The sequence below is a fragment of the Pyrus communis genome, chromosome 12 (genome assembly GCF_041283825.1).
Source record: "Pyrus communis isolate YQ-2024b chromosome 12, ASM4128382v1, whole genome shotgun sequence".
Taxonomy (NCBI): Eukaryota; Viridiplantae; Streptophyta; class Magnoliopsida; order Rosales; family Rosaceae; genus Pyrus; species Pyrus communis.
This window is the reverse complement of record NC_142576.1, coordinates 17,759,881-17,831,969: the sequence shown is the minus strand read 5'-3', so window position 1 is coordinate 17,831,969 and position 72,089 is coordinate 17,759,881. Positions and strand designations below refer to the sequence as shown.

Genomic DNA, 72,089 nt, shown 5'->3' with positions numbered 1-72,089 from the left:
TTCAAATCCATTTAGTCCGCCTAGGCGCTAGGCCCCATGCCACTGCCCGACTAGCGCCTAGCGTTTTTTAGAACATTGCTTGTAAGTGTATTTAAGTGTGAACTTTGTAAGTTTCTCATTTTTTTTTTTTAAATAAAACTCCATGTTTAACTCTGATAATATGATTTCAAATACCAAGTTTCATTTAGTACTACGGTCTAATGGTATTCCTCTTTACTGTTAAGTGAGAGATGTTATATTCGATTCTCGCCAAAAACAAATTTGAATTATATTATTTATAGCCCAGTGTAAGGTGTAGCCCACTCCCCCAACCCATGATATAGATAATATTGTTTGTTAAAAGAAAAAAAAAATATTCAAATACCAAGCAAAGCATACCATTACAACACACATAATTAATTAAAAATAAAAGGGGAATGAAGAAGATGGTTAGGTATTCATAGAATTAAAATTTTAATTTTTTTTCTTTTTGTCCTACTATTTCCATTTTTCCATTTCTAATGATGGGATTAATCCTAACCATTTCATTTTTTTATTATTGAATCTAATGCTCCATAACGTACCATGTGGCACAACAATAACTTTTTCAGATTTTTTTACCGTTGGATATCACCAGGCTGTTAAAAATTCAACGGCTCTCATTGCACCATGTCAAGCAGGCATTGGGCTTTCTTTTCGAGCTGCAGTAGCGGGGTCCATGAAAGCATAAGCTATCGGCCCAATGGCCCAAGTTGATACACACCATACTAAAAATGAAGGAACATTACTGACGTCAGCCTTGCCCACTGGCGCAAGGCTGAACATAATGATTCGCATGGCCAGCACTCACCTCCTCAACTTGGCCCGTTGGAGTTATTTTTTTGAGTTGAAGGGCAAATTTCAAGCCCTTGCCATTGTCATCCATAAAAGTGGTCTAAAACAAGAACCAATTTCTTCAATATTAGCTTTGAAGTTGTAATGTTTGTTTTTTAATGAATGGTTATAGTGTCGTTTAAATTTAAAGGGTCTTTTGTTGTCTAAAATATTGTATAAGTATTTATACCTCATCCACCCAAAGAAGAATTCATAGATCTTCATGTTGTTTTTATGAGTTTGCCATAATAGTGATGTGATCCTTGTGCTGGACATAAAAATTTCTCCTATATTATGCATATCAAATCTAATTTGAAGTCAATGAATTAAATTTCTACAATTGAAAACTGTTTAATATCTCCATGAATACGATGAAACAAGTGAGAAAAATATTTTGAATAATGTCCAAAGAAACATGGAATAGACTGCTATACATAGGGGTTCAGTTGTTTTTAATCATGAGATATTAGATATACAATTACAATTGCTCAAACTGAACCTAGGTGTTAAGAGGCTGGTTACTATCACGATTAATCTTTAAGTTTTTAAAATTAAGAAATGACGCCTAACTAGTGATGATTGAGCTGGTGATGTTACAACCCGTCCCTAGAAATTATGAATTTTATAATTTTAATAAGTGACGTTACGAAAATGCCCTTTGAGGTAAAATGTTGACTCTTGTTGATTGTCGTGTCGTGTCACGTAAGAATCATTTTCTTGGCGTATTTTTGTAGTGCTTATTGCTCTAGACGTGTAAGCGCAAGTAGAAGTGAATTTGGAGTTATGGTTAAAGTTTTACGGAACTACAAATCCGAAAAGTCCGTGGATAAGGACACTATTTATTATTTCATACATTTCTCATAATTATATGGTTACTATTTTATTTTGAGTATAGAAAATTTAGAAGACGAAAAATAAAAAGAGAGAAGGCAAAAACTGCCCAGTCGTGGAAGAGAAATGAGGGAAATGAGCAGCCAATGAGGAGGAGAGATGAAGAAGATGGCAAACCAGAAGGAAGAGAAGGAAGAGAAAGGAGGGAAGGAGAATGGCAGCAAAACATAAACCCGACCCGTGCTACCCGCGACTCGGTTGTAGCTGGTGGGTTTCTCTGGCGAATTTCATCTTTTTTTTTTGATGAATTGGGTCGATCTACCACTCCTAATCATCATCTAGACCCTTCCTACCATTCCCACAACAAATTTGAGGAGATTAAAGTCGAATTTGGGAAAAAATGCACCGGTGCGTGTGACGGCTTCGCAGTGACAACCCATCAAATCCGAAGGTAATTCCTTCGATCACCACCACCCATAGCATCCTTTTGAGACCTGGAACAAAGCCCAAATAAGTTTGAGGACGTCGGAGTTGCAATGGAGTCAAATTGAAGACACCCAAATTATAGGGTTTCGCTGGGTTTTAGCAAAATTAGAGCCTTTCCAGGCCAAATTAGACTTGGCCACAGGCGCCAATCATTCGGGATGCCTCAATATGCATGCTAGTGAATCATAGCATGGACTCCAGGTGAGTGAATCTTTTCCTTTTTATCATATGTATATAATTGATGGTTCCACAAATGCTTCTAAATTGATTTAAGCATTTCATGCCATGTCATATATATATATATATATATATATATATGTATGTATGTATGTATATGTTTTAAAGTGCTAATAGATGGTTGAGTTTAGAAGATGTCATAGTATATCCATATACATGTCATCTACAATTAATTATTGTGAACTACGAATGGCTTGATCCTTGTTTAGGGTACGTAGGCAGTCTAACGAGACGTTAGATGTAGCCATACAATAAACGAGACTAAATAATTAAGACAATAGCCTTGTTTGAGGAATTGAGTAGTGTGAGGGAGATTGGTGAAAAATGTGAGATTTAACCTTAGGTTTTGGTAATTAAATGTTGGTCATAAATTAAGATGTAAAGAATCAAGAAATTGAAGTAAGGAAAGGTAAGTGGTGATAGTTAATTTAATTAGTATCTATTTGGACTTATCACTGATGATTACTCTCGAAAGTAAATAGTTCGGGAGTAGAGTGTTACAATTATGCATTTCATGCCATTTGTATATATGTTTATATATCTGGAAATATTATATATGGTTGAATTTCATATTTACATCATGGCATATTCATATGTATAGTACCTGAACCTAATTATTGTGAATTCTTTGAAGTACCAAATGATGCTGCAGACGTCCAGGTAAGATTCAGGTAAGTACATATTGATGATAGTGATAGTAGTGAGTATGATTGTGTTGAGATATGTTAGAGCTTATAAACCTGCACCTCGGTGTTAGTGCTCCTGCCCGTGGCCAGGGCATAGCCTTCACATGATTGTTCACCTCCTTCACCACAAGCTCATCTTGGATCCAAGGTAGGTGCCAGCCTGTTGTACAGACCACTTTAGATGGTTCCGACTTGTAGGTGACTTGGTGGTTCCGACTCATGTGCAGGATTTGGTAGATGAGCTATTAGCTAGCATATTGATGAGCTATTGGCTAGCATGTTGATGAGTTATTGGCTAGCTTATTAATTAGCTATTGACTAGCATTGATTGATGAGATATAGATAAGTCGTACAGGTCACTATAGGTGACTCCGACTTATGTGCTAGTATTGATTGATGTGATATGTGTACCGTTGTACAGGTCATCATAAGTGATTCTGACTTGCATGCTAGTATGGGTTATTAAGCACGTGATTATTTGTATTGCTATTGAGATGCTGGATAATGGTATATTTCCGGGTTTACTATTAGTATACTTTTGATTTCGTACTTTTACGTAGTATGATTTGTTGGAAATTATATAGGTCATACGGCGAGGGGTTACTACCTTTGATAATGGAAAGGATTTTGAAAATCCTTGTTTCGATCACTCACTCACATTTTCTATTTATGCACCCCTCCAGGTACTAGCAGCAGAGTTTCCGTATCGACGAGGATTTGTGACACTTCCCAGTACATGTGGCTTCTTTTAATGGTATAATTATTATCTTACCTTACGTTACTATACCTATGCTCTGTATCACGCGTGAAATGGGTCCAGACCCGCTCACCGAGCACTCTTGAACTTAGGCACTTTTAGATTTTAATTTATTCACATTTTATACATTATCATACCTTATGGCTTCGTCACCTTCCTAGTGTCGGCCAGCACGCCTCGATTTGGGATCCTAATGGATATTCTGGGTCGAGGTGTGTCAGGTGAACTTCAAGTAATTATCATAAACAAATGTCTATGGAATTTTGAAATGACATATGATGTTTTGTAAGAGGAAATTATGAGTGCCATGCCGCATAAATAAACAAACTTGTAGTTGAGAAGTTACACATGTGGAGCTTGCTCTTATTATGTCTATTTTATAATAATGACTTATATGAAATGAATTTACCGTCACATGATGTTTTGATTCAATTATTATGGAAAAAAAAAAACTTACACATGTGAATGTATTATTGTACGAAGACCAACAATAGCGATGACACAATTTCATACTTTTTGATCTAGTATTTCACAACATAAAGTAATTAATTGAAGACGGTGATTGTTTCAAATTTCAAAAGATGTCAAAATAAAGCTAAATAAAGATTATTCTGGAGGGAACAATATAAGATTAAGAATAATAAAAAAGAGAGGAATAAATCATTTTTTTAACAATCGATATTATATTTTAGGAGGAGTCTGGTTTAGCAGCATAATAAAATAGAAATAACATAGTTCAAATTTGTCTTTAACGAGAATCGAACATACGACCATCATTTATAAGTAAAAACGAATATCAATAAACTGTAATACTAAGTAGCATAAATAAACCAATTTAATTCATGAAAATATTACTGTGGCAGAAAAAGTTAAACAAGGATAAATATCCTCTTCGGATCCTCTCACACATCCTAATAATCTTATATTCTATCTGTTCATTGTACATCGTGTGATCAACTTTAAAGTTTTTAAGTAAACCAATCACAGGCTTACAGCAGTGCTAAGCCGCTAAAAATCTCCCAATCGGCTAGGAAATCCCAATAATTCAAAGTATAAATCAGCTGCTTGAAAAGGTTCCCCCACGAAGCTTCCTGGAAATTGCTATGGCAGTGCCTTCATTCCCACCATTTAACCCCCCATCCCTTCCTCTCTGCCTCCTATCTTTCCCTTTGTCTCTCCTCCTTCTCCATCATCACCATTATTATCCTATCTCTATCTACAACTTCTTCCCCCAGCTGGGTTTTCATCTTCAATCATGAAGTTCATCAAAATTAGCTCCAAAAATCTCAGTCCGAAACGCCTCTTCCGGTCTAAGAAGGACCGGTCCGCCGTATCTCGCTCCGAACCGCCGTCGTTCGGGTCCGAAACGGCGTCTGCCTCGTCATCCTCTTCCTCATACACAATCCACAAGCTCGGGGCCGGCGCCGGCGGTGTAACCACGCCCACCAGCGTTTTGCCCGAAAGATCGGGTGAGTGGTCCGAGCTTTCGGCTGATCTGCAGCTCGACATGGCGCAACCGTTTAAACTTATAGACCGAGACAATGATGGAGTGGTGTCGAGGAAAGAACTCGAGGCTCTTCTGTGCCGGCTCGGTAACGACCCGCAGAGTCGAGAGGAGGTGACGTTGATGCTAAGCGAGGTGGACCGAGACGGTAACGGTTCAATCAGCCTCGAGGCTGTGTTAAACCAGGTAGGGCCGGTTTCCGGTCCAGCTGCCGACTCGGAACTGCGGGATGCGTTTGAAGTGTTTGACACGGATAACGATGGAAAAATATCGGCGGAGGAGCTTTTGAGCTTTTTCAGGGCAATCGGCGACGAACGGTGCACGTTAGAGGAGTGCGGGCGCATGATAGCAGGGGTTGATAAGAACGGGGATGGATTCGTGTGCTTTGAGGAGTTTGCTCATATGATGGAGTTTCAGAGATGAAGACGATCCTGATCTTTTAGGCCTTTTGATTTTCTTTTTGTTAATTTCGATCGGGATAATGGATGTATGGTTTTTAACGGTATCTTGAAAATATTGAAATGATCAGAAGATCTGACGGCTTGGATTAATCAATCTCAAACCACATTTGTTTTCTTATCTTCTTTTTTTTTTTTTCGCTCTCTCTCTCTCTCTCTCTCTCTCTCTCAGTGAACTAATTCATCCGTCACAAAATTTGTTACTATAAAGATTTGTTGGAATCTCTCTCTCTCTCTCTCTCTCTCTCTCTCTCTCTCTCTCTCTCTCTCTGCGCGCTAACTCATCCGTCACAAAATTTGTTACTATAAAGATTTGCTTCCAACTAATGTATTGAAATTTAGAGTCCAGCTATCTAATATCCTCAACAATTGGCTTAAGATGTCAGGGAGGTTTCCAAACACCTAGCAATCAATGGAGGATTCAGGGTTTTAAACTTGAGGATTCCAATTACAAGGGTCAAAAAATTTATAAACAAAAATAACATTGAAAATTTAAATATAATACATTTCATTTAAAAATCATATGCAAAACAATATTACAAATTATAAAATCATAATTCAAGTATTCATTACGAGGTTTCATAAGTTATTAGGAAGTACCTAAGTTATTGAATATCTAATATAAACTACTAAATTTAAAACACCCGTCAAATAAAACTCTCTCAAAACTTCCACTATCTTTCTAACCAAACACACCATTTTTCTCTTTTACTAGTTTCCAAACATCCACATTCTCTCTCATTAAGAACAAAACTGTCATACATTCATCAACCGCCTCCTTCCCCATTCTCCCGAAGCCATGACAGATCATATCCATCTTACTAACCTTATGAAGAAAATTTCACCTATAAGAAAAATTATTAAGATGGTTGAAATAATTTGGGGAAATTTGGGCTTATATACTGCCCCTGCCAGACGATAGAGAAAGGTTGGAGGAGAAGTGGGTGGCACCGACGGATGAGACCATGGCAGAAGTAAGGAGGAGAGAGGCAGGAAGGGTCCCTATTTTCTTTCTTCTCCGTGCGCGGTCATCTTCTCCGAGAAGAAGACAACCATTGCAATCTGCAACCTATAACCTACATAGACCTCATGCTCGAGTATGAGGGGTCCTCGGAAAATTTATGGCAACGATTTAGGATCGTCGACGGGTCCTAAGACCTCCCTATGTGGATCCGCCCTTGCTAGCACCACCTAAATGACCAACCTTGGTTCCTCTTTCACCATTAAGGTCATCACCAATGGAGAGGTTAAACGTCTAAAAGCCAAAAAATAATTTGATTTGCCCAAAAATTAATCTTCAATCAATAGTTAGGTTATAAAAATAGTCTATTAACTTTAACTCAATTAGAGCAATGGTCCATCAATTAAAAATTCATAACCATTGGTCTCTTACATCATCAAAATGTGCATCTATAATCCTTTTTGTCAACTTCGTTAGAACTTCAGTCAAGGGGAAAAATAAGCAAAACCAAATGAAAAAAAATTGTAGCAACTGTCCCTCAACTTTAATCCAATTGAAGAAATTGTCCCTCAACTTTAATCTAATTGGAGTAATGATCCCTCAACTTTAACCCAATTGTAGTAATAGCCCTTCTAACATGAGTCATTTTTACGGAATTATGACAGAGTTGATAAAAATGACCATAGTTGCACGTTTTGATAAGTTAAGGGACTCACAGTCATGAATTTTTAGGTGAGTTACCATTGCTCCAATTATTGAGGGATCATTGCAACAGGGCATCATGCTAGCAAAATTTAGCTTCCTCGTAGCCCCTTTTTTGGCCCAACTCCTCATTTGCAATAATTGATTCAAATTTAACAGCTAGATTTGTAAACATTCAAAAGTAGTTTAATTAAATGAACTAATAAATTTAAAGTATAAACTTAAAACTATATTGAGGGGCTATGTTTAGCCCATTGGGTTGAAGATGGTATATGAGTATGGCCTACACTGTTTAACTAAAAATAATTTTTTTGTAGAGCCATAATTCTGGATGGGCTATCTTTAGCCCTTTCAGTTCGATGTGGCCTGAGTTCTCCATACCTTTGCGGTGCAGTATGGGATTGAGGTGATTAAAAAAAAAGCTACTATGAAAAAAAGCTATGAGAATTTTTGGTGTTTGGTAAACTTTGAAAAGCAGCTTTGTTTCAAAGTTTGGGGTGAAAAAAAGCCCAAAACCTGAAGCTGACAAGAAGCTGCCAATAGTAGCCTCCAAAAACAGCTTATTTTCAAAACACACGGGTGAACAGTGTACGTTTAATGAAATATTGAATAACCCAAAACTGCCCTCCTTTCCCTTCACCTATGCTCTCACCTTTCAGAGCTCTCGCACATAACCCGAACCAAGAGAATTAAGGTTATTTCCTTAAGGGAATTAAGGTGTATGAAACAACAAGTTATTATGGTTCTGATGCTTTTAAAATTTATGATTACAGGTTTCATTTGGCTGTTTGTTTTGCACATTTCATTTTTGCAAAGTAAAGGACATATGCAACACCTTCCACGATTTTAGAACACTTGAAGGTGAGACCTAATAAATAAAATAGCGGTTTGAAAAGTTGTGATGGCATGTTAATTCCCTTTTTTGTGAACTGATTTTAAAGCATATTTACCTATTTATTTTTTCATATTTTGTTTACATTTGATTTATGATAGATTACGCACATACTTAACGTGTTTGCATAAATTTATTGCCTTAAGCTTACACCTTAACAAATACCTATGAAATCTGCAGTTTTATCTAATTGAATTGGTTAGTTTTGATTTGCATTTTGTTAATTTGTATATTTGTAATAGTCGACAGTGTTGAAATTCTAGTTTACCACTTTCTGTCAACACTCTGCTTCTTTTTCTTATTTTATTTTCTATGTTTAAATAGCATGAACATACTAAAAATCTGTTAATTACAAACTATCCTTTACAAGTTTGTACTGCCTGTTTTCTTCTTTTACATCCAGTAGTTTTAAGACCCGCAGCAACGCACGGGCACTATTGCTAGTATTACCTAGAATTTCACTAGTTTTTAATTATTTCATGAAGAGAACTTTTAAAAAGGAAGCCAATTTTTGAAAATTTCATCCTACACACCTGATTGATCCATTAGTTAACAAAGCTCAGCCTAAGCGATTTTAACAAAATTACATACATGCCATTAACCCCTAACCCCACCACCACCATTTTTGCAGGACCAGGATTAGTTTTGTACATTTTTTAGTAGAACCAATTTGTATATATTTTTTTCAGTAGAATTAGTTTGTATATTTTAATTTCAACAAAATTACAAACATGCAATCAACATAACCTCTCTTCCACTATTTCTGCATGAGCAATTTCAACTATGTGTAGAATTAGTTTGTATACTTTTTTAGTAGAACCAGTTTGTATATGTTTTAGTAGAATTGGTTTGTATACTTTAATTTCAACAAAATTACCTATATGCCATCAGCCCAATTTCTCCTCGATCATTTATGCAAGATTTCAGCATTTTTGCAATATCTGTTTCAAAATTTCAACACTTTTGCGATATCAGTTTCAAAATTTCAACATTTTTGCAAGATTAGTTTAAAAAATTTCAACACTTTCTGCAATACTAGTTTCAAAATTTTTAAAACACTTATGCAAGATCAGTTTCAAAATTCTAATACTTTAGCGAGATCAGTTTCAAAATTTCAACATTTTTGCAAGATCAATTTAAAAAATTTCAGCACTTTTTGCAATACCAATTTCAAAAATTTTAAAACACTTATGCAAGAGTAGTTTCAAAATTCCAGTATTTCTGCAAAGATCAGTTTCAAAATTCCGCACTTACGCAAGATCAGATTCAAAATTCATGCATCCAAATCAATCAAGACCTTAAAATCAAATACTTTCAAAAAAGAAAAAAAATACTAAATTGCCAAACCAAAAATTTAAAATCTCATTCGTTCTTATAAAAGAAAAAAAAACACTCATAATCTGGGGAAATAAGAAAGAGAGAGACAAAGAAGGATGATAAGAGAGAGAGGTAGGAAGAAGGAGAAGAGAGATAAAATGGCGAATGAGAAGGAGGGGAGAGAGAGCAAGATAGAGACATGGGTAGGAAGGAGAAGGAAGAGAGAGAAAACGAAGAAGAAATAGGAGAGAGAAAGAAACAGTACAAATAAGGTCATCTCTAATCGAAAGGGCTAAATGAAATTGGTATCAAGCGGAATATCCTGTAGAATGATATGAAGTGTGGATTCAAAAAACAAGTTAGTTTCTCCAATCAAACAGTTGAAGGAAGAATAATTGACATGAATCTGATCTACATCTAAAATGAAGATTTGAAACTTAAAGTTAGGCCATGAAAACAATACACACCTATTTCTCAATGATTGGCAATTTTTCACATGAAAATTGGTTTGGCAACTAATGTTTCATAAATGAGGAGGAGAAGCTTCAAAGCTTTAATGCACTCTCTCACTCCAAAGATAAAATCTAACCAAGCACCGAACAAGTGAAAATCTAAGTAGATCAAGAGTGAAAAGCTGGCTATCAGCAAAAAAGTGACAATTAGCCCATGTGGACATACTTAAATTGCGTGCCCAACTCGCGTGAAAGCAGTGAACAATATTGATGAGACAACATTACAAGTCAGAATGTGATAGGAATTTTGTGAAATGCATATGCATGAACAAACCAAAAAGGTGATGTGCCACACTTTTGGACACTTATTTCCAAGAGCAACAACCCTTAATGAGAGTATATCTTAAAATCTAATTAAAGTATGTGTGGTACATTTATAGTATTGACAATGAAAGGCAAATCATTTAAGTCTAAACTTCACACTAAATATAATCTCGTCCATAATTATAGCCCTGCAAAAAATATTTTTAAATAAATAGTGTTAGGCCATACTTGTGGAGCCAAAAATAATCAAGAAAAATATAGAGGCGACACGTGGACTTTTGGGTGAAAAAGACAAAATTACCCTTAAGGCACATCGGGATTCCCACGGGCATATAACGGACAACAACGGCTCAAACGAGGTCAAAGGTGATCAAAATGGTATTTATTCAAAATCCTTTCATCATTCCTCATCAAATCCTCACCCACAAGGTAACTTCCAATTATTCTTTTCAAATTCGGATTAATTACCAAAATTAATTGATTAATTTCCTAATTGATTGCAATTATAGCAAGAATTTCACTATATGGCCAGTCCCTGTTTCTCCAAATAGGGCCGGCCACCCCTATATATAGCCCATCATTTCTCCAAAAACAAAAAGTTCATTCTTCTCCGAAAATTTTCTATACATTTTCTCTCTAAATTTCTAACTTTGGCATTGGTGACTTTTCAACCAAAGCCCCCCCTCCCCCAAATTCATTGTGGGCGCGTGAGGCTCTTGGCCTTGATCTTAGGTGTCAATTGTTCATCCACAAATTAGTACTTTCATTGAGAGTCTTGATTCACACACTCGAAGAAGACTCTCGCATTCATTTTTTGTTCATTCGTATATTTTTTGTACATTCTTATTCCTAGAAATTTTTTATATAAAAATTCTTTGGATAAATGTAAAAGAAAAGTATAATGACAAGAAATTCAAAAACCACGACGAACAGAACTTCTTACGTTCAAGGATTTGGACCACGACGATCCATGAGGCTCAACGCAATGGCGAGTGGAGCGGCATCACCCCTACAGGGCACCATCGTGGTAGCCACCACGACAGCAGCCACTATAGCAACTCACGGTGAGATCCGAGCCTAAATAGCAAGCCTCACTTTGCAGTCGTAAGCCTAGGCCCATGTCACCTTGCAGCAGCGAGCCCATGCCCGCGCCATAAGGGAACTCAGCCCCGCCCAAGGCAAGAAGGCCCAACTAGAGCAAGCCCATAATCTGGCAGCCACGGCAGAAGCAGCGGCCTATACCTCACGGGCCCAAGGTCATCACGAGCCCAGTTTACTTCAATGCTGAGCCCAAGACCAGAGGGCCCAAACATGCCATTTTAAACCACATAGGTCCAAGCCTAAGGTGAGCCAACCCGAGCCACAACCAAGCACGAGCTGAGCCCAGGCCCAACACGCACATATGCCGCACGTGGAGCAGCCCACTCCCATGGTTTCCCAAGCAGTCCAACCATCATGGCTTCAGATTTATGGCCTGACGATTGAACCAAGGGCATTTTCGCCCTATTTCTCCTCAGATTTGACATTTCCTAACTCAAATCTCGCACCCGGAGTCCATTACACTTTCGTTACTTAAGGAGATGCATTCTGTCCAAGATCTTCTAACCCAAATGGAGAACAACATATGACTTTGGTGAATCAGCTCTTGCAGCGCACCAAGATGCAACGTGCCCTAAACAAGGTGTCTTAAAGTAGGATAAGGGATGATGAAGAACCTTTCCAGCAGCATCCCATCAAGCAGCCACTCGACCAACCACGAAACGAGCATTTTGGCAATACACACTCCCGACTAGGCCCGTGAGATAGCGTATACTCTCGTCTTAGCGCGTGAAAGAGTGTGCTCTCGATTAGGCTCCATGGACGAGCATATATTCACGGTTAGGGCCATACTACAATAATCAACATGAGCAAGCTTTCAAGCGTAGTGTTCATTCGTGGCTAGGCCCGCAAGGAGCATCATCCACCTGTTCATTCGTGTAATGATGTACCACATGCACCGCAGTCGCGGTGTAGACGAGCCAAGCACATAGAAGAGTAGCCTAGACGAGCAAGTCAAGACTAGGGGCAACCGAGAGCTCCACTACCCTAACAAAGGTAAATTCAGGAAGAAGTACAAAGGTTTTTGATCGACCGATTACATGATTTTCAACGTAACAAGGTCATTTATAAGGCGTTACGATGAGACCTGACCAACATAAGCAAGTCACCCTTTACGGACGAGATCGAGTAGGCAGAGCCACCATGCAAGTTCAGCATGCCCCCGATCTAGAGAGGCACTTAAAGCACTACCGAAACATAATGGTCATTTATCGGAACAACAATGATCTTATGTGCAAGATATTCGCCACTGCTTTACAAGGCAAGGTGCAAGATTGGTTTCACACCTTACCGCCATGATTCATCTGGAAATCTAATGAGCTTTCCTTGGCTTTCACCAAAGAATACTCATCATACCGCTCAATCAAGAAGAAGTCTGATAATTTGTTCAATGTGAAGAAGAATCCAAAGGAGTCGTTGCGCTACTATGTGAAGAGGTTTAAAGCAGAGAAGGCGAAGATTGGCATCTCTCAATCCATCGTCACCGACAACAGCCCACAATTCGTGGGCAAAGATTTGGCAAAGTTTTTCCAGAAATGGCATCAAGCAGCACATGTTCACACCGAGGTATCCCCAAGGCAATGGGCAGGTAAAAGCATCCAATAAGACGATTCTCAAATGCCTCAAGAAATCCCTTTCCGAAAAGAAAGGAAAATGGCCAAACGAATTTCCCGGATGTCTATGGGCGTATCGTACAACCAAACGACGAGCAACCGGTGATATTCATTTCTTTTTGGCATTTGGTTCAGAAGCAATCATTCATCCTAATGTCATTGTGCCAAGTATCAACACTCTACTGCTAAGAATCGAGCAGAATGAAAATGAGATGGCCACAAATTTGGATATGGCAGAGGAGGAATGTGAGAAGGTCATCACCCACATCACAGCTTACCAGCAGCAGCTCCTCTCCAGTTATAACAAAAGGACCAAGATTCGACAGTTTCAGCCCGGAGATCTAGTCCTAAGAAAAGCCTTCATCACTACTTGCAGAGAAGGCTCCAAGAAGATGGATCCTATATGGGAAAGTCCATACAAGATCAGCAGAGTAGGCGGCAAGGGTAGTTACACCTTCACTACCATGAATGACAAAAAGATCGAAAAGCAGTGGAACATCTACAATCTGAGGAATTACCATACGTGACCTCCCACTACATCAAAGCCCGAATACTCAAGCAACTCGACGGGCACCACCTCTCAAGCCGATGACTATCCAGTTACGCAGTTTCTACTTTACAGCTAAGATTTTGTTTGTTTCACTCGTTTTTCAATGACAAAGTAAGAAGTAATTTACAACTTGGCTCGACTGCGTGCTTACAACAACTGATCACACCTATACTTCAAAAGAAGGTCGCGCCCTCCTTAGGGACTTATCGTAGGAATTGCACCCTCTTTAGGGACTAGCCATGCTCTCGAGTGCGAGAGGGTAAACCAATTTCCCGACACCTACATGGTTTGCTCTCCAATACCAGAGGATAAACTTTACACTCCGATATCCAGACATGGATGAGTTGGGCTGCTCTGGTATAACTAGGTGCACGATGGCTTGCGCTAGGATTCCTAGAAGTAGTTACAATGGTCTTTTTCAAGGCTTAGCTAACTAAAGAATTTTGGGTCTTTTGGCGTAGTACGTGGGGAACCGAGCCTTAGTGATAGATGAAGCACATTACGCAGTATGCCCTATGAACTGCTGCCCTGGAACCCTAATGCTGATACTGAGTGCACTAAGGTAGCCTATTGTTTCCAGAAGACTACCTACGGCTTGCCGTTCAAGTAGTAAACCGCGCTAAACTTATACAAACACACGTTTTTGTGAAAGGTTAAACAAGTTAGCATGCATATACAAGGCTTAATTCACTGCCGACATGCTACATAGTCTATAAGCTTCACCTTTGCCAAAGCGCGGAATGATCATTTAAAGATCTACACTAATTTCTAAAGTGTTGTGATACTTGTTAAGCAACCCACATAATTGGTTACATAAAAGCAAGGAGTTCTCTCAGACCTTTGCTTACGAAATTCCATACAATCGCGTACGTAGCTATAGCAAGCAAAATCCGAATGAACTTAATTATGACTACATGAGAGAAGGTTTCTTCATAGTCAATCCCTTCTCGTTGCCTGTAACCCTTGGCTTACCTTATAAGTCTCCACGTTCCCATCAGCGCCTATCTTTCTCTTGAAGACCCATTTGTTTCTAACAGGTACTATACCTTCTGGATGGCCTACAAGAGTCCATACCTGATTTTGATACATAGAATCCATCTCAGATTTCATGGCCTCTTGTCACCTCTTTGAATCAATGTTAGATATTGCTTCAGTGTAGTTTCTAGGGTCCTCTTTTGTGTCATTGTCACCCAGAATGTGCAATTCCCCAAAGTCATTATCCAAGCCATACCTTTTAGGTGGCTTGCTGACTTGTTCAGATATACATAGAGCTAAGGGTTCAGGTATAGGGTTGTCAACTTGTCGAGTGTTTGTTTGTGGTTTATCATTAATCTCATTAATTTCCATCGTTTTACTTGTAGGTCATTTGAGAACAAATTCGTCCTTTAGAAACTTAGCAGTAGTGGCGACAAAGACTTTCTAGTCATCAAGATGGTAGAATTCATATCCCATAGTTTCTCTAGGATATCCCACAAAATAGCACGTAACTAATCTCACTTCAAGCTTAGTAGCTTCAAGCTTCTTGACATATGCTTCACAACCCCAAATCTTAATATGATTAAGACTTGGCCTTCTTCTGTGCCATATCTCCTAGGGTGTCTGTGAAATTGGATTGGAAGGTACTCTATTAAGCAAGTAAGTTACTGTATATAGAGTGTATCCCTAGAATGTTACTGGTAGATCGGCAAAACTCATCATAGAACAAACCATGTTCATCAAGGTTCGATTTCTCCTTTTAGAAACTCCATGAAGTTGTGGAGTTCCCGGTGGAGTCCACTGTGATATTATTCCACACTCTTTGAGATAATCTAGGAACTCGTTACTTAGATACTCTCCTCCTCAATCTGATCTTAGGATCTTTATCTGCTTCCCAGTTTGCTTCTCAACTTCATTCTTGAATTCTTTGAACTTTTCAAAGGATTCTGACTTGTGCTTCATAAGATACACATAGCTAAACCGAGAGTGATTGTCAGTGAATGTGATATAGTAGGAGAAGCCTCATCTCGATGTAATAGACATAGGTCCACATACACCAGTGTGGATTAACCCTAGAATTTCAGTGGCACATTCTCCCTTCCCAATGAATGGAGATTTAGTCATCTTCCCTTTCAAGCAACATCACAAGTACCCATTTGGTTATTACCTAATGGGCGGAAATATCCATCTTTCGACATCTTGTGAATCTTATCAAGGTTCACGTGTCCAAGTTTAAGATGCCATATCTTTTCTTGGTTAGCTTCTTCTCTAGTCCTTTTGGGTTTTGAGGTATTCGCGCTTTCAATACAGTACATCCCACTACTTGTCTCTAGGTGAAAAAGTCCCTCTATCATATTACCATGAGAGATAATATGACCGTTCAAGTATAAAGTGCGGCTCATTTTGTCAAACAATACTGAGTGCCCATCTTGTAAAACCATAGAGATGGAAATCAAATTCTTTATACATGAAGTAAAATATAAACAATTTTTAAGTTCCAAGACTTCCCTAGAGGGTAGTTTAAGCATGTTGGTGCCTACTGCTTTTGCAGAGGTCTTAGTGATGTTCCCAACTTGCACAATTATCTCCCTATTGTGCAGTGTCCTGCTCCTTGTTAGTCCCTGCAACGAATTGCATATATGTTGACTAGCGCTTGAATCAAATATCCAGGAATTGGAGCTTACTATAAAAGCACTCTCCATGACAGAAATAGTCCCTTCAAAAGTTCGTGTCATAAGGCTCACAATGCACACCTTGTATTTCTTCTTCCAACGTTCATCATTTCCACAATGAAAGGATTTTCCTTTGGATTTTTGGACCGATGATCCCTTTGCCATTTTGGCATTCAATAGACTACAAACATTTGAGAATCGTAGATTACTAGTCTCAATGTCATGCATCTTATGCAAACTATCAACCTTGGCACATGAAGTGTCCATGTGCTTATGTAGCTTCTTAAGCTCCTCACTAAGTGAAGTGAGGATTAAGCATTTGGCTTGTAAGTCATCCTCATAGTGTCTAGCATAATTTTGACACTCCTCCTTTGAAGCTAGTTTCATAGGAGGTACATGAGGAGGGGATTGCTTGAGCACATACGATATGTCATTCGTCTTTGAGACATTCTCAATGTGATGATACCAAGCAAGGAAACGTTGGCCCCTAAGGCTCTTTTTGTCAAGTATTATGGTAGGTGTAATTTTAGGCATGTCGTTAATTACATAACATAACAGAAATCGTATTAGATTGTTGATTTAAAAAAAAAAAATCCACTTGATTGGGTCTTAAATCAAATAGTAACACCTGCTATTTTTGGCAAATTCCACATCCCTCAATGGAATCTGAGAGTTATGTTGAACTCTTAGCGGGGTATGGTGTTTTTTTAGCAACAATAATGATGAAAGAATAACGCTTTAGTCATTTACAACTCTTGTAATTACCCATCTAGTTTGGCCTCTAGAGAATGATGCCTCACAATGATATGATGTTGGCACCATTGCACTTAGTTAATCATTCCCACCATGCTAGTTCGTGTAGGGGTTCAAGAATAGCCTCACAATGATATGATGTTGGCCATCCTCATTGCCGACCTCACCACATCATGTACGTACATATGAACTCCTCCAGAATGTAAGCACATACTTTGAACTTCCCTATGATAGGGTAAAGCCGGTGTATGAGTCACAAATGATTGGAGCACACCACGGTAGAATGCCTACGAAGAGATGTTCAAAGCATCTCTCGCTTATCAACTTAATATTCATTTTGTTAAGGGAGTAGTGTTGGGCTACATCAATTTCATTTTAATCTTATTAAAAGAACTTGGGCCTATGACAACCATTAGTTCAAGTTTATATGAATTAGTAGTATATAATACTCCCACTATTTCGATGAAACACGCGAGACTATATGGAACTACTAACGAATGCATTGCATCCACGTATGGACTATATAGGCATTTTAGGTCTTAGGATGATTATGAACCGTTTGATTTGATCCAACATGAACCTTGTGTTGGACCTTGGGTCTAAGGTAGGTAGTTGTTGATTTTAGTTACGCGTTTAATCTAATTAAACCATCATTTCCTATTGGGCGTTGGACCCAACTATTCCAATTTGCATGCAAATAAACAAAAAAGAATACTTGAAATAAAGAGAAGGGCTTATGACCTTTTACAACACATTTGATGGACTTATGCCTTTTTACAACGCATTTGAACTAATCAAATTACATTCAAATCTAAACTACTTAACCCAAAAATTCATAATGTAAAGCGCCCAATCACATAGCTCAATTATTGAGGCCTTTGGTTCATAATCACCATATTCTTAATCAATCACATTAACTAAGAAAACAACTTAAACAATTGGTTTTCAGATTCATAGAATTCATTTAAATGGAAATAAATGAAATGAAAATCCAATTCTCATTAAAGAGACAAAACCATTTTGTTATCATCATAATTTGGGCCGAAAATGCAATGACCTCAACTATTGAGCCACAATGCAAAAACAAAAACTTTTGGGGTCACTTTGTAAAAACACAAAAGTCCACAATTTCATGTAATTACAACTAAAATCCAAAAATTTCAATAATTACAAAAACTTCATTAAAGGAGCAAAACAATTTGTCCTTCAGTGATTTTGGGCCTTTACGTAAAAATGTAAACTCTTGGGCCAAAGTGGAAATACACAAAAATATCAAAACTTTATGTAATTTCATAAAAGCTCCAAAAGTTCCCCCACTAAGGGATAGCTGGTTTTAGATAGTGTGAAGGGAGGGTTGGTTTTGGTGAAAATTCAAAATTTTATGAAGTGTTGAAAAAGTGAAAGGTATGGGTTGAATAGTTTATTGACATGGTTGAATAGTTCGATTGGTATGAGTTGTAAGATGTAGGTAAGGTGTAGAATTTATCAAACAATAAAAAAAAAACACCAATCATCCATCACCAATCAATAACAAACCAAAATTTTATGAAAAACATCAAACACATTGAATCAAAGCACCAAACCTATTATTTCCTATTTTGTTGTTCTCAGGCTCATCACTTTGTTTCGGTGGATTTTGAAATGGCGTTTTTTTCTTCATCTTCATTATGTAGAGGTGTTTTCATTATGAATTTTCCTTTGCATAGATTTTCAGCTAGTTGCTATTTTGAAAAAAAAGAGTTGTTAGTGTGGATGGTTTGTTAAATTTAACTTAAAATAGTAGGACATACTAAAAAACAAATGGGGGCATAAGCGAAGGTAGAGCTTAGTTGTGATTCTGAAGGTGCACATAAAATCCTTATTTCCCTCTATTTTCATTTACTCTATCGAATGCAATGTAAGAGCAACTAAATTAGTGCATCAAACAAACTTTTTTCCTCACTTCAGTCATGTGCCAAATATATCTCAATGATTGTTGTGTTCCTTTCAAGTGCAAATATAAGGATAGTATAATGGCACAAGTAAGGGTGTCGAACCATAGAAACTGATTAGACCTCTACAAATTACAAGCTTTGTGTGAACCCTCACAAAACAATGAAACTAACAAATTGAGTTTGGATTTTGATTTGAAAGGTTAAGTAACTTAAAATGCAAGAGAATATAAATATGAATAATAAAATGATTCAGAAACGATGGGAATGGAACTAGGGATACTGATTTCACCATTACAAGCCAATTCCATGAAAATTAAGTCAAAACGCATTCAACTCTCCAATCTGCAACTAGGGTTCATTTTACTCATTTATGATCATCCATTTGATGTGTGGTTGTGATCAAGTACTCTTAATCTGCAACCTAGTTGTGATGTTCAACTTAGATTACCAAATAAGAATCCATTAAGAACAAGAAAACTTCCAAGAACCAAAGAAATCACATGGCAGGATGTATGCATAGCAGTTTCTTCATTGATTCACATGTTTACCAAGATTAACCATGATGTATACTATAAACTTGATCAAATAATCTATAAGAAACCCTAATTGTGATCAAACATTAAGATAAACAAACAAATTGAACTATAAAATCAATGAATGAAACAAGAAAACAGATTGATGAATCGAATACTTTAACTTAATAACATAGAGTAGGTTTGCAAGGCTACATCGAAATCCCTAGCTATGAATTTAATTACACAACATGATTACAGAATATATGAATATCAAGAAGAACATGAGCGAAATTAAATTCATAAAAAAAAAAAACCCCTTGAAGCAATTCTGATGTGGAAATCCTTCAAGAACAGTGTGGTTGCGTGGTTTCTTTGGTAGCAGCGAATGGTGAAGGGAAATAGGGTTTTGTTTCTAGAAGAAAAGCCAAAAAAAGAGAGGAGAGAGAACTCTGTGCGACCCCAAGGGGGGCTTTTGAAAAAGTGATAAGAAACCTAGTATTTATATGCTAAATGGGGCTCCAGTTGATTGCAAGGTGATCCCAACCATTAAACCAAGGTTTTGAACCTTTTTCCTTATTTGGCTCCTCCAAATTAGGCTAGATATTCCAATTCCTTTCCCATTTTGCTCTTGGTCTTCTAACCAGCCAAATTCGTTTTAGATTCTTTATTTAGGCTTCAAAACAGGTCACTAAACTTCTTTCCACGTTTGAATAAGGGTCAACCCCAAAAATGGCATGTTTTCACTTCTTTTGCCTTCAAATTGATCCTAAAGTACATGTAATTGCACACTAACTCAAAATAAGGTAAAATGCAACTAGTTTAACTCAAAAACATCACAAAGAGACTAGAAATGGATGGTATAAATGCATGAAATATATGAGTTATCAATGATACTAATTAGACGGAGTTGGAAGTTCAAATAAATCATTTTTAGCTACAAAAATAGTAAAATAGACATACAGGATCAATCAACATGTACCAAAACAAATGTATATGTAGAAATTAAAACAGTAAAGAAGGTATATAATCTTTATGATGAAGATGTAATAAACTGTTTCAATTAGTTTCATGAAGGAACCACACACACACACATATATATATATATATATATATATATATATATGAAGGAATTCTATGTAAAGGCACATTCACACAACTAACATTTTTTAAATAAATACAATCTCAAATTCCCTCTAGCATTTCTATCTTGGAAAGCAATGTTGTGAATAAATTTATTAAATAGAAAAAAAAAGTACAAACAAAGGGCAGGTGGGCAGGAACCTTATCCCTCATAAAAAAAATATAGCTTATTAAGCCAGTATAGTCTTACAGACCAGAATAATAACTATACATGTAGAAAAACTGACATGCACAGGCTAAAGTCAATGAAAGAGAAGAAAAAGGAAAACCAAGTATCTTTTGCTCCACACAAAGAAAACAAAACATCAAGGACCAAACTAGCAAAACCAAAAATTCGATCATGAAGAAAGGTTATGAATGTAAGCAAAAGTGCACAAGGAGGACAAGAATAAACTCCCAAAATTATTCACACTGAAATTAGCCAAACAATTAGCAATTGCACTACCTTCTCGTCAAATATGAGTGGCATGAACCTGCATGGGGAGAAAAGAGCAAGGTAATTAATCCAACAAACATGCAAATGCCAATGAATATTGCAAGAAGCAGAAGAAAGAAAGTTGACCACTAAAGAAGAATCGTATTCAATCCACAAAAAGTTTTAACAATTTTCCCAAGCTAAATCCACGGCATGAATAACCACATGCAACTTCACATCTAAAGAAGAAGCAATTCCGATTGAAGCTGCAAAACAACTTACGCAATTCCCAAATTCCCAAACCAGGGGCACCACGAGCAGCACCATTAGGTTAAGTGAGCAAAAGATGATACATACTAATAAAATTGACAAAGCAGAATTAACAAGGGCAGTTTAGTTTATGAGTTTTTGCTTTAGTTCGATCAAAATTTATTATAATACGCTCTTGTGCAACCAGTTAAGAGGGTACTTATGATTTAAAGAACTTACGGCTTCAATGGGGAGGCCATTGATCCATATACAGTACTGTACAAAAATATGTTCTGCCCCCAAAATTATCACGAGTATGAGCGACAAAGTTTGCCTCTCTTTCATTACTAGAACTTTGCTGTTCGTCCAGCTCAGCATCAATTTCTTATAAAATTGGTTGAATACTGGTTACATGCGTAGCTGGTAATCCCTTATCTTATGTACTCGTATCTCTCCCACTTTCTCTCTTCCATTCAGATACGCCAGTGGACATTTTTGATAGTTGCCACTGATGAATGCACGGATGAGGAACTGCATCATTCTCGACAGGCTTGCGAATGACGAGGCCCTTCTTGGTGGAAACTCCTCCGGCGGCGGCATTCTCTGTGAAGCTGTCGCTAGGCCTGGCGTAGAGTTTCTCCAGTGCTATGGAGGATGAGAGAGCTGTAGAGGAAGCTTTGAGAGAGCCATGAGTGTAATGGCAGAAATTTGTGGTATGACAGAAAAAGGGGGAAGACACAGAGAGTGAGGGAATGCACTACGTCTATAACAATTAATCGAGCCCCAAAGGGCCACGGTTTCATCACCCCCAACGAGGAAATGTAACCAAAGTAAAAAAATCTACTCTATAAAAAGAAGCTGCTATTTGTATTTTAAAAATGCCATCTTACATTCCTCTCGTAAAAATTAATATCTAAGAAGTGTATGAATTGATTCTAGATGATTAACCTGTATACACGAATTCACGTTATAATCTAACAAATCGACTTTTGCCAGTTTTGGTCAAGAGTACTTTAAAACGACATCTTTGTATTCTTCTATAATAAAATTACAAGTGCATGATGAATTTTTTAATGTTTCTGGCCAGATGAAGCATATTATATGGAACTTTGCTCTCCTACGCTTCTTTTAGTTGCATCGCAACAGTTCATTAGTTAATAAAAATGTGCGGTGAAGAATTTCTAATAATAATTGTACTTGAGTGATGCTCTCCTGTGCATCAAACTACAAAAGGCAAAGGTCGAGATTTAACCAAATCTCATTTGATTAAATCTCAATCGCTCATTCGTGAAAAATAATGTGCTGAGAAAATTCTCGTATGTACATTTGGCAAAAGAAAAATGTATAGTATACGTACTATGGAGGCCCAATCATATAAACCAAAAGTACAATCGACCCGACCTGCGGGTTCGGCATCCGTTTGCTCACCTATATAAACTGACGCTCTTCCCCTTGAGTTTCAAAGACAAATTCGAAAGTGGAGGTTTTAGCATCAATGCTCATAAACCTCAGAAGAAGAATAACCATTCTTCCATTTCACACAAATCCTTCACCCTCCATTCCTCTGAATCTCATCTCAACTTCCACACAAATCCCACGCTCAGACTCTACAAATCCCCTATCAGAATCCCAACTCAAATCTATAGTTCTAAGCCAATACAGCCATGGCAAATTCACAAACCTCCTCCAAAACGTCGTCGCTTTGCCCGCTCTTCTCCTCACCGCCTGCCAAAACCTCACTACGCCAAAAACCCAGAACGGCAACGGCCTCAGCCCCTCCCTTCTCGATTCGGTTTCGAAGCGGTTCTCAATCCACGAAATGGGTCGGCAGCTGTGCGAGAATCGGTTTGATGTCGGAGCTTGCAGCGTTGCGGTGGCGGCCCAGAGAAACAGAGGTGAGTCTTTGGTGTTGCCTAACTTGAAATTGAAGGTTTTGATTGAAGCTATTGGGATGGTATTGGGAATTGTTTATGATGAACGTTTTGTGACATTTTCTTATGGTGGTCGTGTTAATATGGGACGGCATACTGCCATTAGGTACCTTAAGAACTCTGTAGAAAACCCCAGTTGGTGGTTTAGTGTTGGATTTAACCGCGAAAAGTTTGATCAACGAAATGTGAATAAGTTGTGCTTATTTATGCAAGAGAAGATAGATGATGAGATTTTGATTGATGTTATAAAGAAGTTGTTTGAATGCGGCGCAGTGAGAATTGAATTGGGTAGTTGTTGCTTTGGAAGAGGGTTTCCTCAGGAAAGCGGGTTGAGTTCGATTTTGATGAATATCTACTTTAATGGGTTTGATAAAGAAATTCAAGAAATGCGTCTGAAGAAGAATCAAGAACATCCGAAATTTGATTCGACTGAACTTGTTTCAAAGCATGATGTGTTTTTTAAGCCAGTGAAGATATATGCGGTTAGATACTTGGATGAGATATTAATAATAACCTCTGGATCTAAGATGTTGACTATGGATTTGAAGAACTGGGTTGTGAAGTACTTAGAGGGAACACTGGAATTGAAGGTGGATGGGCTAAAAACAGCTATTCATAGCGCAGTTTCTGAGAAGATTGATTTTATGGGGATGGAATTACAGGCAGTTCCGCCTTCGGTTTTGAATCCCCCCATGTCAGAAAAGGCCATCAGAGCACGAAAAAAGTACCTAAGACAGAAGGAAGTCAGAGCTCTGGAATTGAGAAATGCTAGAGAGAGGAACAGGAAGAAATTGGGATTGAAAATAATGAGTCATGTTTATAAGAAGTTGAAGAGAAGTAGTGGGTTTAAATCTGAACATCAAATTGAGAATGAAGTCAGGGAAATCTTCAGAACCTGGGGTGGCGAGACAGTGCAAGAGTTTCTTGGGTCGTTGGAGGAGCGTTGGGAATGGTACCATAGTTTATTAGCAGGTGATTTTCTCTCTTTGAGGCACATTAGAGATCAACTGCCTCAAGAGCTTGTTGATGCTTATGATAATTTCCAAGGGCAAGTACACAAGCATTTGAACCCAGTCAAAGCTAGAAGGGCATTGGAGGAAAAAGAAAGGAGGGCAAAAGAAGAAGAGGAACAGAAATATGCTAAGGCCACAGTCGAGGATTTGGCAAAGCTCTGTGTGAAAGCCGATGCACCGATAGAACTTATTAGGAAGATGGTTAGGTTGATTGGGTTTACAAATCATATGGGTCGTCCCCAACCAATTAATTTACTAACTGCACTGGAAGATGCTGATATCATTAAGTGGTATGCGGGTATAGGGAGAAGATGGCTGGAATTTTACTGCTGCTGCCATAACTTCAAGATGGTCAAAACTGTTGTGACTTATCACATGAGGTTCTCTTGCATATTGACTCTAGCGGAAAAGCACGAATCCACCAAACGGGAAGCCATGAAACATTATACTAAAGATTTGAAAGTGTTTGATTCAGATGGAAATGAAGAAGTACACTTTCCCACAGAAAGGGATGTGAAAATGATGGGAGATAAAAATCTCTCTGATCCAAAACCTGTGGATGGGGCGTTATCTTTGGCTTTGATTAGATTAGCTTCTGATGAGCCTCCGTATTCATGTGTCGCTCATTTCTGCGACAGAACTGATACCATTGTTTATCGGGTCCGACTACTGCAAAATCACTTGAATGTGAACCCCATGGATGAAAAGAAATGGGTCCCTGGTATGGGTGCAATTAACGAAAGCCTCAACTTGAAATGTTTTCCGGTTTGTCCTGATCATATACATGATTTATACATGGGGAGAATCACCTTTCAGGACATTGATTGTACTTCATTTGTGGAGGTAGACTGAGTTTTACATTCCTCTGGTTCGGTGTGTGATTAGGTCCTAGTCTTCAAGGGCCGTTGATGCGTTGAGGTTGAGAATCCTTGCGTCTGCTTAAGCCAGGTGTGTGATTTTTGTACATTATCTCCGTTGTGTATTAAGTAGTAGTGATAACAAGGAAACTTTTCGATAATATATGATTCCGCATCTTACATCTCATTTTGTAGACTAGAATTAAGTAGTAAACTAAAACTTCTCGCAGGCCGTTTGGATGGTAAATAACTTAGCTGATGAAATAGACCAGCGAAAATTGCTCTCTTTTCCCGAATTTTAAGATTTTGCATACCTCTACTTCAAAAACGGATTTTGCATATGGAAACCCGATTTTGTTTTCTTGTGTGATGAGGCGTCATAAGTTTCTTGTATTGTTGGAGATGTTAGTCTGCATAAGTTTGTATTATGAACTTAATTATTTGCATGTCTCCTTTGTTGCACTAAACATTAGCAGTTGAAGTACTCAGCTCCTTCTGGTTATGAGGTCCCTGGATTTGGGATGCGAACGAGAAATTTTTCATTGTGATGGGAATACGAGTGGTACACCACATGTTTTTATGGAAGTGGTGGGAAATTTTATTTTTTAAGTTATTAAATTTTTAACACACAAATCCCACCATTTGTATAGTGACGTGGTGTATCACCTTGTGTGCCGGTCACATTGAAAAATCTCAACGTGAATGTCGAACGTCGAGCGAATGACTTTTTGGTTCATTCACCATGGTAGTTTGTTAGAGACAACATTCCCGTTTTTCCAGTAGTAGGTTTTATTCGTTTGCTCAGTGATTTGAAGTGCCTTTATGCACAAAACTGAGAATACAAATCTCTGTAGCTCCTCCTGTACTCAAAAGAACTATTCTTCTTCGTCCACACTCGTTCTTCTTCTTCTTCGTCCACACTCGTATCCTGGTCTCAACTGGAATCAAACCCTCTTCCCATTTTTGAAAGTTAATCACTCTGTAAGCTCGTTTCGATGACCTCGACAGCGCCGTTTCTGTTTTTGGTTCGATTCAAGAACCAAATACCATGTTGTGGAATTTAATGATGAAGTCCCAAGTCGAATGTGGTCAGCGTTGTTGCTGTACACAAAGATGCGTGAGTTGGGTGTTTCGCATGATGGCTTTACGTTCCTGATTGTAAAGCGGCACGAAGCAAGCGATGAAAGGGTTACCAGTGTACTGGGTCAGCCCTGAGAATTTGGAGTCCTAGGCAAGTCTTCAAAGTGGGGTCCTAAAGTTTTCTAGCCCCCGGTTCTTTGTACATTGATATGTATAAAAAAGAATTCGCTAAATACATAAAAAATTTATATTTCTATATCAAATATCATTAACAATTAATATCAAAAGAAGATAGATATACAAACATTAGTTAAATATTATGTCACGTTTTTATAAGCAAATGTAATAAATGTTTGCAATCAAGAGTCTAAAATTGAGAGTGAAGAACAATAAACTTCATGATCAAGAGAGTAAAGAACAATAAAACTTGAATGACAAGTATAGCAAAGTCGACACACCAATTGTTTCTCTAATTTTTTTTTTCTTCTAAAATCAACATCACACTAATGAATTGAATATTGAAATAATCTAGTGAATAATAAATTATTGAAAATCAAAATATAATTCAAAATTTTGATTACCTTAAAGTACAATCTTCAAGACATAATTTGATGATCAATACAATGCATAAGAGCAACTTATAAAGGCTTGCTCAAGAAAACTAAAAGACAAGCAATAAAACCCTTGAAAAACCAAAAGACAAATAATAAAGCCTTTTGAAACTGACGAACTTCTACAAAAGATGGCTCAAGCCACTTTTGTAGGAGATTTGAGCACCTCTTCTACGACTGCGTCAGGATCCCAATTCTGATACCAGAATATTTGTTGCTGCCTTATATGTCGTCATATCAAATCAATCCAACGTTTTCCTATTTCAGGTTATGTTGCTTGAGGGTGACGTTATGTATGCAGGAATGGTTCATGTGTGGCAATTCAAATGGGTTTTGTGTGTATTTTGGTAATACAATGATTTATTTTTATGTGAAATGCGGAGGACATGGTTATGCTCGTAAGTTGTTTGATGAAATGTCTCAAAGAGATTTGGTTTCTTGGACTTTGACGATTTCCGGTTATGTTTCGAAGGGAATGTTGCCTGTGGGTTGTGCTTGTTCAATGAAATGAGGTTGCTGTACAATGTTGGTGATGTTGCAAGGGTGTTGTGGCATTGAAAGTGCAATATGTGGAAGTCAATTTCATGGTTATGTGATTAAGAACGGTTTACTGTGTGATGTATCTGTGCAGAACTCAATCTTAAGAATGTATGCTAAATTACGCACGGTCGACGAAGTTGAAGACTTTTTCAGCGAACTTGCTAGAAGGGATGTTGTCTCCTGGAATATCTGAATTTCCTTTTATCCTTTGAGAGGGGATGTTGCAAAAGTAAGAGATTTGTTCAATGATATGCAGGGCAAAGTGGCGCCGGGAATTGAGACATTAACTTTGGTCATATCAGCAACGACCAAACATGGTATTCTTTCCCAAGGTGAAAGCTTGAATTGTTTGGCGATAAAGCGTGGGTTACGTGATCATGTTCTGCAGATGTCTTTGTTGGACCTCTATGCCAAGCGTGGACAATTAGGAAACTCAGATTGGCTGTTCAGAGCAATCCCTTGCGGGAACAACATTACTTGGGGTGCAATGATGTTTGGCTTCATTCAAAATGGTTGGTTTAGTGAAGCTGTTGGACTGTTTCGCGAAATGCAAGATTCAGGTCCGGAACCAAGGGCTGAGATACTAAGAAGCCTTGTTGATACATTTCCAAACCTGGGTGCTTTGAAGTTGGGAAACAAATTCATGGCTACATCATAAGGAATCATTGTGCAAAGGCGAGGAAATCTATACTCATCTCAAAACCTCCATAATAAACATATACATAAGATGTGGTAGCCTATCTGCGGCTAGTGTGTGTTTTGATAGAACGTTGATCAAAGATATAGTGACTTGGACATCAATGATTGAGGGCTATGGGAGCCATGGACATGGTTTTGAAGCCTTGAAACGATTTGATCCGATGATTAGAGAAGGAATATGACCAAATACTGTCACCTTCCTAACTCTGTTGAGTAACACACAAGCTAGTGTCGGACAATGGGATGAAGTAGAAGAGACGAGGAGAGTTGCGAGCGAGATGGATCTAAAGAAGGTGCCAGGGTGGAGCTGCATTGAAGCTGAAGGAAGAATTTATGGGTTTGTTTCTGGAGATAGATCGCACTATCAAGTGGAGGACATTTATGAAGTATTGGAATGTTTAAGCTGGATGAAACCGGAATTGATTTGAAGTTGCTGATCAGCTAACTTGATATGTTAATTCATGGATACAGCTGCCTTGCTGGAACGCTTTTGGCTTTTGATTATTTTTCTTCTTTGGTGCGGCGTTCTGATGCTCACACAAGGACAGTGCAGTGGTTTGAAGTTCCTTCTGCTCGTCAGAAGCACGTTAATAGCGGGTGATACTCAATAGCAGTTTGCTCGGAGGCTTTCCTTTGGCGGATCAAGTTCGCCATCACTGGAGGCTGATAAATGTCGTTGTTTAGACAGGAATATGGAATCGCATGGCTATGAATACTTTTTATGGTGAATTTGCCGCGGCCGTCAGAGAAATATGCTACTTATTTACAGGTGACTACTCATCACAAATGGAGTTATTGTGGCTTTTGTGGTATGAGTGTTTAACCAAATGAATGTTGTAAAATTGGGATAGAACAGGTTTGGTTGCTAAAGGAATAGAGCAACTGCAGCAAGAACCATATGTCTAATCCATCATCCTACACTGCGGTTAAAATTGCAGTCAAGTTCATCGACAAAGATGTCTTCAAAGAAGTATCAGCAATGTTCATAATTAGCAGCAGGAACAAAATGGAGAGGCATCACTTGGAAATTGGTCAAAAACAATGAATGAATTATTTGGAAGTACATGTTTAAGTTCAAACTAGGAACTCTATTTCCCCCATCCGTCTTGTTGTCGCTCGAACGCCATGCCCCAAGTTCAGCATCTGAAGCTGCAAGAGATGGATCACAGCCATCGTCCTCTCTCAAGTGATTGAGTTCGTCTCCTTTCATGCCTAACTCAAAACTATCTCAAAATTAGAGCACGGTGCTTGAGCTAAACACCTAACACAGGTCAACATATCCAAATAGCATTCCGACATGTTCATGTCTGAATAACTCTGAATCTTCGGTTGTTAAACCGACTGACATGTTCATGTCTCGGATACTTGGTGGTGGTGGTGGTGGTGGTGGTGGTGGTGGAGATGCGTAAACACAGGGAAGTGGGAAGTGGGAATGACGGTGATCTGTAGTAGTAAGGCGGTGTTTTGCGGCTGGATAATGCGATAGCATGGACGACTTGTCAAAATAGGGTGGTAGGAAAGAAAATGCAGGTATTGGTCAAAGGGGGTACTCCGAAGCACTCAAGAATTCTTGCTGGTCGAAATGCAATTTCTCCTTCATACTTTCACGATTGATTTTTATGAGTTTAAGTTGTGTGACAACTAAAATTAAATGGAAACTAACCCAAATACAAAGTCAAAACCGGCCATAGGGTGAGTGGTAGCAAACTTGGGTTAATTGCAAGTTTGCCACTCACATGTGAGGTGGTATAAAGGCATCTTTATAGCCATTCTCTCACTAGGGTTTTCTTGAGGCAAAGAAGAGAAACTTTTTCTCCTTTTTCTCTATACAGGCCGGCCTTCCTAGGGGAGCTTACTAGCATCTAACTTCTTCTAGGTAATCCATTTCATCTTCACACCATTATCCTTGGTGTGGAGACTCAGAGGTACCAAACCTTTGGTACTTTTGGAGTTCCTTTCCTCACATCCTCAAGGAGCAAGAGGAGCATCAAAAGGGAAGAAAATCACAAGGAAGATCTAAGGAGCTATGAGGTGACTTGAAGGCCCTCCACTTGGGTGAATCCCATTTGTAGATAAAGATGAGCTTCAAGGGTAATGAATCTCAAAATCCTTACTTCTCTTTAATGTTGTAAAGAGTTTTGTGGTTCACCATTCACTAGGCTTTGAAAGTCATGGGTTTTAGAATTGTTTTTGAATGTATGCCTACTTTAAAGTGTTAATAGTTTGCTTATGTGTTAAAATGCTCTCACATGTTCTTAGCTAGGACAAAACTTCTCCTTCACATGTGCAGACGTGGCCCAGCCCACTAAGCCAAACTCAAATCCTTACTGGAATCTGGCATTTGTTTTAGGTTTTATGCTTTAACTCCAAATTAGAACTAAGGTTGGAATGGATTGAAGGGAAATATAAGGAAAATTATAGGTTTTAGGCTATGGGTTTGAGTTGGTCTTAGGGTTATTGGGAGGATTGGTCAAATATAGGCTATTGGGTTTTGATGGCGAAGTCAATTTTGTAATTATGAAAGGATATTGGATAGCATGTCAATAGTTGGAGCTTAGATGTTATTATATATGTTTACTATTTGAAAGGATAACTGTAGACATGTAAATTTCGTTGCATACAAATGATGCATCACAAAGCTCCACATGGCATATGACTTATCACAAATGGACAAGTCATCAATGACATGTGGCATAAATCAAGCAAGGGAAGTATAAAACATTCCCAAAATTCGGCTCAAGGGAGAAAACTCCCTTTAATTCGGCAAAAGGGTCTAAAGTGATCCTCAAACCGGAAAGAAAGCTAAGGCATCTTCACAAAACAAGCAAGAATTAAATATTGCTCACAAAATAGGCAACAAAGACCCTATAATTCGGCCAAGGGAGTAAAGATGCTTGAAATTAAGACACAAAACATCCTTAAATTCTCCCATGGATGAATTAAGACATAAATCAAAGCCAAATCCACCCAAAGGCAAGCCTTGAGAAGCCTATAAATACAAGGTTCTCCCACAAGCATAAGGGTTAAAATTTTTGGCAATCAGAAGAACCTCTGCCAAACCTTTGAAGACTAATACGCTGTCAAAGCTTTCTTCGAAAAATGTACAACCAAAGTCGAAGCTTTCTTTCGACCAAAGTTGAAGCACTCCCTTGAAGAGTCAACAAGCACTTGTGTCTTTTCCTTCAAGACTTTGTTGCAAGCTCATAAACATGTAACGATGTTCATTTCAAGATCAAGTCGCCAAGACCCTTGAATCAACAAAAACCCGCACCAACATCATCTTTGCCTTAGCTTTGAGGTGAAGACCATCCAAGCGTTGTTTCAAGCTCAAAACTTGAAGAAATCGTTCGTCTAAGATCAAGTCGCAACCCTTGGATTAATAACCTATGCATCTACATCAAATTTGAAGACTGAATTAGAGGAAAATCGTAAACAGAGATTGTAACCTACAAATTCAAATCAATACAAATCTACTTTGTACATGTGTTCTCATTTCATTAGTTACATAATTTTCATGTTTACAAATTTGGCACGCCTAGCGGGACATCTTTGCCTCTCATCTCTGTCTTCAAATCCACAAGAAACATACATGGTATTAAGAAAGGATTAAGTTGTTCTCGCAACCAAAGAACATCCTTGCCGCAAGTGGTGGCACTTTAGGCATCATAACCTAAAGCAAGGCAAGAGCTCTTTCTGCTGTGCCTTCCACCCCTACATCAACTCTGCCGAATGAGCAAGAGCACCTGAAGCATAAGCTCGTGATCACCTTGGCCTAGCTAAGGATGCCAAGGGAGGAAAACTCGAGAAGGTACTCCGAGTCTTTGACTTCCAATGCTAACTCAAGCAGCAACTTGTATCCCATAGTCATGCAAGTTATGACTACTGGTGCGACTCCAATCGAGGAGTAGCTGGCTCAAATGAATGAAGCAATTGCAAGGTTAACAAGGATCGTAGAGGAAAATGACTTGCAAATTGCCACACTGATCAATCGACTAAAGGCGTAGCATGATGAAAAAGTTGACCATGACCTAAAGGTTGACCTACAAAAGAAGGAAACTGACGAAGATGAGGAGCATCTGATAGAAAAAGCCGAGGAGAAGTTGGACCAAGCAACGACTCTTATGAGATATTTCTTTATCCAGCAGTTGCAGAAGATGATCACTAGCACCATCAAAGCGCAGTACGAAAGGTGTTCACATGACTCTGTGCTGTATTCAAAGCCTTACTCTAAGAATATTGACACCTTGAGGATGCCAACGGGTTATTAGCCACCAAAATCCATGCAATTCGATGGTAAAGGCAATCCCAAACAACATATTGCCAATTTCATCGAAACTTGCAACAATGCTGAGACAAAGGGAGACTACCTCATCAAGCAATTCATGCACTCGCTAAAAGGTAATGCCTTTGACTGGTACACCGACCTCGAGCCTGAATCCATCAACAGATAGGACCATCTTGAAGGGGAATTCCTCAACCTCTTCTATAACACTCGTCGCACTGTAAGCATGCTGGAGCTGACGAGTAAGAAGAAATGGAAGGATGAACCAGTCGTTGACTACATCAATAGACGGCGTTCATTAAGTCTAGGTTGTAAGGATCAACTTTCTGAAACCTTCGCCATTGAGAAGTGTATTCAAGGCATGCACTAGGGGCTACACTACATCCTCTAAGGCAAAAAGCTAAAGACATTTGAGGAATTAGCGACCCATTCCCACGACATGGAGCTGAGTATCGCCAACCATGGGAAAAATGTGCCAATCACTGACTTCAAGAATGATAAGGTGTTCACTCCGAAGGTAGAGAAGACCAGGAAGAAACCCGCCAATGAAGCTTTTGCCATCAACATTACCTCTATCAAGATCTCCTCCAAGAACAAAGCAAAGGAGATAAAAAGAGATGAGCATTCGCGCACCCAAGATAGGTAAAAAAAAAACCTTAAGGGAGCTAGAGCAAAAGACGCACCCTTTTTCGGACTTTGACGTGGCTGCAATGCTAGACGACCTGTTAAAGAAAAAGGTGATCGAGCTACCCGAGTGCAAACACCTTGAAGAGATGAATCGCGTTAATAATCCTAGGTATTGCAAATACCATCATATCATGAGCCATCTTGTTGGCAAGTGCTTCATCCTCAAGGAACTCATCATGAAGTTGGTACAACAAGGACAAATTAAACTCGACCTTGAAGACACAGCTGCAACACACATTAGTACAATTTTATTTGGATCATTCAATCCTATGCCTCTCTAAGTAATGCATGCTCATTCTCGTCCATACTCAAGCCACACGGCACCTTCTACATAACCATCGCTAGGGGCATGTGACCAAAATGCACTTACCAACGATGAAGAGGGGTGGACACTGGTGACCTACAAGAAGACAAGGAAGCTAAGACCACAAGCCGCAAAGCCAAAGGTGGAATAAGTAAGAAAGCACCGCCGCCGCAACAATAAGAAGTCCAAGAGGAACGTAAGAGCTGCTAAGCCTACTTAGGCTGGGGAGCTTATGAAGCAAGAGCCGCGTATTCCCATCTTTTTGCACGAGTACTTCACGAAGGATTTCTTCCAACAGCGCACTACTATTGCCGGTCACATGGTTGAAGTAGAGATAGAAGAGCCATCAAATGGCAAAGCTATCATCGTCGAGGAAGAAAAAACTCCTACACCTGAAGAAAGCTTAGCGTCATACTTTAGCATCCAGGAGGCGCTGCGATTGCCCAAAAAGATGCGAATAACACTAATAGCGGTCTTGGCGAGTCCCGATGACCACAAAATACAACAAAGAAAGGACAAAGGCCTGGAGTTTCGGCCACATAAATACACCACATGCTGTGCCACCTACGCAATCACCTTCATTACGAAGACTTACTGCTAGGGTCAAAGCCTCATAACCATCTTCTCTTCATCTATGGGTATGTGAGGGAGCACAAAGTCAACCATATGCTTGTGGATGGAGGTTCGGCCATAAACATCATGCCAAAGTTAACAATGACTACAATCAGCATCAAGGTAGATGAACTATCCCGAAGTCGTCTTTTAATCCAAGGTTTTAACCAAAGAGGATAAAGAGTAATGGGCATGGTCTGAGTCGAAATGACCATTGGCGAACTCAAGTCAAACATGCTATTCCACATGATTGACGCAAGAACTTCTTACAGCTTGCTCTTGGGAAGGCCTTGGATCCACGAGAATGGAGTGGTGCTATCAACCCTTCATCAGTGCCTAAAGTTTCACCGAGAAGGGGTGAAGGTGATACAAGGCAACACCAAGCCATTCACTGAAGCCGAGTCACACTTCACGGATGCCAAGTTCTACATGGATGAAGAAATGGTGCCCTAAGCTCATCCAAAGGAAATCAAATCCACAGGCAAAGCCGCACCTAAAAAGCAGGAGTGGCAATCCATGCCCAAGAAGCAAGAAGGGAAAGCCATGTCATTTTCAAGCAAAGACAATGAGGAGCCTGCTACACCCACAACAACCAAAGGGAGTGTGACACCTTCAAAAAATCAAACACACCCGTCTTCCGATACATCTCCATGTCGAAAAAAAAAAGAATAGGCAATCCCCATTTGAAACTGGAACAAGCAAAGCCGACACACAGCTGCATGAGGATGATGTAAAGCTGCTCAAGACAAATTACCTTTGACACAGCTATGCGACGCTAAAGTTTCAAAACCACCACGAGGTTTTGTAAAACCCTTGCCAAAGGGGGCAGAACAAAGCTCTCTTCTAACCAAGAGGATTGAAGAAGGTTTTGACCTAAACACCTACAAACTCATGTCAAAGGCTGGGTACGATTTCGCCTCTTCTTCAAAACTTGGAAAGAAGAATGTAAACACCGACGAAGACAAAGAACGTGACCTCAACGAGACTCAAAAGAAGTTGAAGGAGCATGGTTACGAAGTTGACAACAACAAAGCTGGACTTGGCTTCACACCAAATACACCCGTGAAGATCTCAAGAAAAGTGAAGAACGCTAGCACTTAACACATCAACGTGAGCACTGAAAAAAATCAAGAGGAGCCTAAACCTGCCCTTCGAACATCAGTTTTTGATCGACTAAACCGTTCAAAACTTAGGGTTTCGGCACTTGATTTTATTGGTGGACAAGATCGAACTTCTGTCTTCAAAAGGCTTAACACGCTAACACCCTAAAACTCTGCTTTCGAAGCTCGATTCCTTCAAGGATGAAATGCCAAACAACCATGGAGGTGGACACAAAAGGACCTCTGAAGGTGAGGAGGTGCACCATCATCCATACTGGCCAATCTTTACTCCAACAAGCCCAAGCAGACGACACTGAAGAGGAGGTCCAAGATGTTTTCCACATCATGATCCAAGAGGATGAAGTCCTCGAGGAAGATGTCACTGCTGCGCCACCTCAACTGGAGGACGGGGGGCAAGCCACGGTTGATGATCTTAAGGAGCTTAACTTAGGCATAAGCGAAGAACCAAAACCTATCTTCGTAAGTGCACTGCTAAGTACAGTCGAGGTCGAAGAGTACTACTAACTGCTCTTGGAGTACAAAAACGTCTTTGCTTGGACCTATAAGGAAATGCCCGTCCTTAACCCTACCATTGCCACGCATCATCTTGCAGTTAAGCCTAGAATGCGACCTGATAAAGCAAACTCAAAGACGTTATCGATCGGAGCTCATCCCACAAATTGAGGCCGAGATTAACAAGCTACTTAAAGCAGGCTTCATCTGAGAGGTGTAATACCCTAAGTGGATCTCCAACATCGTCATTGTCTTTAAAAAATCTGGATAAATATGTGTTTTCGTAGACTTCCGAGACTTCAACGATGCTTGCCTGAATGAGGACTTTCCCTTGCCAATCATCGAAATCATGGTGGATGCAACCACTTGCCACGAGGCATTGTCATTCATGGATGGCTCATCTGGATACAATCAAATTCGCATGGCTCCTGAAAACAAGGAATTAACAGCCTTCCGCACTCCAAAAGGTATATACTGCTACAAGGTAATGCCCTTTGGTTTGAAGAATGTTGGAGCTATATATCAACGCGCAATGCAAAAAATCTTCAATGACAAGCTACATAAAAATGTAGAATGTTACGTAGACAACGTGGTTGTTAAGACCAAGAAGGGATTCGATCACTTGAAAGATTTACGAATGGTGTTCGACAAACTACGGCACTACAGCCTCAAAATGAACCCATTGAATTGTTTATTTGGCTTTACTTCTGGGAAGTTCCTCGACTTCATTGTCAAGCACCATGTCATTGAAGTGGACTAATTAAAGATCAAGGCCATTCAAAGCATGCTTGACCCAAGAAACCTACATGAGCTAAAAAGCCTGCAAGGATGGCTGACCTTCATCAGATGCTTCATCATCAACCTCGCTGAAAGATGTCAACCCTTCAGTCAACTCATGAAGAAAGACGCGTCATTCATATGTGATGACACCTGCCGCAATGCCTTTGAAAGCATAAAAATGTACATGGTAAGTCGACCTGTCTTAGGAGCTCTCATGCTTATAAAGTCGCCCATCCTATACATTGCTGCACAAGAAGGTTCCATTGGAGCACTCTTAGCATAAGAAAATGAAGACCAAAAAGAAAGAGCCCTCTACTACCTAAGTAGAACTCTCATTGGCGCCGAGCTCAACTACTCACCAATCGAGAAGATATGCCTTGCCTTAGTCTTTGCTATTTGAAAGCTAAAACACTACATGCATGCTTACACCATCCACTTGTTTGCTAAAGCCGATCTAGTCAAGTACGTTATGTCTAAACCCGTTCTTACAGGGCGACTAGCTAAATAGGCATTGCTTCTCAATCAATATGAGATTATCTACGTCCCAGCCAAAGTTGTCAAAGGACAAGCCCTAGCAAACTTCCTTGCCGACTATCCAATCCCAACCGATTGGAAAATCTTAGATGACTTGCCTGACGAGGATGTGTTCTATATTGACATCTTTCTGACATGGGACAATGTTCTTTAAAGGATCCGCATGAGTAGATGAAGCAGGGGCAGGAGTAGTATTCATGTCACCATAAAGACAAATACTACCCTATTCCTTTCGACTAAGTGAGCTATGCTCCAACAACGTTGCTGATTACCAAGTGCTAATTATCGGACTCCAAATAGTGATCAACATGGAAATCACAATGCTAAAAATGTATGGCGACTCCAAGCTCATAATCAATCAACTCTCGACTGAATATGAAGTGAGGAAAGATGATCTTGTCCCATACTTTCGACTAACAACTCAACTGCTATGAAAGTTCGAGGCCGTGACGTTAAAACATGTGCCTAAAAAAGAAAATCAAATGGTAGACGCTCTCGCTAACTTAGCCTCAAGTATGGTGCTAGGAGAAGACAAAGCTGTAGACGTGCCAGTTTGTCAAAGATGGGTGATCCTGCTCGTCACTGAAACGTTACTAGATGATACAAACATCATCTTAGTACTTCCAGTCAACTACTTGCAGCATTGAAAGCTTTCGGATGATCCTAGACTTTGCTCTAAAGTACGTTGATGAGCACCTCGCTTCCTCTACTACAAAGGAACACTCTACCGACACTTATTTGAAGGAGTACTTCTAAGATGCCTAGGTAAGGAAAAAGCCAATTAAGCCATGGAAGAAGCACATTCAAGTGTATGTGAAGCATATCGGTCTGGACCAAAGCTACACTTCCAGCTCAAAAGAATGGGCTATTACTAGCCAAACATGGTGAAGGATTTCCTGGAGTACACCAAAAGGTGCCAAGCCTACCAGTTCCACGCCAACTTCATACATAAACCGTCTGAGCCATTGCACCCTACAGTTGTTTCGTGGGACCAATTACACCAAAATCATCTGCCGGAGAAGCCTATATCCTAGCCGCAATAAATAACTTCTCCAAGTAGGCTAAAGTCGTACCCCTAAAGGAAGTCAAGAAGGAAACTGTCGTCCACTTCATTAAGGAGCATATCATCTACCGATATGGTGTGCCTCGCTACATCATCACTGATAACGAAAAACAGTTCTCCAACCGACTCGTGGACGAGCTCTGCGAGAAATACAAGTTCAAGAAACACAAGTATTTTATGTATCATGCTCCGGCCAACGGTTTTGTAGAAGCATTCAACAAAACGCTGTGCAACCTCCTAAAGAAGGTGATCAGCTAAACAAAGAGAGACTGGCACGAAAGAATAAACGAAGCACTTTGGACTTATAGGACGACACATAGGACTCCTACCCAAGCTATGCCTTATTCTCTCGTATATGGCATGGAACCTGTTATGCCGCTTGAAAATCAAATCCCTTCACTAAGGATGACTATACAAAAAGGCTTGACTGAAGAAGAAAACGCAAAGCTACGACTTTAAGAGTTGGAAGCACTCGACGAAAGTAGGCCCAAAGCTCAACAACATTTGGAATGCTACTAAGCACAACTATCCAAGGCATTCAATAAGAAGGTCCGCCCAAGGTCTTTCCAAGCTGGAGATCTTGTCTTGGCATTACAAAGGCCCATCATCACAACTCACAAAACAAAAAGCAAGTTCACATCAAAGTGGGATGAACCTTACGTAATACAAGAGGTCTATACCAATGATGCCTACTTAATCATGGCGGAAGACGGCTTAAAGATAGGCCCCATCAATGGCAGATTCTTGAAGCGTTACTACCCCTAAAACAAACAAATAATGCTCTTCACCTGCACGAGCGTAAACTACACACGGCACAATGCTCCCCGCCTGCATAAGCCTAAACTACACACAGTGTATGCTCCTCGCCTGCATGAGCCTAAACTGCACACGGCGCAAGCTCCTTGGCTGCAAGAGCCTAAACTGCACACGGCACAAGCATAAGCCTAAACTGCACATGGCGCAATGCTCCTCGCCTGCACGAGCATAAACTGCACTTGGCCACGACACAATGCTCCTCACCTGCACGAGCATAAACTGCACATGGCCACGGCACAATGCTCCTCGCCTGCATAAGCCTAAATTGGACACAACACAATGCTCATCGTTTACACAAGCATAAATTGCACACGGCATAATGCTCCTCACCTACATAAGCCTAAACTGCATACGGCACAATGCTCCTTGTTCGCATGAGCTTAAAAGGCGACACCCAACACTCCTAGCCCTCATAAGCATAAACTGTGTATGGAAAAACAAATAGCAAAATGACCATCAAAATCACCATAAAAAATCCATCATTCATTTGAACTTCGTCATGACTTGATCCCTCCTCAACCGAGGGTACGTAGGCAACTTGAAACTTCAAAACTTCAAGTACAGTCACATCATCAACAAAAACACAAACACTTTGAAGAATAAAGAGCAAATTCAAGAATGTGAATACTTTATTTCTTTAAAGGAAGAATTTGGCTACAAAGCCGTATTACAAAATAAGCAAAAAACAAAGATGGCTTCTTCAGTAGTCGACAAGGTGCTATGCCAAGTCATAGCTCTGCTATGGATACGATAGCCAAGAAGCTTAAACAAAGCCGGTGGATTGTTACGAACATGGTGCGAAGAATTCAAAATAAGCATCCTTGACGTGCACACCTTCTTCTTCATATTCAAACGACCAAAATCCGTCACCTCCCAAGATATGTCAAAAGGCCATGACTTGATATGTATCGTGTTGTCTTTTGTAGGAAGAACAAGCACCTTAGGGCCAGTTAACGGCGCATAAAGTTTCAACGTCGTTCCCCTATCTTGCAAATTGCCTTTCTTCACAAGAATAGTGATGGTGTTGCTCTTAAAGCACTTGAAAAATACCATGGCTGCAACAAAAAAAAAAGAAGACAATGTAAGCATAAGGAAAAGAAAATCAAGTCCCAAAATACACCAAATGTATTTTGTCAAAGATTATGGGAAATCAAATACGCACAATAAGTATATGTCGATTCATCTATTTTCAAAATTTCTTTCAAGATCAAGCTTTTATGGCCCTTGAAGAAAAAATTTCATTTCATTCAAAATCAAGCCTCTATGACCTTTGAAAAAAAAAGGAATTTTCATTTCATTCAAGATCAGGCCTCTACGGCCCTTGAAGAAAATTTTCATTTAATTCAACACTAAGCCTCAACGGCCATTGAAGAATTATTCCGTTCAAGAAATACGCCACAACGGCCCTTGACGAAATTCATCACTTTAATTCAAGACTAAGCCTCAACAGCCCTTGAATAAATGTTTCGTTCAAGAAATACGCCTCAACGACCCTTGACAAAATTCATCATGTCAATTCAAGAAATATGCCTCTACGACCCTTGAAGAAGCAAACTAATTCAAGATCAAGTCTCGATGACCTTTGAGTTATAACATTCACATTGTAGGATTTCAAAACACGTTTCCTACATGTGACAAGCACATGCCTACAACGTGCCTTGAAGTGGGGGCATTTGTAGACATGTAAATTTCGTTGCATACAAATGATGCATCACAAAGCTCCACGTGGCATATGACTCATCATAAATGGACAAGTCATCAATCACATGTGGCATAAATCAAGCAAGGGAAGTATAAAACATTCCCAAAATTAGGGTCAAGGGAGAAAACTCCCTTAAATTTGGCAAAAAGGTCTAAAGTGATCCTAAAATCAGAAAGAAAGCTAAGGCATCTTCACAAAACAAGCAAGAATTGAAGATTGCTCACAAAATAGGCAACAAAGACCCTATAATTTGGCCAAGGGAGTAAAGATGCCTGAAATTAAGACACAAAACACCCCTAAATTCTCCCATGGACGAATTAGGACATAAATCAAAGCCAAATCCACCCAAAGGCAAGCCTTGAGAAGCCTATAAATACAAGGTCCTCCCACAAGCATAAGGGTCGAAAATTTTGGCATTCTCAAAAATTTTGGCATTCAGAAGAACCTCTGCCAAACCTTCGAAGACTAATACGCTACCAAGGCTCTCTTAGAAGAACATACAACCAAAGCCAAAGCTTTCTTTTGACCAAAGCCGAAGCACTCCCTTGAAGAATCAACAAGCACTTGTGCCGATTCCTTCAAGACTTTGTTGCAAGCTCATAAACTTGTAATGACGTTCGTTTCAAGATCAAGTCGCCAAGGCCCTTGAATCAACGAAAACCCGCACCAACATCATCATTGCCGTAACTTTAAGGTCAAGACCATCCAAGCGTTGTTTCAAGCTCAAAACTTGAAGCAATTGTTCAATCGTTCGTCCGAGATCAAGTCATCGCGACCCTTAAATCAACAACCTACACATCTACATCAAATTTGAAGATTAAATCAGAGCAAAATTGTAAACAGAGATTGTAACCTACAAATTCAAATCAATACAAATCTACTTTGTACACGTGTTCTCATTTCATTAGTTACAAAATTTTTGTGTTTACAATAACCTTGTGAAGTCGAGATTTTGAATTTCAAATTTTGAATCAAGGTCTGACAATTGGTTGCAAGATTTTGAGTTTAAAAATCTAAAATCCCCAGAAACATACAAGAGATGTCCTATAATTTGTGAAGTTGAGAAATGGGTTGGTGAGCGGTAGGCACTGGTTTCAGTATTTTGACACAGAATACAGAGATAAATTGGCTTAAGCTGAACCTTCTGAGAAATTTGGAAAGATAACTAAATTTTAATCCTCATTTAGAATTACAACCATCATTTTAATTTTATGATAATTATAACTAAAACTTGATATAAAATTACTAATAAAACCTTAATATTAGGTTCCTCACGACCACCAAAAGACAACCTTTCATATTATGATATGTCAATGTCCTCTTCAAATCCCACATATATTACTTTCATATCAATTACTGGGATCAACATGTATATCTATTATCAAAAGTGGACAAAGTCTTTGAGATTAAATTGTTAGGCATCTTGACACTTCCAAATTGATTGATTGAACAATGAAAGTGTAGCGAAAAGTAAAAATACAACTGTTTTATTTTTTTGGAGATTGAAATTGTACCATATATAGCCTCTTCATGTATATTTAAAGGGGTTATGAATCATATAAAGCTTAAGCTATGCTAGCAAAGACATAGAAATGATAGGTTAGAAAATGTTGCACCCTTTGCTTTTTGATTCATGCTTTCATTCTTTCTGGTTTAAAAGTACAGAAATTTGAAAGGTTGCAGAAAGTAGTTTAAAACTTGTAAGGAATAATGAAAATAGAAAAGTAATAGAGATTAATTCCTCACTTTAGGGTAGTTTAAAGGTTGTGTTTTGGTTGTTGTAAGAAATTCTTATATTAAAAGCATATTAGTATTTTTACATCAAATTTGGTTATACTTATTATAAAATTAAAATGATAGCTATAATTCTATATGAAGTATAAAATTTCGTTATTTTTCCAATTTTTCCGCACCATTTTTGGGGGAAAACATGTGAGCAGTTGAGCCTAGGGACCTTGCGGGGAAGGAGTTTGCATCTTGCGAAGAGGCTGGAACATATTAGGCAAAATATGCACAGGCACTTGATTTTAGTGTGTGAATAATTTGCACGGATTCAATAGATAACTCATAGATATTAGAGAAATTTTATTTGAACCTATATAGCATCTTTCTACATTCAACTTACTTTCTACACTCATAGTTAGTTTTAGGGTCAATCTTAATTTACTACCCTGAAATTTCTTGGTTTTCAAAATTTTAGACATCAAGTTTTTTTTTACGTCCGTCTGGTAACTAATGTCATAATTCTGGGACACTGTCATGCATCTGTTAAGTTTTCTGTTAGAACATCCGTTAATTGATGACGTGGTGCCTACATGGACAATAATTAGGCACCACATACATATGGGCCCACGAAGATATTAAAAAAAATTTAAAATTAAACATTAAAAATTAAAAAAAATTAAAAATCTAAAAGCTACCACTTTGGATTTGGAAGCAACTTGGGCTTTTTCCTGATGCAGCAGTCTTAGGGATGAGTTTGTTTTTGCTCGAAGGACAACGGTCGTAGCACCACCCCCTTCCTCGCCTTCCAACCTTCCCCCTCTGCCTAATCCCTAAAATGTCTGCTGCTCGACAAGCAACCTCACCTCGATTTCCAAACCACATGTTTGTTCGAGTTCCCGGATTCAGCCCGCTTGTCCAAATAGGGCCATCTCCATCCATGCGTTTGCCTGATATACAGAAAGTAAAAAGGAAAGCAACCTCAACAGCACATGCAAGCAAAAAAGGAAACATTGAAAGGAAAGTCACCTCGTAACAACTCCCATAATATTGCATCAAGACATCTTCAAGAGATGTATAAACTTCTTTGTAAGAAGAAATGCATCAAAAATTTATATTATTCGTTTCTAGGGTTTACAATATGTAGGCACATACACCTTATTCTATAAGGAAAGTGATTACAAAAGATAGGGAAATTATATCCTAAAGATTACATATTCTAATCTTACTTAAAACATGACTCCAATAACATTTACAATTAAGATTCAAATCAAACTTCCCCCTCAAGTTGGTGCATATATATCATACATGCCCAACTTGATAATTGTATCTTGGAAAACCGTACCAGATATTACATGAGTAAGAACATTAGCCAACTGTTCTCTTGAACTTATAAATGGTATAGATACAATCTTTTTTTTTCAAGATATTCCTTGATAAAGTGTCGATCAACCTCCACATGCCTTGTTTGATCATGTTATACCAGATTATCAACTATTTCCCTTGCAGATTTATTGTCATAACTCCATAGCCTCCTTTGGTTCAAAACGAAGACATCTCAAAAGTTTACGTAACCAAAGAAGTTCACATATTCTGTGTGCCATACCTCTATATTCAACTTATGCAGACTACCTTGACACCACTATCTCTTTTAATCCAAGGCAGAAGCAAAAACACAGACAATACCCCACACGACACAAAAATCCAAAGGCCCAATCTAAATGCAGCATCAATTTTCCAAATATAATTATTTATTGCGCACTTGTTGCAATCAGTAGCACACAGTATAACAAGGGAACAATTCGCACGCTGTAATCAGACAACAAGCAGCACCAAATTCCTTTTTCTTTTTCTTTTTTTATCAACAGCAGCGGCAAATCACTACTCGGCATAACCAACAATGGTTAGAGTACAACAAGTACCATGGGAACATTCACTGATACACATACATAATCTACAGACAACACTTGCAAACACCCACGTTCAATTGCAGCACGAACCTAGCTCTTGATTACAGCGGTGTTGGGCTTGATTACAGCCGCAATAACATAATGTTGTTTAGGGTTTGGAACGAACCTAGCTATTGATGCCAAGAAGAAATACATAAAAAATACTTCGTTAAGGAAAGTAATTACAAACGATAAGAATACTAAATCCTAAATCTATAAGGAAAGTAATTAGGACTCTAAATTACAAAAGATAAGGAAACTAAATCCTCAAAATTACATATCCTAATCTTACTTAAAATAGAATTCCAATAACATTTACAATTTAGACTTAAATCAACAGTTGGCATGGACGATTATAGCTCCAAGGAGAGCACGAGTGAAGTCATATTGCGAAGCCCACTAGCATCAATAGGAAGAGCAACATGGTCAACCGAAGGCCAGATTATGAGAGGGGGATACACTGTTCCTTCGGATCGCATTGGACAACTGGTGGAGGGTCATCATTTTGAGAAAGTGCAGTCGCATGTACCTGCAATAAAAGGACCAAAGTAGAGGATGATAAGAAAGAAGGAATGGTAGCCCTGCTTAAGGAAGAAAAATGAGCCTATAAATGTACCAAAAAAGGAAATTTGAGCTTAAGCTTGAATAACGGAAGCAATGTCAGTCTTAAAGGCAAAGAAGATGAAGCAAATGGTTTATTCACCAAAGATAATGGGCTAAGCACCCTAGAAATTGGGGTAGTAGAAGGAGCAAAGTACCTCTTTCTTTGAAGAGGGTTCTCTTTTTCCTCCCCAAGACCTTTGAATATGGCGTCCCTGATTAGCAGTTGAGGTTGTGGAGGAATAGTCAACAGATGTGAAGAAAAGATGCTTGGTTGCTTCTGTTTTTTTCAAATCAAAAGACAAAGCAACCAGTGAACTAGAATTAGGGATCTTTTTTTGGGCAATTCAGTCTTCGACCCACCCTGGCTCCAGTATGGGAAACCTCGAGCAGTGAAATGTGGCCAGATCTTTTCCACAGTTAGTGAAACGTTTGGGCGAGATAAGCCACTTCAAGTTGCGGTGTGTGACGAGGATTTGCATTGCACGATGAATCAATTCGAGACGGCATACTCTGACATTAAATAGTTCATCTATCTTTGACTTCCAAGATACGAGAGGGGCAAGATCGGACTTAGAGCTCATTTATGTCTCCCTCCTAATCTCCGTCGACAACTATGATGTCATTATACCAATCCTTGTTATGGCAAGGGACATTCTGAATATACGCCCCCTAGAAAAGCTAGGTCTAGCGATAAAGTAGTAATGGCTGTCAAAACCCATCTTAGTGCAGTGCAAAAATCTAAACTCAGGGATATCCAACTCAACCCCATACCACTAATTTAGCAACTCGAAGCAAGTAATGAGCTTAAAAGCGACGGATGAGAAAATTGCAGATTACTATGTCGCAACATAGTAAAATGCTCTTTATAAAGACGGAAAGAGAAAAATGAAGACCCAGGTCTAGGAACCATGGGTAAATTCTGGTACACGGGCACTGAGAATCAAACAACGTTGACAAGTCAGCATAGATGTTAAGACCAAGCTCCTACCAAATGTTGCAATCGTTCAAAATGTCTTGATGGTCTTCGACGAAAGCTTCACCCTCTTCTTGGCTAGGAACTCTCATCAATGGAAGGTTATAAGGAGAAACTTTAGTCAACCGAGATTTCTTGGTTGAGGACGCCATGAAAAAAGCTTCAAGGAAAGATAGGATTTTGAAATCGGTACAACAAGAGAATTAGAACCTTTTTTTACAACGGATGATTTGAAGAATTTTTGTAAAGTAAAAGGAAAAAATAGGCATCGAGAGACATAGTCATCTAGCCGTTGAATTCAGACCAACTCGTTGAGGATCTTTCAATCTGGCAGTTAAAATTAATGAAGTATATTGGAGAAAATTGTTCGTTTTTCGTGCACACGCAAAAAGTGCACGATTTCATCATTGTGAACTTTTCGGCACGACATCCAAGACTATACATTTGGATATAAAGTGCCTCTACCTCAAAACCAAGGGTTACATCTTTCATAAGAATTTGAAGACTAAATGGTACATATTCCAGCTTACTTCGAAAGGTATGGTCCTTGGATAACAATCCATCCTCAAGGGGAATGAGTTGCCTCTCAGACGGATAGTTAGGGGCAACTGTGGGACCATGATTTTCTAGGCCTAGAGTAAGGCTGATCCGAATATAGTTACTTCTGAACTCGGTCATGGACTCACCAGCTCTGGGCGAAGCTGTATCAGATGGAGTAACGGTGCCACCATCACTGTATTTCAGGGCAGCAGGCTGAGTCGTAGCGACTTTGTTGGATGACCATGTTTATGCCACAAAACATGAGGTCTGATCCGAATATGGACACAATCAGATCCTATAAGTCTTGGAGTTCCTACAATCTAGGAATTGGCGTGTGCCACAAGTAATCATAACTCCTAAGAGGATGCAATATCTGCTTCTAGTTATCCTCTAGGATTCTCCCCACTTAGAACAAGGATTCTATCCTAAAAATGTCTCTCTTCCCACGGTATAAATACACCCATCTAAGGTTCATCTAGGGTAACGCAATCTAAACACTTGAATTTTCTTGTGTAATGCTTGAGTCTAAAATCATTCACTAACTTGACTGTTGGAAAGCCTTTGGTTGGCACATCCCCTAGTCTCAAGCTTGCTTACAATTGTTTTCTGTTTTGCAGGTTGCTTGAGTTTCTGCTCAACCACCACTCATGGCAGTGCGCGAATTTGGTTCCAATACGGGAGATTATTTAGGATGAAATTTAGGATAAGATACCCAATTTTCCTAGAATCCTGATTATGTTGCCTAATCCCTAAGATATCCTAATTTGACCTTAATTAGGAGACAAGTAATATTTTCAATAATCCTAAGCCTAGTTTGCCAAAATGTGCTTCATGGGCTATGGGCATTTCTGACACACCCCGACCGAGATCGGAGTGTGCTGGCCGTCACTCAAAGGTGACGTAGCCATGTGCACGTGCGGAAGCTAGTAAAGTAGTAATATAAAAGTACGAATAATTCAAAACTAGCATACAAGGTACTAATATAAGTGCTAGTAAGTGATACAAAATCAGAGCAGGTCTAGAGCAGTCCAAACAAAAACGATAACAGTAGTACGCCCGAAGGCGACCCTACAATGTGGAGTGTCTGTCAGAACGCCGAAAAGCTCTCAAGGGAAACCACCGCAACGGCTAAGCAACTAGAACCTGGAGGGGCGCAAAACAAAAGCGTGAGTGGGCAAAAACAAAGCTCTTTGAAAACCATTTAGCAAAATACAATCTAACCCCTCGCCGTAAAACCTGTATACTTCCCAGAAAATAAACATATAAACGTATGTATAGATATACCAAACATGCTCAAGGGTATGCCAATCATGCTCAATATATGCCATGTCAAAATCTCATAATGATATGCAAGTGCTCAGGTATGAATCATATCAATCACATAATCCTCTGGCAGCCGGAGTCACCTAACGTGACCTGTACGGCTGCATATAGAGCTCAAATCTCAACTCAATATCTAAACCTGCCCACGAGTCGGAACCACCTAAAGGGGGTCTGTACGACAGGCCTGGGTGTAACATGTATATACGCTCTAGTGCTACGATCACGTGAAGGCTGTGCGAATAATCGCGGGTCACCTACGAGTCGGAACCACCTACTGTGGTCTGTACGACAGGCCTATGCACCTAGCTTGGATCCAAGCTGAGCGTATGGTGCGGGAGGTGAACAACACGTGAAGGACTGTGCCCTACTCTGGGCGGGAGCACTAACACCGGGGGTGCAGGTTATGAGCTCTCTAAGCATCTCTAACCACTATTTAATGCAATCGTTAAATAACGCTTACCTGGCACTTACCTATGCCTCCACAGCACCCACATATAAATATATATGACATATGCATAATTGAATATATAATTAAACGTATATGCCACTACTCATGCATAACCACCAATTATATATAAAAGAAATGGCATATAACGAAGCATTTATACTAATTTCTGGGAATTAATATGTATATAGGTATATACGGAAAACAAAAGCCCACTCACTGGTATGTAGAAGGGTCGTAGCCCCCCTGCCTCGCGTGTGCACGCTCGTCCTCGGGGTACGTGTCACCTAAATCCGAAACAACTATAAAAACGTTAACTTTAAAGCACATAACTAACTTCTCGTAATAACTTCTCATACTTTGCTCAAAATGGACAATTGAATATACCAACGTGCTCTACACAACCTCAGGATCACAACCATATTTTTAAAATAATTTTTGGACCCCACACGCGCCCCCACGCGCCAGCACAGGCACGGACCTACGCGCCCCCCACGCGCGGCCACGTGCCAGGCACACTGACGGTGTCAACAGACGCCGTCAGGAATATTCCGTCAAACTGACGGAATATTCTGTTAAATCTAACCGGATCCGTTAACGGCGTTAGGAATATTCCGTCAGAATTGACGGAATATTCCGTCGCCTTCTTCATTCGAACGCCGGCGACGTCGCCGGCGCCGGAAACTGGGAAAACCTGCAACTAGGGTTTTCTCGCTCGTTTCTCAACCGTTTTTCGTGATTCTTGGACCAAATGAAAGCCCTAGACTAGTAGAACATGTCCCAACAAGTTTTAAGGGCTAAAACTTACGCGATCTTACCTGTGCAAACAACCAAAACCGGCCAACTTCGAGCAGGACGATCCCGACGTCCAAATTCGTCCAACGAAGTACTCCGAGGCTCCTGGGAACCTCACAAACACAACTACGAGCTTAGAAAACCCAAAAACTTAATGTACAAACTTTGCATGAATAGTACTCAACTCGGTCATTGACAAAACGACGTGAAAACGTTAGAGTTCCTACCTGAAAATGGTATGGTTGTGCTCGTCTCGACCACACGAGTTCAATGGTATCCTTGGTTTCTTCGATCTGTGAGGATTTGGTGGGTTGTGGGTTTGTCCGTACGTATTAAGGTGAACGGGAAGGGAGAGAGAGAGAGATGAGAGACAGAGACAGAGAGAGGGTGAAGAGAGACAGTGAATGTGCAGGTGTGTGTGTGGCCCAACACATGCCACCACACACAAAACAACCCCACAACGTGACGAAAAACACACTAGGGGCAAAATTGTAATTTCACACGTACGTTTCGGTATTTCCGGGACGGGATGTCACAATTTCGGTCATTCTTGCCCAGGTCACATAGGACTAGAAAATCATGGTCCCACAGAGAGTATTAAAGATAAGATTAATTGCAAATCTTATCTTTAATACCTTTGACTTTTCTTTTTTCCATGAGCGGGAGCTTGGTTGTGTTGTAATCTACTGCTCAAGCGTCCATAGATGTTGGACTTTACACGAGAATATTTGTGGGCCTGCCCATTTAATGAGGGCATTCTTGTCTTCTTCGAGAAAAAATCCACTATTGTTTTCAGAGTTTTTAGATTTATTTTAAACATCGATCATAGTGCAATTCGTTGCAATGGACTTCACTTTAACATGAAACAAGGAAAACTTGTTTCATCCCTATCTAGTCATACCTTAGGGGAAGGTTGAGGAAGAAGGGATCCAACACCGGATCTTGTCTCCAACCGAAGATTCACCTCTCCATCCTCAAATAATATTGTTGAGAAATCCAATCAAATGACAAGAATAAAGTCAAGTTATTTCGAATAAACGTGTATTTCCAGCATGGCTTTCTCATTTCTTTTATTGATTATGTAATGCCACTGTGTTGGCCTATGTGTTGTCCATGCAGAAGTAAGCTTTCAAATTTTTTATTTCTTACACAACCGAGAACCAGCAACATATTGTTAGCAGGTTAAAAAGATATGAATTAAAAAGCTGATTAATCTAGCATCTAATCTAACAAAATCTATCATTTGACATAAAAAAAATATATATAAAAAAAAAACCTTATTGACTTAGTTTGACACTCTAAAAATCTCATTTTGCACTCCAAACTTTTTAAAATTAGAAAGAAAAATATAGCTGTGTACATAGATTTTTAGAGTGCTAATAACATTTCCCTTTTGTTATAGTATCATGCAAGTTAGTGTAATGGAAATTCAAATTTGGGTGTAGAAGAAAGAATACAATGCCCTAACCAACATAACTAATCTCAAATATGCATTACTCTCTAATCTTTGTATAAATATCATTAGATTACTCAACATTGCATTTCAAATTTCGCCTTCATTTGTCACGTGGACAATACCTGAGCCACTTAAAAAGTAAGATAGTCATTTTGCTCACTTAGATGAATAACTGTTAAAAATAAATAAATAAATGAGTCGGAGGGAAAACACAATTGGCCCTTCATATTTTTTCATTACATCTTCCCTTCGTATTTTTATTTTTGGTGAAAGTCCTATGAATAGGATCGAGCTAAGAAACTTTTATAAATATACGAAATTTGATGGAATTTTAATGACTTACGTAAATTCTATGTAAATTATAAGTGTATTCCATCATAACCTTAGGAAAGAGGCATCTACAAAAAATGTAACTAGTTGTTTAAACAGTTTGTTAATTGCTATCATTCAAATATAGCTATTTGTTGTGGCCTATATTTTAATTGAGGGGTGCGGCATTGAGATAAAAAGAGTAGAGAATAGGCTTAAGGAATTGTATGTTAATTTTCCAGTCCTTATGCCTTTATTTATAGTAATAAGAAGTAGAGAACTTGCTCTCTAAGTAATACAAAGTCTATTAGGAAAGATCTTCTAGATCCCAATGGATTCCTAATCTATCTCTACTTAGGATTTACACAATCAAAATACGTATTAGAACATATGTCACAACACTCCTCCTTGTGTGTGCAAATACTCAAGTAGATGGTGCATCGGATCTTCAGGCAAATGTAGAAGCAGTTCATGAAGTTGTCTCGTTTAGTCGACAAAAGTAACGAATGTTAGTCTCAAAACAAACAGAATAGTGCATAGGTGGTAAAACTCACAAAACCTCGATATGCCAAAACCCAAGGTTGGACAAAAGCCCATAACTAAAGGAGAAAAGTGAGAAGTTGCATCAAGTCAAAACTATAAATCTTCGGGACACAAGTAGTACGTACACAAAGGTACACAAAGGTATGACCATGGGTTGCCTCGTCAAAACCTAGTCAGGTAGCAAAAACCTAGTGGAAAAAATGCTCCTAAGCGTAGGAAAAAATGCTCCTAAGCGTAGGAAAAAATAGTACATTAAGGTCAAGTGAGTATACTTCTAGAGACTCCTCCTGAGTTTGACAGAACTTCCAAATGAAACTATAAGCATCGTAAATGGGAAAGTTATTGATAGGAGCATATTTATGCGACTTAAATGGCTTGTTCTCGTACATTTACGTTATGTTTCTTTAGTTATTTTAGTTCTTTATGCTTCTTTTGTGTGTTTTCAGGTTCTAAGGGCAAAGTATGCAAAAGGATGCCTTTTGGAGCAAATTAGAGATTGGAATGGATATCATATGCTTGGAGCCAAAAGGATGGACGAAATTGAAGACTTGAAGTAGGAAAGTTAAATCCTAAAAAGACCTCATGTTTGAGCATCATTGAAAACTCCAACGCATTTTAGAACACAAAAACAACATTCCTAGCAACCTTAGGACATTGTCGTGTGTTTCCTTGTGTCTCCCTTCCTTGCCATGCAAGGAAGGGCTTTGTTCCCTATTTTAAATACTTAAACACTACCACTTATCATTCACCACATATCATTCACCACTTATCATATCATACATTCATTTATCACTTATCATAATCATTCACTTATCACTTAACATATCATTCACTTATCACTTAACATATCATACACTTATCACTTATCACTCATAATCACCTCCAACATCCACCTACTTCACCTACAACATCCACCTACTTCACCTACAACACCTACAACATCCACCTACTTCACCTACAACATCCACCTACTTCACCTACAAATGACATAGCCATATGTTCCCTCCACTACTCCTATAAATACCCTTGCATTCATTCATTGAAAAACATCTCATCTCATTTTCATACACAACACACCACAAACACTTCCATTCCCTCATTGCCGTGAGTCCCCCTTCCCTTATAATCCAAAAACCATCTTTCCATTTCCATCACTCCTCACTCCATTCCACACTTCCATTCCCCCAAACCAACTATCCTTAGACCTTATGCTACAATAAAGAGGAAGAGAAGAGGGCCTAAACGTTCATACAATTCAAGTTTGAGTTGTTGGAATGTTTAGGTGTTTCTTTGATTTCAATGTTTAATTTTAATTCTCTTTGTTTTGTATGAGGAACTAAACCCCCCCCCTTAGCTAGGGGGTGATTCGAAATATATGTTTATGCTTGCATTTTGATTTGATTACTTCTAATTGCATTTCATAAGTTGTTGATTCAATTTGTTTAACCGTTTGATTGATAACTTATTTATGTATGTTTATTAAGAATGCGCGCTTAATTTTCATGCATGAATATGACGCTAGAATATAAGTGATTTTCACCTAATCGTTATGAACTTATATTCACAAGTAGTGGAGGTTGCTTATAAACAATCGCGTTAAATGAATTCTTGGCACGAGTTTCATGCTCATCATAGTAACGAATGCCTCGTCAACACTTATAGTTTTCATAATGCTTAATGATCTTTGATTGTATCTTTATTGTGCTGTTCACGTAAAGGACTTTTGGAGAATGTTGTGAATTGCGTTGCGCTAACCCATCCAATTCATTAACTTAAGGAAAACTTGACGGTTAATTTAAGCGGACCTAATTAACCCGGGGTGATGAGTTTCATAATTTATTGAAATGCAATTGGAAATCTTTTTATTATGCAAGTGTAACATATGTGGAGATGACCCCCTTAGCTATTCTATCATCCATTCATTCCATTTCATCAATTTCATATTTACATTCTGTCTAGTTTATTTAACTTGTTTCGTTATTTCAATTTTCGTATAAACTTAAATCCCCCTTTACTTTAATGTCAATTTAGTTAGAAATCATTTTAGTTTGTGTTTTTAAAAGCATTTTGAGTCTTTGGTTTGTCTTAGTGTTTTAAAGTTTAGTTTTACATTCTTTGAGTCTAGTTTAGTGTTTTATATTGTGTTTTTACGTTTTTGAGTCAAATCCAAGTGATTAACAATCCCTCCTAATCCCCGGTCTAGAACGATCCCTACTTATACATATACTATAATTTGACGAAAAGAGGGTTTAATTTGTGTGCGTATAAATCACGCATCAGTTATGCATACTAATTCCTTGGACAAGCTTTTGGAAGGTAGACTTCGGCAATGACTCCTTGTAGAGATCGGTAAGGTTGTATGGGATCAGACTGCTTGACTTCAATTTTATGATGCTTATGCTGATGTAAACACATAATATGCTTGGCGTTGACTTGTTGGATGTATATAATCTGGTCGATACATACAGTGTTGTCTTCATAGATCATTATTAGGACTCAATGATGAATGAAAATCGCAGGGAGTTCGAATATGCTCAACAAGAGTTCTCGACCATATCTTTCACGTGATGAGATACAGTGAGTCTTGTAACGATTCAAAGGTTTCACAAATAAAGGTCTATATCACGGACCTCCAAGATATTGCGCTGTTCCTTAATGTTAAAGACATAACCATTCAAGAACGTACCTTATGTGGCTATATATATAGTCTAATTTAGAAAATCCCACAAGGTAGGCATCATTCCTAAGATCAAGGGGGTGTGATCTATTCTGAGATGCATAGGGATAAATAAGCCCAAATCCGTAGTAATAGAAAAACGTTTTTAACACCAAATTTGGTGGTGGCATGTAAGTGTGTTGCTTTATGCCAAAAAATTATCAGCACATAAGATGTTCGATTCTAGTGCATTGAGTTAAGTACAACAAATGCCAATTGTACTTAGATATGGTTGCCTCACGTTCCAATATGGAACCTTATGCTCTATATCCTCTGTAAAGGTCTCATTTGCATTTAGCGTACAGACAATCAGGGTATACTCAGACATAACACCTTCTGGGTCTAGTTGGAGTGGTGGACCAGAATACCATTAGAACTAGCTTGAAACTTCAGGTCAAGGTAATGTCGAGTTTTCCCAAAGATCATACATCTTAAAGTCCGACTTTAGGTGCGAGTCAGTTTTCTCAACTCTAGCAACTTTGGATTTTGTACACGCAGGGGCATATATCCTTAACTAATCAAATATTCACTTAAATAGGTATACCACATCCACCCGGATAGTTCTACATTAGTAAAGTGAAGGCCTCATTAGAATAGAAAGGGTGTTCTTGTGGTCTAGAACTATTTGACTTAGTACATGTAAATCCTTTGGAAACTCCATGTAGGTTTCATATCAGGATCCTATAAATACTACAACCACATTTGTAATGCTGCATCAATCACAGGGTGTATAAGAGAAGCCTTGCACCACGAGGCGTCATTCGCACTATTTAATTCATCTCATTCATCATAGATTAATTCTTTTAGTTGACTAATTAGTTATACGTTGACATTAATCAACGAAAGGCAGTTCGTTATCATCGTTTTTCGTTTATGTTAGTAGTTACCATATAAATGAAACATCATCTATGATAATCTCATTCCAATTTCATATCTCATCCAAACTACTTTACTGGACCAAGAACTTCAGGTCTTGGGAGTAATTTGGATTTAATCTCATGAGATGAAAAAGATTGAGACATCGAACGATTCGTTCATGCCACGTTCCTCCATTTTCAGGGAGGTGAATCCTTCGAACCGAGTGATCTGCCATGCTTCTGGCGCATGATAGATTGATTTGCTAGTCGTCAATGTACGAGGGTCGGTCACAGTAGTGGTGTTCCTACTTTTGGGACGAAGGTACGTCGTATATTTGGTACATATCTTTACAGGCACATTTGCAATTCGTATATGTGATCTCGTCACTTTTGCTAGATCAAAAGAAGTTTATGGTTATACTTTGACAATCTAGATTGGAATCGAGATGAGACATAATAGGGATGTCCACGATAATTCGTGTCATTGTTTAGGAACGTTGACATTCTTATCTCTGCTTAACGACAGGAAGACTGTCTCATAAAAGTGACAATCTGCAAAATGAGTGGTAAAGAGATCGCCTGTCAAATGTTCTATGTAATGAGTATTAGAAAGAGAATCATAACTAAAATAAATTTCTATCTTTTTCTGAGGACCCATTTTTTAAAGGCAGTGCAAATGGCACATAGACCGCACAACCAAAGACGTGCAGATGCGATATGTCGGGTTCATATCTGGTAACCAACTGACACATGCTTTATAAGGTTGGGTCATGACGGGCATCAGGCTAACCAACATGGCTGCTTGTAATATTGTATAGCCCAAAGTAAAGATCGAGAACTTGGTACGTATGACCAACAATAGCACAATCATTTGAAGGCGTTTAATGAATGCTTCTGCTGGGTCGTTCTGGTATGAACATAGGGTACTTGATGTTCAACTTCAAAACCCAACCAACATGCAATATCCTTCGAAAATTTTCGATGTAAATTCTCCAACTTATCCAATCGAATAGATTTGATCAGATAATTAGGGTGGTGAGCCCTGATCTCGTTAATCTGAGCCACCAGTATGGAGAAGACACGTTATGGACAACATGTACTAGCATTAACCAATACCATAAAGTATCTAAATGGTCCGTAAGGTGGTTGAATCAGTCCATAAATGTCCCCTTGAATCCTTTGCAGAAAAGATGGAGGGTTCTAATGCATGGTACACTTCTAGGTATGGCGTCTTTACTTATGGTAAAAGGATGCCCAAAACAGCACATCCCAGATGATCCTAGATATCCCAAATGTACATCCACAACGAAAATTCTTTAGAATCCCGAGCTTCTAGCTGACCACATAGTGGGCCTGAATTGGTGTAATCGATTCGTTAGGTGTTCTATCTTCTTTAGAATAAGCTTATGCCTATATTCGTAGGAAGTACAAAGGATTTTTACTCCATTTTCTACATTGGTTTCAATATGGTAATAGTGTTCTCGAATATCCTTAAAGCTCAAAAAGGCATTCTTCTGGAACGAAGTGAGTATAAGCCTTCCCTTTATGGTAAAATTAGTACCATTGGACAATATAGGACAGTGCCACGTCCTACAATCATGTTGGATAAGCTTGAAAGTTTGTCAGGGGGTGATTAAGTATGAAGTTAGCATAGAACCAAAGATCTAACTTCTCAACAAAACATACCTAAGCATGAGTTAATTGTATTAGTCACATGTGGTAATTTTCGTTAATTAACTCTTATTCGAGAATAATAGTGACATCCAAACACCAATCTTAAATCCGAGAATAAAATAAATTGTTCACAAAGTAAACAATATACAAGGAGGTTCGGCCAATAGGCTTTCCATGTCAAATTTCACTCTTCCAAATGTGTTAGGTGGAGCAAAATTAGTCTCACAAATTGACTACGAGAATGGTACTCCTCAGCAACATTAGTTGAGGCACATACAAGTGCATAACCAATGATCTATTTCGTCAAAACTGAATTAGATTATGCAGGGTTAAGGTTTGGAATGCTATCCCTTATTCTTGAAGTTTTAGGTGCCAAGGATTATGCTAAAGGCGTGATACCACCTCTTGGCAGGCTTGATTCTACAATATGTTGTAAAACAAACTCAAAATGGGATTGTGAGAGAGAGATAGACCTAGACTTGGGTTCAGCAGGCTCCAACCGAAGTTGGACCGGTTTGTTCGGTATCCTCTACCGAAGCAGAGCAATAATGTTTGGTGCACCTTTGCCGAAGCAGAGCATGCTCTTTGGTGCACCTCTACCGAAACAGAGCATGCATGTTGATGCATCCTTGCCGAAGCAAAGCACCACCATTTGGTATACTCCAGCTGAAATTGGGTCTATACCGTTCGATACCTCCCAACCGAATCGTTGGGTACCTTTCTCTCACAAGTGTGATCGTAATTAGATCTGAGAATTTGGTAAACTTTCACTCTCTATATTGCTACTTCAGGAGCAATTTAGAGATATAGATGGACGAGAAAGATTTTCTTCCAGTCGAAACTCGATCAGATATAAACTTTAGAATTGTACCTATTCATTGACGTAAAGGTTTTAATCATGTTTTTCTTTGGGCAAGAATTCATCTTTGCACAATTTGAAACGGTCCATAGCGAGTCAATGAGCATATAGAGTCCTCAGCAGTGAGGAACTTCCATTTGATATGCTTCGGGCATAAGTCTTCGAATGAAGATCATGGCAGAGGCGTATTCAGCTCTTCCACACCATAACTGGCTACAATGATTTCGCAACTAGTCATAGTCAAGTAGGTTGTCACGTCTTGTATCCGCATAAAGTAGTTTCTTATTCGAAACTTCCAAATCAGTGAAATCGAACTTGTTATGGTTTGACAATACGCTGAATGGTGGAAACAAGAATGTGGTTGGTGTTTTAGGAAATAAAATTTTCATAAACATCAAAGTTAGATCATTAAGGTTCTAAGACATGGTTTGGTTGATTTAATCATGTAGAACTTCGGGTATCAACATGAATGTTGCGCATTAAGAAACTTCAGGTTTGGCACTTTTCCGAAACTTCGGGTTCGGAAGTATGAACTTCAAGATCATAATACCTGCAAACAAACGCAATACATACAAGACAAAAATGTATAAAGCAAAAAAGAAAACAAATATATGCGAATAGGTCTTCGGGCCTAGGATTATAATTGAATATAATTATTTGGACTTCGGGACATAATTAAAGGTTGGGTGAAAAATTATAAAAACCTATAAGGCCTTAAAAAATAGGCGATAAAAAATGGGTGGCCTAAGAAAAATTAGACCAAAAATTAAAAGGGGATCTGCATGCCTAAATCACCAAGAGTCCATACAGAGGCGCTGATCCAGTGTGGCGAGGTGCAGGGGAAATGAAAGTTCCACGCGGGGTCGGATCCAATACAACATGGGCACATATACACCAGCTCCGAGCTGTGATGAGTTGTGGCGTGGTGCGTGGGAGAAGGCAGGAGCCTATAAGGGCTTTACTGTTTCTCGAGTCGAGAAAGAAGCAAGCTAGTAAACCCAAATGGCTGGTGACAAAGCAAAAGCCCAGACAGGCTTGCGATGCGGGCCGAAGATGAACAAGCCTAGTAGTGTTCTGGTCTGGACCAAAAAGCATTCCAGCAATGCTGGGTGTGTTCACCGGGATTGGGGACCAGCACCGCCGCGTTAGGCGGCCGTGTTCTGGTCGGGGAACATTGTGTGAGACGATGGTTTGTCTGAGAACCATTGTTTGGTGGCGGAGGGATGGCCTCAACGTCCATGAATGAAGAATATCGTGGGATCAAAGGTGAGATTTCAATGAAATCTCGACCACCAACTCCATCGACAATGCAGGTCACTGAAGTTAGCCTGTGCGACACCAAATTGGTGGCCGTGGCTGTGGTTCAAGGGTCCGAGTCCAAGGACAAGGACAACGCCATGTGACATCGTTCTGGGTTTTCAAGCAGGGCTGCAGGCTTGCTTGGCTCACTGGATGCGGTTTCATGGCTCGCGGCTCGCTCGCCTTGCAGACGCAGGCTACTGGCATGGTGTTGGCAGCTTGCTCAGCGGCGCAGCTTCGAGCTGTCCCACGTTTGGTTCCAAAAACCCTAATTTTTAATTTTTTTGTCATTTCAATTAAATTCATGCATATTCACTATAATTCATAGCAATATCAATTCACATAATTTAAAATTATGAGTATAATGCATACACAATTTTTGTAGAATCTAAAATTCGAAAAACGTAAAGTTGGGTCATGTATTATGATGAATGTTCATGCTATCAGGGCTGCAAAAATATCGAGATAAAAATCATTGTTTTGAAAGAACCTGTTTATGTGATGATATTGATGAATTGGTTTGATACAGAAAATTATTTCTTCAATTTCGGCTTTCATCTTCAAAACTTGTATGACGTTCAACACAAGAAAATAATAAATTGAATCAATAAAAGTATATGAATTCAATCAAATCGAAATTTAGGCAATTAAAATAATTGAAACGTAATACTCCACTTGATTGAAGACGAATAAATTATGTTTAGCACATCGTGAAGAGTGTGCTGATAATGTGTTGTGGCCTATATTTAACTGAGGGATGCGGCATGGAGAGAAAGCGAGTGGAGAATAGGCTTGAGGAATTGTATGTTAATTCCCCAGTCTTTGTGCCTTTATTTATAATAATAAGGAGGAGAGAAACTTTGTCACATCCCGACCTTGGGGGGGACCACTTCCCAGGCCCGCTCCACCATCGTAGCACGATATTGTCCGCTTTGGGCCCCTACAACGCCCTCACGGTTTTGTTTCTGGGAACTCACACGAGAACTCCCAGGGCCAGCACACCCTCCTTAGGACGGGGTGTGTCAAACTTACTCTCCAAGTAATACAATGTCTATTAGGAAATATTTTCTAAATCCCAAAAAATTCCTAATCTATCTCTACTTAGGATTTACACAATCACAATATGTATTAGAACATATGACACAACACTATTATGGTTTTGCCAAAAGTACCCAAAAAATAAAGTTATATTTATTTTTTTAAGTGAAAAAATAATTATGATGTCTCTCAAATTGTACATCTGCAAAAACTCGACACCAATTTAGTTACAAGTTTATAATAATTTTATTTAGGAATACTTTGGATGTGGTCCCTAATCCTTTGCATTCTTTGATTAAAACCTTAATAGTATTCAAAGTTTGATCAAAGTCCCTTGACTTTGTGCACCTCATTATATTACTATTAATATTTATATTTTTATAGTTTTGATATTAATTGTTTGATATTTTATGAGATTTATAATCTTATAAATTAAAAATCCCTCATTATAAAACGGTTACAATAAAACAATTCAAACATTTTGATTGAATAAATGGATAAAAACTATGCAAAAATAAGAAATAATAAATGGCAAAAGAATGTATCCATAGTGTTTAAAAAATTGGTACATTTCACATATAACAAAGTGGTACATTAATAAAGAAGAATAGGTACATTATAAATAAATTAGGGTACAGATAAAAAATTAAAAAATTATGAGTCCAAATGAATTTTTAAAAAAATATAGGCACAAAAAGAAATTAATACATGAGTACAAAATAAAACTAAAAAAAAAATACATGATTGGTAAGTTCTTTATATATTACCTATTGCAGCTATATTCCAAACGTCGTATGCAAAGTGTAGCTAAATGTGGAATATTCTGCTCAAATATTGTCTATAAAAAGAAACCTCCCTCAGAATTAGAATTTAGTATCTAGTCCATTCGTAATGTAGGTGCCTACCATTTTCCACTTATCCACGTACCTACGATCTGTTACATGCCAACCGCCTCTTCTCTCATTATAAGAACCTGGGGCGACAAGGTTGTGAACATATATCCTTCTGGAGATGGACAGGATGATAAGACCTCAGGTAATAATTCCGGTTAAATGTCATCTAATATTCTTGTTTGTGTGGAATTTCAGAAACATAAAGTCATACAATATCAAGAAAGAGAAAACGAAGGGAAAATAAAATTTCTATAGTCAAGGCTGGCAATACAAATTACATTTCACATACTAAGTTTCAATTCAAAGTTTCGTCATGATCATCTTCATTGCCTTGTTGCATGGGAATCAGACGTCAATTTTCATCTGCCATTGTTTATCATTTTGCATCATCTTCAGTTTCCTTGTAGTGTGTTACTTCATGTTTCCAGTTTAATGACGAATGATTCATTAGATGTGTGCAATAAAATTGTCATCGGCAGTCAACATACTTCATGAGATGTCCACTTATATCTTTAGTTTCTTCTAGATGTGTGCAATAAAATTCTCTACATGAAGTGTCAACTTCAGCTTTTGTATCATTATACAGCATCTTATATAATTTTCATGTAGTTAAGTAGAACTTCTTTTCTTTGTCCAACCACGAAGATATCTCTTGCAAGTCCTATTTGTCCGACGTTTCTTATGATTCAGACTTATATTGAGCGAGTTATTGTGCAGGGATTCATTATCATTAGGGATGAGGAAACCATTACATCAAGGATTCAGGATCTCGCTCCAAATTTTTTGTGGGAGGTTGAATTGCATACACTGGAAAACAAAGAGAAGAAGCCAGAAACTGTGTTAATATGTAGGAAGAAGTTTTGGGGAATCATCGGAAACGCAACGGTACAAACATTTTTGCCGATACAAGTTTTCTTCTGACTGTAGATTGCTTATATTATACCATGATACATGTTATCCTGTAACTTTTTAGGCTTATTGTTCTGGTAGAAAGAAATCAGGTCTTAGTGAAATTGTTCCTCGCTGGGGGTTATCATGTAATGTGTAGCATTTTTATTTGTCAACAACAGGAGTTCCGATCTATTCCGAATTCTTTGAACGATACGTTTGAACTGCCCAGCAAGTTTCCGGTGCACCGAATCCTTCCGCTTGCGTGGTTGTTGTCTACACAACAATGCGCCTACATATCTTGCTTAGTATAAATACTGGACTTAGACTCAAGTAAATAAAATACTCCCTAGCCATTTGATGAATAAAAGTGATATTTGTCTATGTGCAAATATAGTAATCAGATATCTCAAGTTGATTAATGATAACATTGCAATTCTAAAGTAGCTATAATTGCATAGGTGGATTGGGTGTTCCTCATGAACCCACCGTATCTCGAGTTCAAACTCTTCTACCTCCCCATAGCATAGATGAATTTAGTGTTTCAGTTACTGTTAACTGAGTGTCAGTGTAGCATTAAAAATGAATTTGTGTGATGCAAAGCTGCTTCTCTGTGGTTAAATGGGTTGGATGATCACTCAAACTACTTTGGCAGTGTGGTTTTAGTTGCAGTTGCAGTCATTTTCCTGGTACTTGTTTACAGTTGCTATCATTTTTACTCCATTACACGACAAATTTACACTTTTTTTCGGGTTTGATTTCGTTTCGGGGTTGCTTGGCGGGCGGAATTGAGAGAGTTGAGGCAGCACTTATGGTAGAACTAGGCGTTCGTACTGACTCAAAAATCAAGTTTTTAGAAGGTGTACTTGAAACTACCAGATGTTATGTGATAGTTCACAAGGAAATTCAGGTCCATTAGACACCAATTGAAAAGAAGGAAGACTAGGACTCAGCCTTGCTCTGGGCCAGACTGGTAAATGCCCAAAAGGTTTGGATTTGCCAACTTTTGAGTTTGCTTGGTGCGGACTGGATTGAACGTGGGCTGGACTGAGTTGCTGGATTATATGGATTTAGACTAAGTCAACTAGTCAAGTACTGAGATAAGCACTAGGTTCCTGCTTCAACCTACCATATTAATGTAGAATATCGCTTGTCCGCATTACATTTCAAACCCTCATTGCATGATCCACGAATGTAACACACCTTCCTCATCCGACTTTTCTATCCTCACGAATAATATGCTCATATGCTCTTCCATTGGACATCATTTTAAAACAGTACTCAGAATGCTATAATAGGCCTTTGTTTTTTAAGGTATGATATTCATTAAGACGAATAAAACGTACAAGTAGTTGAGAATAAAGTGCATAGATGAGCCTCGATAATAGACCTTTTGTGCTCACTAACTAATCACGCCTACGGGGAGAGAAGAATGGTAGCTGATTGCTTGGCTAAACTGAGTCAATTTATTGACTTCGATGCAGCTGATCTGAGCGCCCTCTCTCTCCTATCTACTTATCTTTAGGAATGATTTTTCAGGGATTTTTATAGAGCCCTTTGTTAATGCTCTCTATATTAGATTGGTTTCTTATCTCTTCATTGGGGCTGTTTAGTGCTGCTGTATCATCCCAAAACAAATCACACCTTCCCTTCTTAAAATTAAGAAAGAAAAATACTATGTTCTTAGTTATTGTAATGATATACGCTTCTACCTTGGTTTTGTGTTTTATTACGAAGTTTTGGTTCACTTTAACTTAAATTAGAGAAAGATAAATTCAAACTTTTTTTTCCCTGAACAAACGATATTATCTACACTAAGGGGGAATGGGTGGGCTAGCCTCACAATAGGCTAAAATAATGTGGTTTAAATTCGCCTTTGGCGAGAATCTCAGCTAAGACCTTTCACTTACAAGTGAAAAGGATTATCATTAAACTGTAGTAATAAGTGGCAAAGAGAAATTCAAACTTAGATACATAGCAAACACACATTTGTTTTATCAATGTAGCTACGTATAAGTTTGCTAGTAATTTCAAAATGAGGAGGTCGTTCTAGTAGTTCAAGAAGCACCAAGAGGAAGGACTGAGGAGCTTAGCCTCAGAGCAAGTCCACCGGGAGCCATTAGGCCAACACCTAGCCAATTCCTTCTAGCCCAGTCCAATAGACCGGCTTGCAGCCCAAGCCGTCTCATAAGTCGACACCGAATGTGCTGCTTGGCCTATGTGACATGCTAATGCCAGCGTGAAGTCATAGATCGTTTTAACTTTTTTTTCAACCAGGCGCATGGGAAACACGTTGGAGTGGCCACGTGTCCCTTATGAGAAAAAGTGGGGCGGGCCAGCACGCATAGGTGTACTCAACGGTTCGGATGGGAGACCACGTGGCTCGTTTTGGGCCATTGGATTTCCAATGACTAGTTTTCTGTACCGTTGGATTTCCAAGGGTAAAAAAAATTTGAATTTGAAAACCAACGGCTAGTGACGTGGCATGATCTGGGCTGTCCGATCCAGTGATCAACCGTCCACCTTTTTTGCCCTAAAAAGAAAAAAGAAAACAAGGCACAACAGTCAGAATTATGACCGTTGACCACGTATGTCAACATCTAGGCTATTGGATTTGAATATTTTTCAAATCCAACGGTCCATATTAATTTACTTAATAAAAAAATATTAAAAATTGTTAAAAACACAGGAAAAATTTTAAAAAAGTATTATTTTTTCCTATAAATACCTAACCATCATCTTCCACTTTTACACCACATTTCAATATTTTCAACACTTTCTACCAAAGCTTTCATATACTTTTTGTACGAAAAAAATGGCTACGTGGAAGCCCATCGAAGATGTTACGTTGTGTGAATGTCAGGTTCAAATTACTCATGACCCGATTACAGGTAATGAGATGGAGTTGCGAGAAATGTGGAGTAGAATTATGGAAGCATTTTGCGCTAGGCTTGGAAAAGACGCTAGAAGTAGTTAAGGTCTTCAAGGGCGTTGAAAAAAACTCAACATATCCTTCACTTGTTGGAAAAACGCTCTCTCAATTGCTTCCACTAATTTACATAGTGGGACAAGTTTAGCGGATCATGTGATAATATTTTTATTTATTTATATGTACTCCACCTGCATCAATATTTTACTTTATTTATTTGTGTTACACCCACATTTTATAATATTGGCTTATCCCACATTTTGTAGACACTACAAGCACAAGCATTCTACAATTCGAAGAACCACAACAAATGGGAATATACAAAATTGTGCCAACAGGTCCAGAAGTTGTCATGCACGGCGTCCCTTTACACAGCTCACCAAAACCGGACACAACCGTACAGGAAGAAGACACATTTGAAGAAGTGCCAGAAAGGATGCCCGAAGAAGTGCTGAAGACCCAGCCGACTTGTTGGTCCCTAAGGCCTCAAGGTAAAAAGGTGGCAAAGAAAAAAAGGAGTTCTTCCAAAAATGACTACACAAAATTTATGGACAAACTTGCTCGCAAAGGTGAACTGAACATGGCGCAGGAAGCGACTAGAGATGAGGAAAATCTCCTACTATGGCAACAATATTAGCAGCTACTGATAGACGTGATGCGACGGCTGAGAGACAAAGAGAAATACTTAATCGAGAAAGTGAGATGATTAGAGAAGCACTTAGTCGAGAAAACGAGATGCTTAGAGAAGAAATGACGGCTCAAGCAGATCGTGACACTATGAACAAGCCTCTAGTAGGACTATCTCCGAATTCAAAATATTTTTGGACATCGGAAAAAAGAGACGTGGTGTGAATGAGGCGTGCAAGAGATGCGGAAACAAGTCAATGGGGGTTCTAACTACACAAATCCTAGCAACGAAGATCCTAGCACCACATATCCTAGCTCCACATACATTGTATAATTTCGTATTTATTTGTAGTACTTGATTTAATTTCTTTTTAATTTTTAGTACTTTATGTAATTTCATCTTTATTTTTAGTATGTTATGTAATTTCTTATTTATTTGTAGCACTTTATGTAATTTCTTATTTATTTTTAGTAATAAATGTAATTTCTTAAATATTTTTGGTACTTTATTTAAACACACCAAATAAACTTAAAAAAACATACGAAATAAAATTACATAAACTCATAAACTTAAAAAAAAAAACACTAAATAAACCAAGAACTTTATTCTTCCACCACAAACTCCTTTTAATTATCTTCACCTTGTTGCAATCCCCACTGGTGCTCAATTAAGTCACTTGGACGGGTACAGTGCCAGTATGGCTCTTGCATTGAAGTGTAGCGCTCAACGATAAATTGATTATAACGTTCATCCCGTTCCAATGGCTCATGTTGCACAGGATCTTTTGTGCCATCATGAGCACAATAGATACGTGTTCTTCAGTTGTTCATTGTGTCCGGCTCGTATTCATTGATGGCATCATAATCATACTCATATTCCACAATCATGTTGTGGAGAATGATACATGTCATCATGATGGATCGAAGAGCCTCGACATTAAACATTCTGGCAGCTAACCTGACATTCACCCAACGAGCTTGCAGGATACCAAAACAACGCTCTACATCCTTCCTACTCCCATCTTGACATTGTGCGAAGTGTTTTTCTTTTTCACTTTGTGGATGTGGCACTGTTTTGACAAACGTTGTCCACCTTAGGTAAATGTCGTATGCAAGGTAGTACGGTCATTCGTATCTATGGCCATTGACCTAATATGTGACTTTGGGTGATTTTCCTTGTGGAACACCAAAAAATGCATGCTAAATCCATGTATCAAATGAATCCACCACTTCCAAAATGATACTTTTGGCTCATTTTCTGTCGCCATAAGCTCTTTGCCACGCACTTGGACAAATTTTCTAGGTCCTGTGCATGCAATCAATGCTTCCAATCATGCCAGGGAAGCCTCGCATCTCACCCTTCCTCAGTAGCCTTCGCAAGTCCCTTGGCATGGGTGTCTGGAGGTACTCATTGGTATAAAGGGCTTCAATTGCAGAGAAAAATCGCATCAGGGACTCCAGAATAGTTGATTTTCCTATCCTCGTTATCTCATCCACTTGATCTGTAGATGCTTCATATGCAAACATCTGCAAGACAGCAATAATTTTTTGCTCAGGAAGAAACCCTAGAACATGAAAAACATCTTATTCTTTTTTTTGCACAAAGTATGGATCATGGTTGCAAATAGCACTCATGATTTTGTCGAGCAAACTTTGTTACATTCTAAAACGACGTCTAAAAACATGATCTGGGAATACACAATTGGGGACAAAATAATCTTCCAAGAGACATTTACCTCGTCTTTCCCTCTTTCTATCTAAGTTTGTAGCACGTCTGGGTTTGGATATTTGACCCACAATTGCCATGACATGGTAGGAATGTGAGGCCCTCTACCTTCTATGTTCATCATCCTCATCCTCCTCCATTGCGAAAGCTTCATCTCCACCTTCCTCGAGATTGAACAATTCTTCCTGTTGTGCCAACAATCTTTTTTGTTGCTCCTCAAATTGTTTGGACAATCTCCTTGAAGAAGACATTGTAAGAACTCAAGATTTAAAAATGATGAAAAAGGATTCTGAGCTAAAAAGAAGGATTGAGTTTGGTGTGTGAATGATGATGGATGTAGGGATGTAGGGTTTATATGGACAAAAAAAATGAAGGATGAGGTTTTGGACAATGTCACGTGGCACTACGCGATTGGTAGAAAATCTTGGCTAAATTATTGTACACAGATAGTGACACGTGGCGCATTGAGATTGGTTGAAAATCTTATTGAAATCTTGGCTAAATTATTGTAAACAAATAATGATACGTGGCGTGTCGCGATTGGTTAAAAATCTTAACGGAAATCTATTCACAAAATAATACGTTTGAATAATGACATGTGGCGTGACGAAATTGGTTAAAAATCCTATCCGGAATTGAAACTAAATTTAAAATTTATTATTTTATAGAATAATTAGGGAACTTTAACAAAAAGCTCTCAGTACTGTTCACTTTAACGAAAAACCACAATTTTACATTAAAAAGTCAATCCTGACACTATTTACTTTACTCTTTATTTTGTCCTTATCATTAAAACTCAAAGTTTTCAAGTCATTTTCATTAATTTTCCTAAATAATTATTTAATATTTTAAATGGGCTGGATGCTAGCGCATTTTGTAGGGGTGGAGATCGTTTGTACCAGCGCAGTTTTAGACTTTGTGCCAACACATTTTTTAGAAGTGGAGAAACATTTGGCTAATTTACTGCTCGTGAAGTTTATCACTGTTCACTGAATAAATTAAATGAACTAAGTACCGGCATATATTTTTTAGGAATGAACTTGCTCACAACTAACCCATTTATTCTTCTCAGATAAATCAAGAGAAGGTGATATGACAGACAACCCCACGCTGTCCCCTTTGCCCCACAAATATATTATGATTATCTTATTATAAACGCCATTAATTATCAGTTTAATATTTATTTCAGTTGCACTGCCCTTTCAGGTTTTGACCTTTGGCTCCTTATTTCTTCTTATTCTTCTGGCGTTTAAGGTTTGCTAAAAATTTAGCCTTTTATCGAAGACAAACTGGACATACATTTATAATTTGCTTCTTCTGTTGGGATTTTATGAACTCGATTATTGCTATGTACATATGCATGGACACATTGGACAAATTTAAGTCATTCTTTAGCTTGTTTAATTTGGAGCCACATGTTTATACACCAGAAGTACAACAAATGATTTAGATTTGCGTAACCAGCTTGAATTAATGGTTTTCATCATTTGACTTGATTATGAAGTCACCAACCAGCTAAAATCATTTAGATTACTCACATTACTCTACCACAAATTAAGAATATGTAAGAGAGTTACAATCCATCCATGATTTTCTTTTATATAAACGATATTGGAGGAGAAATTAATCGACTTAGAACATTAATCAGGTACAACAATACGAAGACTATTCATAAAGTAGGCTACAAACCCATTACATCTCACTCCATACTATAACTTTTTTACTAATAAGTCACCGCCCTTGATATTTCTTTTTTATAATGCAACAAATAGTTAAAACTCACATATATCGTTCGAGTCTAAAAGAAAAACTCACCAATAAGAGAAGATGTCATTTTTAGAAGAAAAATAGCATTTGGATTTTTCAACTATCCGCAATGCATATACCAAATAAATTGTGATAACTTGTGTTTTAGCTCAATTGTTTTATTCAATAAAAATATAAGAGAAATTTTCTTCATTTTCTTGGTGACAAAAATTTGAAGAATTTTCCGTTCCGTGTGCTTTTGGTATGGTTGCTAATGGTTGTTGGGTGCTTAGCTAGTGGAACTGAATTTTGACTCAAATGTTTTTTTTAACAAACAATTTTATCTACACTAACGGAGAGAGAATGGGTCTAATCTCACAATGGGCTAGCAATAATGTGGTTCAAATTCGTCTTTGGCGAGAATCAAATTTAAAATCTTTTATTTACAAGTGAAGAGAAATACCACTAGACAGTAGTACTAAGCGGTGACTCCAATGGTGTTTAAAAAAGCTTTTGGGATAGTGGCCAATGTTTCTTATCCAGAAGCTCTCAAAACCAAAAATACTTCAAACTTTGTTCTTCTATAAAAATAAAAATAAAAAAAAAATAAAAAAAAAGAAAGAAAGAATTGTTATTAGCACTCCATAATTCTTGTTTCGCACTCTTAAGTTTTCTATATTTAGAGAAAAAAAAAACATTTATGAAGAGTGTGAAATGAGATTTTAGAGTGTCAATAATAGTTCTTAAAGAAATTACCGAATTTCACTTAAATATTTGTACGAAGAAAAATACTAGACCACGGTTGAAAATTTCCTGGTTCCTTCATTACTTACGTTTCATAAACAAATTTGGGCTGTTCAAACCCTTAGACCATCTCCAATGGTGACCTAAAACCTAAAAATATTTAGCCCATAAAATTTAGGTTTTAGCCCAGAAACAATTTTTCTACTCCAACCATTATGGCCTAAAATTTTTGCCCCAGATTATCAAAGAATGAATTAAGGCTCATAATTTTTTAAATTAACTTTAAAAAAAAAATATGTAGACTATCTTAAATTAATTTTATGAACATTTTAACCTAAAAATATTTAAATTCCGATAAATTTTGAAAAATCACTAAATCAATACATGAAAATCATCATAAACCACATAAACTTAAAAAAAAAAAAAAAAAAAAAAAAAAAGAAAAAAAAAAGACAATTAATAAACCACATAAACTTAATACAATCGAAAACTCATAGACTACATAAATTTAATAATGATATCCATCATCTTGACTTGGTGATGGACTTGGGTGATAGTCTTGAGATGAATCATCATCTTGAAATATACTCCTTGTGGCATTCCTTCGTAAAATTTCCTTTTGTTTACCACGTAAGTATTTCTTCCTCTCTGGAGTGTATTTGTCGAGGTCCTCCATTATCAAATTAGTTTCGTACCTTTCTTGCTCCCTATCCCCTTCTTCCTTCATGGCCAAAAACATTTGGGCCGATTCTTCTTGCCGACAGCACTGGTTTTCGTTCATTCTTGCCATTTTGCTAGCAAATTGTGCACATATCGGATCTTGAGACTTCCCTTTTCTCTTTGCTTCCTTTTGCTTATCTCTACCTTGGGGCCTTGGAAAAGAAGAAGTTGGGCTCATTTGGTCGACAACTTCATTGTCGGCAAAATTCACACCTTCATTGACATTATTTGGGGGTGGGGCTTCATTATGAAATAATCTTCCACATTGTTGATTCGCATTGGTTCCCCACCTCGGACAATCCTTGAGGCTGTTCCAAGCATGATGCAACTTAAAAGCTTGATTTTTTGGTGTAGTTCTTGTCTTGTAAATTGTCATTGCTTTGTCACCCTATGCAACAAATACATAAAAACAATTATTTGCAAAATACTATTATGTACATGACAACTAAAATATCAACAAAGAAACTCACAATTTCTGAGGCGCCCCTTCCACTAGGCATGTCAACCATGGCTCTCTCCAAGCTTCCCTTCCACAAAGTGCACGCTTTGTTGATAATCTTCCACCGATCATAAACACCACCAACTTCCCTTCGACTGGCGTTGGAGTTTTCATGGAACTTATCAATGATTTTACCCCACAAAACCTTTCTGTTTTGATTGGTGCTGACGACACCATCTTCGCTAACAGAAATCCATGCCAAAAATAAAGCAATATCTTCGTCAAAGGTCCAATTACGACCTCTAACATGCTCTTTTTCCATCTCAAAAATTTTGTAAATGAGAAGAAATGGTAGAAAGAAAAATTGGAAGAATTGTAGGAGAAAAGTGAGTTTTGTGTGGATGTTTGAATAAATACATAGGTATTTATAGAGTTTTTGGTTGAATTTTAAGTTAAATAAAAATTTTAAATTATTTTAGCCGTTGGATTTAAATTTGGACCGTTAGATCTTTTTTTTTTTACCATTAGATTTGATTATATTCGATCTAAGCCGTTGGATTCAATAAATATATAAATATAAAACTTAAAAAAAAAAAAAATTTGAACCTAGACCGTTGGATTAACCAACGGCCCATTTAAATGGAGCCGTTGGATGAAGAAAAGTAGCCGCTGGGCTACAGTAACACTGACAGCAGATTGGACAACCCACGTGGGTGGGCCTTCAGCTGCACTGTTCATGCGCGTGAGGGAGATTGGATTTTGGGGTGTGGGCTTCACAGCCCACTTTTCACTCTCATCCGTGAGTCCCACTTCAATTTGTGGGCTAAATTTGTGACAGGTATTTGGGTTCATTTTAAGTTTTAGGTTTTAGGTTTGGTTTAGGTTTTAGGTTGGAGTGGATTTTGGGTGGGAAAAAAAGAGAAAATTTAGGTTATAAGCCACCATTGGAGATGGTTTTAAGGATACAAACTGCTCGCAAAAGGTTAATGTTTTTCTTTTTTAACAAATATGTGGAAACTGAATATTCCCAAGATCAAACTGTTTAGATGGTTAATGATCCTGAATAGGTTACAAACCCGGGTAAGGTTAACTTACATAAACATATTAGCTCAATTTGTCCTAACTGTCGTCCTTTCTGTAATATAGAGTGAGGATCAAGATCATCTGTTTATCAAGTGTAATTTTGCAAGACAGGGTTTGGGTTACAACCCCTGATATCACCTGTTAATGATAATAATCGTAATGGTCTGTTAGATTGGTTGAGTAAGCTTGATGCATCAGGTAAAGGAAAACTTTTGAACCTTAGCAAGGCCCTACTAATCTGCTGGCAAATGTGGAAAGATAGAAATCATGTGGTATTTAGGAAAGAAAAACCTTCTCCTAATAGAAAACAGTGGAAATAAGTTGGCTAGAAAACAAAAACTGAAAATTATATGGGAACCTCCACAAAGAGGGCAGCTGAAAATCAACTTTGATGGGTCTGTTATTAACTACAAGGTGGCGGCCGGCTTTGTGATCAGAAATGAAGAAGGTTTGTCAATTGTTGCTGGATCTAGCAAGAGGCCTGGGAGAGAACATCATCTCAGTAGCGGAAGCTTTCACCTTGAAGGATGCCCTTTGTTTGGCTAAAGGAAGAACTAGGATTCTAAAACATTTGTGCAGAAGGTGATTCTAAACTTGTTATTGATGCAATCAAAGGGTTCTGCGCGACCCTTGACGATTGTGGAACATTATTGAAGATATCAAGTGGTTGACGTCTACGTTTGATACCATTTCAT

At 38.4% G+C, this 72,089-nt stretch overlaps 4 protein-coding genes across 4 annotated transcripts; 3 read left to right on the top strand and 1 right to left on the bottom strand.

Annotated features, from left to right (window-relative positions):
- The first annotated feature begins 4,724 nt into the window (after positions 1–4,724).
- LOC137744924 (putative calcium-binding protein CML36) lies at positions 4,725–5,932 on the top strand. The gene has a single exon (XM_068484740.2). It carries the CDS (start codon positions 5,105–5,107, stop codon positions 5,774–5,776), a length of 672 nt encoding a protein of 223 aa, XP_068340841.2. The 5' UTR covers positions 4,725–5,104; the 3' UTR covers positions 5,777–5,932.
- A 16,840-nt stretch (positions 5,933–22,772) lies between these two features.
- On the top strand, positions 22,773–29,166 carry LOC137745276 (RNA-directed DNA polymerase (reverse transcriptase)). The gene is made up of 2 exons (XM_068485205.2): positions 22,773–25,266; positions 27,339–29,166. The coding sequence occupies exon 1, from the start codon at positions 22,870–22,872 to the stop codon at positions 25,168–25,170; it is 2,301 nt and encodes a 766-aa protein (XP_068341306.2). The 5' UTR covers positions 22,773–22,869; the 3' UTR covers positions 25,171–25,266; positions 27,339–29,166.
- On the top strand, positions 26,289–28,064 carry LOC137744459 (putative pentatricopeptide repeat-containing protein At3g23330). The gene is made up of 4 exons (XM_088680933.1): positions 26,289–26,379; positions 27,339–27,409; positions 27,498–27,581; positions 27,663–28,064. The coding sequence occupies exons 1-4, from the start codon at positions 26,289–26,291 to the stop codon at positions 28,062–28,064; spliced, it is 648 nt and encodes a 215-aa protein (XP_088537059.1).
- Positions 29,167–69,660: 40,494 nt separating the features above from the next.
- On the bottom strand, positions 69,661–70,554 carry LOC148692419 (uncharacterized). Its single transcript, XM_088680932.1, has 2 exons — positions 70,343–70,554; positions 69,661–70,260 (listed from the first exon to the last, which is right to left on the bottom strand). The coding sequence occupies exons 1-2, from the start codon at positions 70,379–70,381 to the stop codon at positions 69,661–69,663; spliced, it is 639 nt and encodes a 212-aa protein (XP_088537058.1). The 5' UTR covers positions 70,382–70,554.
- Positions 70,555–72,089: the final 1,535 nt, after the last annotated feature.

Excerpts from the sequence above, each read along its gene's own strand:
- LOC137744924 (XM_068484740.2), top strand. The coding sequence starts at position 5,105 with ATGAAGTTCATCAAAATTAGCTCCAAAAATCTCAGTCCGAAACGCCTC.
- LOC137745276 (XM_068485205.2), top strand. The coding sequence starts at position 22,870 with ATGCTCATAAACCTCAGAAGAAGAATAACCATTCTTCCATTTCACACA.
- LOC137744459 (XM_088680933.1), top strand. The coding sequence starts at position 26,289 with ATGCGTGAGTTGGGTGTTTCGCATGATGGCTTTACGTTCCTGATTGTA. Across the intron at positions 27,410-27,497 it reads ATGTTGGTGATGTTGCAAGG|AACTCAATCTTAAGAATGTA; the intron begins GTGTTGTGGCAT and ends GTATCTGTGCAG. Across the intron at positions 27,582-27,662 it reads AACTTGCTAGAAGGGATGTT|GGCAAAGTGGCGCCGGGAAT; the intron begins GTCTCCTGGAAT and ends AATGATATGCAG.
- LOC148692419 (XM_088680932.1), bottom strand. The coding sequence starts at position 70,381 with ATGGTTGACATGCCTAGTGGAAGGGGCGCCTCAGAAATT. Across the intron at positions 70,261-70,342 it reads GAAGGGGCGCCTCAGAAATT|GGTGACAAAGCAATGACAAT; the intron begins GTGAGTTTCTTT and ends TTTGTTGCATAG.